This window comes from Gymnoscopelus braueri (assembly GCF_963280865.1).
Source record: "Gymnoscopelus braueri genome assembly, chromosome: 16".
Taxonomy (NCBI): domain Eukaryota; kingdom Metazoa; phylum Chordata; class Actinopteri; order Myctophiformes; family Myctophidae; genus Gymnoscopelus; species Gymnoscopelus braueri.
The window spans coordinates 23,463,334-23,528,566 of record NC_137616.1 but is presented as its reverse complement, the minus strand read 5'-3'; the positions used below and the strand labels follow the sequence as shown (position 1 = coordinate 23,528,566).

Below are 65,233 nucleotides of genomic sequence, written 5' to 3'. Positions count from 1 at the left end.
GGGAGGGCTGTAAAGTTTTAAACAGACACAAGTGTTGAAATGTTATAGCCTTTTGAACACCACTGCAAATATGTATCACCTTAGCATAAACATGACTATCTGTGGTAAAGATGTACATAATATTTATTGTATCCTGCACTGTTGACCTGTTCCATGGTTCATAGTGTTATGCTGCCATCTACTGGTTCATTTCAAGGAGCGCCTTGATTATGATTATCAATAGAATCTGGAGTTCATATCCTCTATTGGACCAAACAAATACTCTCTGGCTCAATTATTGGACATTATTGTCCAATCATGCACATACCTGCTGCTATCATGTGTTACCACTTTTGCACCTTATACTTAACCTTATGTAGGCTACCATACTGTATCTGCTGGTCTTATGCTATGTGTATATGTAGATATCTTGATTTGTTTTATGTTCTCTTTGACATGCTAATTTACTGTTTGATTCTTTCTCCCTACTCTCCTCCCACTGACCCCACAGTTGACTGTTACGGGTTCATTGTTTTGGTGTGTGTTCGTGCTCCATAGCCCTAACCTGCTCCCTCTCACCCTCATTACAGCAGTCACCAGTGGCGTGCAGGTGCAGTGAGTTACTGATTGAGCACAGGAGCATCAGTCAGCCACTCACTGCATGTCATATGAAAAAGCTTAAAGGGCAAGACCACTTTGGTAGAGGTTTGGGTAGTTACCTTGCCATGTGTAACTCCACAGGTGGACAAGAAATAAAAAATAATTGCGCCATTGATTAAAAAAATCCTCATTGACTTACATTGTACGGTAAAACAGCTCTCAAAGTCACTCTTTTGGCACATAAACGAACGAAAACAAAGTTGATTCACACAATATAGGACGTCATCACATATCCTACAGTTGCTCCAATCAGGGCTGCCAACATTGGACTGTCAGTCAGAATCCAGGAGATTGGTTGGGGGCGTGGCTAGCCGGGGGTCTGGGGTCCTCCCCCCGATATTTTTTTAACAGAGTAGATGTGTTTTGGTGAATTTTCTGAGTTTGATACTTTTATCAGACTTGCGTTACTAGCATTGGAAAATAATGGGTACAATCATCCAATAAAAAAGTTGTCAGGAGACGTGGTCAAAAACCAGGAGACTCATGCGGGATCCAGGAGTGTTGGCAGCCCTGGCTCCAATCGGGGGTTGACCGGCCACAGGCTGACTAAATAAGCGATTTAAACGCTTGTCCAACAGGCACCAAGCTGTGTGGGACCTCATCTCGGAGCGGTAGCGGAGGGAGAGGCTCCAAAAGGGGCTACACAAAAGTTAAAACCCAGTAGGCCTACTGTTTGTTTTTTTAATAAAAATGTTAAAGGTAGGGTAAGTGATTTTCTTTGGTTAAAATAAGTGTTAAATAGCTCTATTTTCTAGTACTAGTACTATTTTCTAGTAATAGCTCTATTTTCTATAGCAATGAGTACTAGTACTCATTGCTATAGAGAAAGTGTTTGTTCAGTAAAAGGAGTCTCCTTGTCTCTCCAGCTCTTTATAAAACAGAAAATGCATTTTCGTTTCAGTTTCAGTTTCATTTCCAATTTTATCCAATCAGGATAGAGAACTCAATCAGGATATAGATTAAACAAGTGAAATTGGAAGTGATGACACTAAGAAATGAGCAGGCAAAATTAGAACTGGAACACTATAAAAATGCTTAAAAATTGGTACTTTCTCCTGATTGGCTGAGATTTTGACACCTACCGGAAAATGTATATTCTGTTTATTAAAGAGCTGGAGAGTCATGGAGACTCCTGTTACTGAACAAACACTTTATAGCAATGATTACTATCAGAATATAGTGCTTTAACCTTTTAACTAAATACTTTTTGTTTTAACCCAAAAATATCACTTACCCTACCTTTAACTTGATTTTGCGATTTTTATTAAGAAGAAAACCCGGACTGGATCTGCGGATCCGGATCTTCAAATAGTAATATCAGCAGGAAGTTGACATTTTTATAAATAAAAAAAAACAGTATTGGGTTTGGTGATGTTCTATATTGTCTGAATCAGCTTTGTTTGTGTTCGTTAACGTGCTAAAAGAGTGACTTTGAGAGCTGTTTTACCGTACAATGTAAGTCAACGAGGAGCATATTTTGACTTAGCAATTTCTAATCAATGGAGCAATTATTTTTGATTTCTTGTCCACCTTTGGAGTTACATCATGGCAAGGTAACTACACAACCCACACCTCTACCAAAGTGGTCTTGCCCTTTAAGAAACAGCTTCACACACTCACTCATTCATTCACCAAGAACAATGGTTCCCACACTGGGGGTCCCCAAATTATTTTGGGGGGTCCCCAGATGATTAGCTTAATGTGCAACATTGTTTTCTCACTCAACAGTAAACAAACCAACATACAGTATAAGTGTATACAGGGTATCTGCACAATTCTAAAGTTGTGATTTAATTACCTTTAAGACCTTTTTAATACCAAATTGGCCAAATACTACGTAAGAAAGAGGCAAACACTGTGAAAATAGCCGATCTATAAGCTCACAACACCTCGCAGTGCGAGGTGTTGTGAGCTTGTAATTCGGCTATTTTAATTTTAATTTTCTGTGGAACCGAGTCAAACTAAATGTAACGCCTACAATTCCAAGTGCTTGTCAGGGTGGTGGGTCCCCAGTTCAAATATGATTATTTTGGGGTCGCGGGATGAAAAGTTTGGGAACCCTTGACCTAGAACATCCTAGGATCATAACAGTGACAATGAAGTTGACGTTTGATTATTATTACCTTCCCGCCAGTAGCTCAAAGACTAGTACACCAAGGGACCAGAAGTCAACTGCAAAGTCATGTCCGTGGTTCTGAATAATCTCTGGGGCGATGTACTCGGGAGTTCCCACAAACGAGTAGGTTTTCTCACCACGCACCAGCTCCTTGGCAAAACCAAAGTCCACCTGCATCAGGACACACATAACACACACACACACACACACACACACACACACACACACACACACACACACACACACACACACACACACACACACACACACACACACACACACACACAGCACACACACAGCGCACACACCGCACACACACACACACACACACACACACACACACACACACACACACACACACACACACACACACACACACACACACACACACACACACACACAGATGTGTTTATTGTGTCACCTTAACCAGAACCAATTCCTGTATGCACCACATATGCACTAAAGTGATTGAGTTCTGAGAAAAGGAGGTAATGTATCATGTGATGTTGACACTGTACACACATTCACTCATGTTTAGGCCTACTGACTCAAGCTCAGCAAAACCAATTTTGTACTTGGAAACAAGATGCATTATGTCATTTTCGGTAGAAAATGTGTTACATTTGTCAAGCAACAAAGGTTTATAGCGGCAATGGTGAGGAGTGCATTCTAAAAAGATTATTTTGGGTTTGGTGGACTTCAGTTGCTTATTTGAAAAAAATGAATAAAACAAATACATTATCTCTCCAGTTGTCTGTGAACTGAACGGTTAACATTGCCCTCAGCAGGTCATGAACAAAATAGCTCACTGGTATTCAGTGAGCACATTTCACAATGTGCTACTGGTTTACAATCTCAGGCAGCTTTGAAAATGAACTACCTTTAATGTCATTAGGGTTATGAAACAAACAAAAAAGACTCCTAGCCATCACTTTTGAACAACCAATAGTACCTGCAAATCTGTGAGATTTGAACATAAAATGAATTTGACAGTACAGTATGCTTTCAAAGTAGCCTACCAGTTTACAGATGCTTCACTGTCATAATAGTCAATATGATTTATGACTATGTGTATATGCTCTGTCCAATGAAAAGCCAAGGGAGTGGTTAAATTATTAAACATATAATACAATATGTATTATATAATACAAATATTTTGTGTTCAAATGTATGAAAACATACATGAGCACAATTTTATAATTATGTATTGAGGTGTGGTCCCCCACTTCCACAAATAGCACCATACAACACTGCATGGTTGTATGATGAAGCATAAATTAGCCTTTAGACTCACCAACGCGCACATGCACGCACGCACACACATACACGCACGCACGCACGCACGCGCGCGCACACACACACACACACACACACACACACACACACACACACACACACACACACACACACACACACACACACACACACACACACACACACACAGTTGGACTCACCAGTTTGACATAGCCCCTTGCATCCATCATCAGGTTCTCAGGTTTCAGGTCTCTGTACATGATGCGCTTCTTATGGAGGTAAGCGTAGGCCTCCACCACGCAGGCAGTGCAAAACACAGCAACGGGTTCATCAAAACGCCCTCTGGCAAGTAGAGAGATCAGGTTAGAAAACGGTTAAAAGATTGTCAGCCAGAAGAGACGCAATTCAAGGCACACTTTGACGAGTAATGTTTGCCCCTCGGCGGGCCTGTGACTTCTCACACTTCTTTGAGTTTGGTCCAGATCTCCCCTCCGCCACAGAACTCCATGATCATGTAGATGTAACGTGTGTCTTTGAAGGCAGCATGAAGCCTAGGCAGAGATAAGCAAGATATCAGAGAAAGACGTATTTTGGATAATGCCACATTTCTGTGTTTTTCTTTGATCCAGCATGACATAATAATGGATTTATGAATTTTTTTTTATTTTCTATTTTTTTCAAGAATATTGTCACACACCTACCCCCTCATGCACACACTTAAACTCACTCACATAGCCTTCTGTCTTTTGCTCTTGTTTCCCTTTTTCTTTAATTGCTATGACTGGCCCGTTCCCACCTGAAAGCCCCCCCGTAACTCCAAACGGCCCCCATTCTCCCCATCTTCCAAGCAGTTCCTACGTGAACCCCCTCCCCCCCGCCGCAATGGCAGAGTGTCTTGTGAGTTTCAAATGCATAGTCACCTGACAATGAAGTCACACTGAATGGCTTTGAGTATCATCTTCTCAAACAGCACATGCTCCTCTTGTCTCTTGGCAACAATGTGTTTCTTACTGACCCGTTTCATGGCATAGTATTTACCATGCTGCGCCGAGGTCACCTTGGTAAAAATCAATGACATGAGATGATCATAATTACATAATAGCTAAACATTGTTAGTCACAAACTATCTGAGCTGAAGCCAATCGTCTGTCAAACTGCCAAAAAGGGTTAAAAACTCTTGTATTAGCACTTTGATGACCTCTTCTGTGATTGTCATGTCTGGCCACTTTGGACAATTTATTTAACCGTTGTGTCACACTGCAAAAATAAATGAGTGATACCCACGCAAACAAACACATCCTCACCAGCTCAACACGGCCAAAACCGCCCACACCAAGGGTGACAGGTTCTCCTTGATAGCGTCCCTCTTGGTATAAAACTGGAAGAAGTTCCTTAAGCGTCATAGTGGAGCCGGGACTGGGAGGTCGAGAGAGAAAAAGTTTTATACTGCTATTTTCGCTATTAAAAACTAATCCCCACAAAATTGTGTATTTTTCATCATTCAACCTCACCTTGGCTTTTCTGGAGCGACCACCTCCTGTAGCACTTTGGAGCTGGTAATGAAAGACAGATGACAGTCAGATGACTCACATAAAGAGAGAATAATGTAATGGAGTGTGTAATAGATAGGAAGTGAGACAGTGGCTTGCATTACTTACTCATCAAACAGCTCCAGGTGTTCAACAGGAATGGTCTCTTCAAATACCCTGAAAGGTAGAACAGAGAAGGCATGATCAGCTAAAGCCAATACAATTATCTCTACACAGTAAGATCCGAGTGTTACGTAATTTAACTCAATTATATTATTTGTTGTGAAGAGCAAGGCTACATGAAAGCAGAGACTCATGGCAAGGATTTTTTGTTGAAGGTTATTTGTTACAGGGTCACAGAATGTCAACAGCACAGAATTGTGACATTCAAACTTGGGTTTTTAATGGGGGACCAGAACTCACTCCTTGTCAATGGAGAAGCAGGTAACAGGGCCATCAGCAGTGCAGGTGGCAGTTCTCAGGACCTCCCTGCAAATGGCAAACAGGCATGTCATAGCAGCTGGGAAACGGTAGTAGGCCATAGTATTCATTATACAGTAGATGACCTGGTGTCAGTATGGAAACTCAAGCCTTATAATTGGCAGTTGTTTCCATGATGTGCACCGAGTGAAATATCACCAACCAAAAGTCGTTTTCAGTGTCAGAAATGACAAAAGAATGTTGTAGTGCTAGGATGTGACATGTGTGAATCATTTGAAATAACATTTATTTAACACATTTTAACACAAATTTTGTATGGGGGTCCCTGGTACATAATACTTTCAGATGGGGATCTGCATATTCATTTGGGGGTCCTTGACATGGAAAAGTTTGAAAACCACTGTGCTACAGTACACTGCTAAATTCACTGCTCTTTGAAACCTTTACGCAATAATTACTCAATAATACATTTTCTCTGGCCATTTAGGTGTACTGTAAAGATGCCATTATATAAGAGCTGAGTGGGTAGAGAGGTCGCCTAGGAAACAGAAGGTTCCCGGTTCGTATCCCAGCCCCAGTCTATGTGTCGAAGTGTCCCAGAGCAAGACACTGAGCGATGTACTAATAGCGCTCCCTGCTCCTAATATATAGTTATAGGCTGGCTAAATGCGAAGGACAAATTTCACGTATGTGCAAATATACTGTGACAAGAAAAAAAAGAAGTGGGGACCGAATTCTTGGAATTCATATTATATTATTAAGATGGCAGCAGCCAAAGAAGATACAGTAAAAACAAACACTGTGTTGCACCATGACGCCACCGATTGCATCAGGCAACAAGCGTTGCCAGGGTTACCGTATGAGGGCTTGTTCCCCGAAATGCTCCCCTTTTCCCATCCGCCGAATCTGTTTCTGGTGGCCGTTGACATTCTTAGTCACCAGTACCTGAGGGCACACACATGAACGCACGCACGCACGCACGCACGCAGGCACGCAGGTAGATTGAGAGACAGAAACAAAGAAAGACACAAAGAAAGTATATGAGATAGAGAGCACATTGTGCGTCCTACATGTAGGTATTACAAATAGACTACTTGATCTTGTGTAAACTAAACTAGGGCTGCCACTACCAATTATTTTCTTTCTAGTGAAAATCTGAGATCTGCAAGCTCACAATGCATCACGGTGGATGTGAGTGTATATATCAGTGGTTCTCAAACATGTTTGGCTCAGGTCACCCCTGGCCTGTACACAACTTTTTCATCCACGGCACCCCTGAATTAAATTGTTACTTTATAACACCTTACATTTATGTAATATTATGGTATGTAAATATTATCAAAGTATTCTGTGGGACCCCTGGACTTGCGTCGCGGCACCCTGGGGTGCCACGGCACACACTTTGAGAAACCCTGGTATAGCCTATTTTCACTATTTTTGACGTGGCAATTACAGAGATTGATCATTAATCAATTAATTTGTTTCGTAAATCGTTTATTGATAATTTTTCTATAATCGATTGCATTGTTTAGTTTGATTAACTTAACCATATACAAAATAACTTATTATTGGGGGAGTTTAGAAGCATATCATCTGCTTTACTGTACCTCTCCTTTCAGGATGATGTAGAATGTGCTCCCTTCATCTCCCTCTCGAACTATCACATCCTTATTCTGGAACTTCACCTAGGAAAGAACAGACTCAATTGATCAGCACCTTGACAGAAAATAACACATGACACAAAGTTATCTATTTAGTCTTTAAAAAACAAATCTTACTTTTGGAGTTAACAGAGAAAGAGAGTAAAAACTTTACACATCATATCATATTTTTAAAGTGCACTGTTTCCTGGTCCCTGAACAAAGCCAAACAACAGTTTTGTACAAGACAGCATGTATCACCTCTTCCATGGAGTCAATGATCTTAGACAACTGGACATCATTAAGGTCTTTCAGGGTGCGAGAGCTGAAACGACACTTGGTGGTTACTTTATGTGGTTTGTCACTATAGAATATGTCCTCTACCGCTACAAAAGAACAACATAAATACTTGACACATCTCTAAAAGATGCTGCCTCAGAGCAGCCAGCATAGAGATGCTGTTGCTTTCAATCCTTGCACGGTTGATGGTGTTCTTTTGCCGGTTTAACCACTTGAACCCCAACATCCACATTCTAGGGAGAACATTAGCTATAAATAGCCCATCTACAAGCTCACCACGCAGTGCTTTGCAACACAGCGCGTTGTGAGTTTGTAGATCGTATATTTTTATGGCTACGAGATTTGGTGTAGACAAAAAAAAAGTGACCCAAGTGCAGTTGCCGAGTCCATTCTACTAAGTAGAGGGTTTAAGTGGTTATATGAATATACTGTATGTACATATTCAAGTCCACAACCTATATACAGTACTCACGTCTTCAAAAAGCCCATGAGCTGCTCGCGTTTTTTCTTGGACTTGTTGGTCATGATGGTCCTGTAGGTCTGTCTCTCCATGCACCACAGACGCACCAGTGTCTTTGCTGTAACATTAGAGACAGAGACAGAGAGAGGGAGAAAGGGAGAGACAGACAGACAGACAGACAGACAGACAGACAGACAGACAGACAGACAGACAGACAGACAGACAGACAGACAGACAGACAGACAGACAGACAGACAGACAGACAGACAGACAGACAGACAGACAGACAGACAGACAGACAGACAGACAGACAGACAGACAGACAGACAGACAGACAGAGAGTCACCTGACAATGAAGTCACACTGAATGGCTTTGACGCAGAGAGTTATAAAAGATGACATCAAGGTGGTGTATCTTGATTTAACCACTTACGCCCTGGTTTCACAATGCTATTTTATCAAAATAGCATTGTGACACAACGTGTGATGCAGAATGTGCAAGCCTATAATGACACACCCAAAATAAGGATGCTATAGGCTGAAAGTGGTCAAGTGAATTATTTACAAAGAATATTGCACATGGATTGTTCCTGTGGAGCAATAAATGCTGTCTGCTGAGTGCAGCTTGCAATTACTGCCTGCTTTATAGAGATAACGTGTGTCATTATGACTTCCATACATATCTAGAATATCATAACAGAGCTTTACCTTTAACTGTGGCTGTGCGTTTGCAATTGTACAAGATGGCCAGCTCCCCGAATACATCACCCCCATTGAGGGCTCTGAGTTCACGCCCTGCCTGGGTCACAACGAGTTCACCAGCTAGGAGAGAGACATGTTGCACAGGAATGTACACATGGCACATACATTATACATATATCGACTGTACATATATAACTACTACTGTACTGTATACGTCCTTTTACAGTGACAGATTGCACATTATTTATTTGTGTCCGGCTAGACCGAGTGTGGGCAGCTAGGTCAGTCCCTAGCTGCGCCCCCCCCCCCCCCACACACACACACACACACACACACACACACACACAGGTTTATCCTTACCTGCTACTATGTACATACTGTCCCCTTCGGAGCCCTCTTTAATGACCTCGTTCCCAGGTCTGAAGTCACTGGCCACCAAAAGATCCACCATCATGGCCGTCTGTTCCTCATCAAGGCGACTAAGGAAGTCATTCTTCTGGATAGCCTTGACGATCAGACTTGTCTCACTGGCGATTGAAGGAAACGGAAGTTCAAATGTGTAGATGTCATATCTTTGGAAAATCTCAGGTGGCTTCGGGATTCCTCAGGAGTCTATACTTGGCCCCCTACTTTTTCCTTCTGCACCAGATCTCTTTGCCAAAAATATAGATCTACAGATCTACAAGCTCACAATATGGTGCTTTGAGAGCTTGTAAATCTGCTATTTTTGCAAAAAAAATTACCACAGAATAGGTGCGCTAGGGTTCATGTGCTTACATTAACACTGAGGATTTGACGCCGTAGTCAGCTGGTGGAAAAAGTTGTCTGTCACTCGACAGTGTTAGTCATGAGAAGCGCTGCATAATCAAACGTGAGAACATCTGTGTACTGTCAGTCTGGTGTACTATATTTAAGTGGTTTGTTCTGTATAATTCTGTATTATAGGCTGATTCGTGTTGACTGATCATCTGTGTAAAACAATACTGTATGATTTCAAAACATGACATCACACTGCACTGCAGTGGATATTAGATCCGGTGCGCTGACCACTAACCTGGCAGATTTCTTGACTTTGTTTCTTATGATTTCCAGGTTTTCAGGGATTGGTTCTGAAGCCATGACAGCTGCACGACTCTTCCTGACCACTGGCTCAATTTCATTACCACTCTGGGAAGGGAACTCTGAAGTGAACAAAACCAGGGAGACAGAATGGATGCTTAACAAGTTTCTGATGTGTCAGATACAATATGTCTGAAGCACTGTGTGTGTGTGTGTGTGTGTGTGTGTGTGTGTGTGTGTGTGTGTGTGTGTGTGTGTGTGCGTGTGCGTGTGCGTGTGTGTGTGTGTGTGTGTGTGTGTTTGCGCGTGCGTGCGTGCGTGCGTGCGTGCGTGCGTGCGTGCGTGCGTGCGTGCGTGCGTGCGTGCGTGCGTGCGTGCGTGCGTGCGTGCGTGCGTGCGTGCGTGCGTGCGTGTGGGTGCCCTTACCTAGGTCATGATAATGACTATGTAGCTCCTGCAAGAGCTTTTCTTTTTCCTGGAGTCTTTTCTCTGCAAGGAAAAAACATAACACTTTACATTATTAGTGCTGAGATGCACTGCCTTTGCATGATTGACGCCTCATTGTCTCTGACACATCTGAATTGTTAAGGAATTAATAGATTTGAATCAATTATGGTTCACTTGGATCCACCTGATCAGTCAACATTATGGAAAAGTTAAATAAGTATGCCCAATGTTTTATTACATAGAAATACATATACACAGTTGTCGTATACATGTAGCCTAATATGTGTTAGTGGTGTAAAAAAGAAAAGAAAAGATGTATAGCCTACAGTAGGCTATATGATGAGACTAGTGTAGTGGATTACAGTAATGAGACTTAATCCACAACATGAAAGAATAAGAAAGGTTCTTGAGTGTCAACAACCTCTGATTACACTTTAATGAGCTGATAATAATTAAATAAATCGCTCCTATGGTATCAGAGTATATGCCGTTTATGATCAACATTATGCTTCCATTGTCACTGACATGGAGTAAAACGTTGAGAATAACAAAGGACACATATGTCCGTAGTTAAGTTTGTACTCACCCAGGTCTGTGTTGTGAGTCTGCAGCTCCTGGTTGATCTGTAATTGTTTGTCCAGCTGCTGCCTCAGCTCCTCCAGTTGTTTCTCCATGACTGCTGGGTACAATTTTCATTAAAACACAAGGGTTTAATTAGGAGGTGTTGTTGTAGGTGTCCAACATACAGGAGGGGGACACCCATGATGAAGTGGATAGAGAGTAGAGACAGGCAATCCAATCCAGGACGGGCAGGTAAAAGAATGAGCTAAGATTCAGCAAAATGTGCACTTGGATGCTCACACAAAGAGAACACGTCAACATACAGGTCTGCACACAGCAGACAGAAAGAAACACAGAGACAACACCATAGTCACAAATAGACGCAAAGTGTAAAATTATGAAATACAAATAACTACCCTGACTGTTTCTCCCAGGTGTCATCAGCATCTCACCTTCTTTCGGCAGACTGTGAACTCTATTCTCACTGCACCCAGCAGGAGCTCTGCTGAATAATGCACACTAATGATGAACTGTCAACAGGGGGCACTCTGACTGCTGGTAGTTTTTACCGGATATAGAACAGACATTGGCATCAGACACCTGTCAGGCTCTCAAAATAATACAAAACCAGCATTAAGACCAACAGTAATGTGTGTGGTTTTAGTCTGCTCTCTCTCTCTCTCTCTCTCTCTCTCTCTCTCTCTCTCTCTCTCTCTCTCTCTCTCTCTCTCTCTCTCTCTCTCTCTCTCTCTCTCTCACGCACACACACACTCTCTCTCTTGTGTGAGAGAGGCAGAGAGAGAGACACACACACACACACACACACACACACACACACACACACACACACACACACACACACACACACACACACACACACACACACACACACACACACACACACACACACACACACACACACACACACACACACACACACACACACACACAGAGAGAGACAGACAGACAGACAGACAGACAGACAGACAGAGAGAGGTAGTGATAGAGAGAGATAGTGATAGAGAGAGATAGTGATAGAGAGACAGACAGAGAGAGAGAGTGTCTGTGTATGCATTTTTAGTTATGCATGAAATCTTGGTCATATAAGTGTTTCCACTTTTGGCAGTTTTTGATGCAATTGATGCATCACAAACAATGCACACCATGTGGAACTCCATTGTTTTTGCATTGAAAAGGCTGGGAAACAAATTCAAAGTACAACACAAACTCCTAAACTTGTGTGTAAGGTGAAATGCACCTACGAGTGCACAGCTTTGATAAGCCAAACTCACACATAGCCTAATAAGCATGCATGTGCTCGCGCACAGCGAAAACACCCGTCCAAATGATGTTTCCATTGATCTGTTTGCAGTAGCCGGGATTGCGGGGAAACTTCGCCATTCTCATTTTGTAGTCAATGGAAAGAGGTTTATGCCTCTGTTGACACACCACACGTCAGTGCAAACACAGGTCAGACCACCAATTAACAGAGCACACATTCCGCTTTAACCACTTTAAACTCCAGCATCCGTATTCTATGGAAAACTTCGGCAGAGATTAGCAGATCTACGTGTTGTGAGCTTGCAGATCGGGTATTTTCAGCGAGGATGTTTAGTGTAGGGCGAAAACAGAAAAGGTACTAGTGTAGAGCCCTGGGGTAGGCCCGTTAACCAAGTATAGGGTTTAAGTGGTTGAGCAAACCCAGGCCAGGGTTTAGCCTTGATCACGTGACCACAATTACCATCGTCTCACCCTGAACATTGGACATGTGAGAGATTAGACTTGGTGTTAAAGCTGACCATAAAGCCACTGGAGCAAAAGGAACATCAAACTGAGAGAGGCTATCATGGAAGATTGGCGTATGTTCCATTGTTAACCTCTTTTAACCCGGCGTCCCTATTTTGGTGAAAATAGGGACCCCCAAGTGTCAAAAACTACCAAAAATAGCAAATCTACAACTCCGGACAATCCTGACACATTGTAGATCTGCTATTTTTGCCACACATGAACATCCTACTATGAAGTATAAAATATGGCGGTGGTTATGTTATGTTTTTTTTTTTTTTGTGGTGGTTATAGTTTTTTATGGCCCTTTAACCACCTAACCGCCTAAGTGGTTAAAGGGACAGGTGCCTCAATTATGGATCTGGATATACAGTACATATCATACAGATGGATGAAAACCCTGTACTTTAAAGGTTACGGGGAAAAAAATATCTATTTAAAAATGTAATCTTTAATAGAGCATCCTTATTTTGCGACTGAAGATTATAAATACTTGAAAAGCAACCATGGATATTTATGAGCAGGTGCATGATGATGACGTATAGGTTCATGAAATGAGTTCTGTTGTATGAAGGACCATGTGTCAATTCACATACAAACATAAACAGTTAAAACACAGTATAACTGTGATAAGGGAGGCCATAATGTTGCGATGCCACAAATAGAATGAAATGCTTTTGTATTGCCAAGATGACTTAACCACCTGAGCCCCCTAGGTTATACTTGGTTGTAAGAGGAATAGCTAAAACAGCTGATCTACAAGGTTGTAGAGCTGCTATTTTTGAATTTTTTTAAATAGATTTCACCTATAATTGCATGCCCAAGGATGCCAGGTTGAAAGTGGTTAATAATCTGAACTGTGTTGGGCAGTAACTATTTACTAATATTAGCCATCAACCAGAGTATATTATTGCAATTGCCTAAACTGTAATAATATTTAGTAGTTATTAATCCAAGTAACTTTGAGTTACTAAGTAACAATGAACGTATTTTGTTTTTGATTGAGATATATTATATCAAACATGATGTTAAGTCACTTATGAAAAAAAGAACACATCTACAAGCTATCAACATGTTGCAAAGTGATACATTTTTAGCTTGTAGATCTCTTAAATAGATCATCTTTTTAAAGGGATATTTCACTTTCAAACGTGTTTGGTCAGTGTCATTTTAACATTTTGTGTCAGAGGCTTTTGTGAGCACCTCTGACAGTTTTTAAGTTGCTTGATTCAGTATTTAGATATTTGTTTGATTTTTTTTCTTTTTCTTTTTTTTAAATAAATGGAAAAAGTAATGGAAAAAACACAGTTTCCTCATGCATTAGAAGGCCAATACCGGTCACCAGAACCAAGGACGGGCGTTTTCAATAAATCCAACATGGTTAAAATGGAGTTTGAAGTTACAATGGGTTTGTGTAGGAAGGGGGTGTGTCAGATAAAATGAATATCAAATATCTAAATACTGAATCAAGCAACTTAAAAACTGTCTGGGGTGCTAAAAAAAGGCCAGATTAGACATTAAAATGACCCCAAACATGGTTGAAAGTGAAATATCCCTTTAAGCATGTGCCCTCTCACAAAATTATTAGGTAGCTAAAGTAATACAGTAATACTACTTGTAATGTAACTAGTTACTCTTAAGTAATAAGTAATGTAATATTACTAATAAGTAAATAGTACTATTACTCTCCCTAAGTAACTTGCCCAACACTGGCCATGAAGCTAAGACGTTTGTCTGAATGTAGGTTGACATGTTGCAACAACAATACAAACGGGTCAGATTTCCCTCTGGCTGCTTTCGACCTTGGTTCACACACATGCAGACATGCAAATGCAGTAATGCACATACAGTACACACAAGGGCATGCATATCCCGACACATGCAATTAACCTCTCGAGGAACACGCAGCCATAGAAACAGATACTCAGATGCCAGAGAGGGTCAACCACTTTAATGATTTCCACTTAACCCCCTGGTTAAACAACAATATAAAATGGTGTTAATTTTACTGAGAAAGTGTATAAATGTGTTCAAATGGTGGACACATTTGGTTCCATTTGTACAAGTCTCAGAGTTAAATTAACTAATTAACTATTTAACAGAGTAAAGCTCCTGTTTCTGGCACTCACATTTCACACATTTTGTTTAGGGAGGAATATATCATTTGTTTCCCGTTGCACAGTATTAGTGTAAATTTTCATCTTTAATGAAGTATCTGTCACATTGACAAAATAAGCCTAAATCATTCTCAACCCAAAATATTTTGATGAAGTATTACATAATTAATGAAGTGGTTATTAATAGCCTGTGGTGAACACCCTTCATGTGCAGTGGCCTCTGTAATATCTGCCAGCTCAGGATAGTCTGCCAGCTCATTGCGAGCTTTAAGATCTGCTATTTTTGCATAATGTTTGTCTATTATGACATGCCCACAATAGGGATGCTGGGGATCATGTGGTCAACATTAAAATAGTTGGTGTTTCTGAACTACACAGGAGTTGTTGCAGATCAAGATGTGGAACTGAGTATGAGTACTTTCATTTTACTTAGTTTCTTTTTCGGGATGCTGAAAGGGGGAGGTCAAACTGTACATATCATGCCACCATACAAAATTAGCTAAAACCAAACCTTCAAACAATGCTGCTCCCCTGACACTTAAAGAATTCAGTGTCAGACAATGTTTCAGTACCTAATGTAAAGAAATAATCAGTGTCACTCTCACCTGTGGGTGGTGTGCTGATCCCAAATTACTGAGTCCACATGGACCTTCAAGGGAGAAGGATCCCCCCCAAGCCACTCAAGAGATCCACGTTCAGTAGTATGAATTAAATGTATGGCGCCTTCTTGGCCCTTTGTGCTGCGGGATCTGTGATCTGCTTGGCCACATACAGAATGGACACACCCATCTAGACACAAAAATACTGCCACAGCCTGCTCTGTGTCACGACTCACGAGCATTACTTAATAATACCACTGCACACTGGTACAAGTATTCATCTGTCCCTTTATTCTCTCTCTCTCTCTCTCTCTCTCTTTATCTGTCAATCTTTTCAGCAGTACCAGTGTTGGATCATTAACCAGTCACCCCCCCCCCCTCCAGGCTCCTCCAATCACGCCAGGTAAAGAAAGACGAGGGGAATGACAGAGAGAAGTTAAGGGTGTAATGATACAGTATGTTCACCTCATCAGTGTCTAATTATGTGTGTATGTCTGACTGAAAGTTATGGTTTTGTATAGTTTCCAGATATTTTATTTGCAGACAAAAAAAAATGTTTTGCTTTGGAATTCATTCAAATGTGCATTCTAAATTATATTCAAGTTTTTTTTAGTTACCCAACATCTTTGTTCTGCACATCATACATGGACGTTCTAAAAATGGCTTCTAAATCAAAGGGAATTTTTATGCCGGCTGACTGCCAGAAGGCAAGGATGACAGCTAACAAGATCATGTGTAGGTGGAAGACAACAGCTGGAAAATGCTTCCACTTCCACGTGCAGGCTCTAGTTTTCCACATCAAATAAATGACATTGGAGGTTTTCCAGATCCGTCATTACAAGAATCTAAATGAGGCTGAAGGGCTACCATTGTGGCAAGAGGGTGAGGAACTTTATTGTTCTCAGTTAATTATTGATACACGGTCTGGTTAATCAATCCCTAAAGACATCAACGACCCACCGTTTGGAGATAAAAGCGTTAGAGCTGTGGAGTTAAGAGTGGAGCTTGCGACAGGTAGTGTCTGGGTTATTACATTGTTTCCACTCAGCCCAACAACAGGACATGCTATATAACTGTCAAAACAAAGATGCCAAGATGATTTTGTGTATCCATTGACACAATTAAGACTGATCACAACAAGAGACCCAGGTTGAATAAATGAGCAAGTTTATCCTTAGCACAGCCCTCCACTCACCGTTACTGAGGCAAACAATAAAAACTAAAAACTGCCAGTTTACGTTTTTTGTTTCATTTATAAGATTTATTATGGAATACAAATGTAATTAATGCATTAAATTATAGGTACATGTGCAGACAAATACAAGAGTGCATAATACATGATGGTCTTTACATGATGGTCTTTACTCAAAGTAGAAAAGGTGCCAAAGTCGATTTTTTTTTATAACATTTTCATTGTTGTTATAGCTGGTGCAGAGGACGTAAAAACATTTGTATTTCAAATAGTACATATCAGTAAATGTACATTTCTTCAGTTACAGAGTTGAATGTCAGTTCATTCTATTATTAATGGTTATTTAAATATAGCAATAGCAGTTAACGTGAAGAAGGCGATTTAATATTTTTCTATACAAAGCCCTGGTTCACAAATAACGAGACATTTTTTTGAGAGAAGCAGAAGAATCCTGAAGCAAACTCAGGGTCACATCAAACCATCTTCCCATAATTAGCCATATCAATAGGCTCACCATCATTGATACAACTTCCACTCACAAAGTCTGGGGCAATCTGCTGCAGCTACAGTAAAATAACTATCCGCCAGTAATAGCACATGAGGTCATTGACAATAATATGCCTGGGGATGGCGTAGGAAGGTACCACCAGCGATACAGAGCCATAAAAACAAACGGTCTTTGCAGAAAGTCACCAAGCTCTGAGAAAGGCAGTAGGTAATGTACATGGATTGTGTGACTGTAGCTAGTGAGACTGTCATCCATTTAGGCAATTGTTCACTCTGGAAAATTTTAGAACTGCTTCAATTTGGCTATTGGACCATCCTTGGGTCAGCGGTGAAGAGAATTATGCTGAAAATGCCTTCATTAATTTTGAGAACTGTGGGGCCCAGTAAATACTTTGATCATTTACTTATCAGAGCTTGTAATAATAATATCAGAGCTTGTAATTGATTACTTATACTGCAAAGGCTGCCATTAACAATGCCATAAAATTGTCTTTGAATGTTAATGTCTTATAGATAAGTAAGTACTAGGTAGCCTTAGGGACCAATGGTTCCCAAGTAGGGGTGTGCCGATATATCGTCCCGCGATATATCGCGATACGTTTTCGTGACGATATGTATCGTTTTGGAGGGAAAAAAATATCGTTTTGATTATTATTATTTTTTTACAATAATAATAATCAGGCATGCAAACAGCCCCGAGGTGAAAAGGGTGACATGTTATTTTTTTTCGGGTCAGGTGTCACACTATTGCCCTATTTGGATTCAAAACGGCTATTGTAGCTGAAAAGCTACAAGTTTGCATGTCTGAATAATGCAAAAACAGAATTATTTGTTTGCATTTGCTTTTTTTCTCCCCCATATATTTTTATAATAAAAAAGTGCGTATCGAAATCGTATCGAAGTTGTGAGCCCAATATCGTATCGTATCGTTTCGTGAAATTAGTGTAACGGCACACCCCTATTCCCAAGCCATGTGGCCCATGGACCAGGAGCCTATTTCAGTGGCTTGATTTACCAGTACATCCCCTGGCCATGATGTACAAGTAAAACCCCGGGACATGACGCAAGTATGCTGCAGGGATTTAACCCCCAATTCAACCGCATTGTAATAGATAATGTACGATAATTAAAACCCTCCTTGCTAAACAAATTTAAAAAACAACTTTGATATCAAGTGCTAATAGTCATGTGCATGATTAATTTACAGTACTGTACCTTGGAAGTTGTATCAAAGGTGTGGCATGACGAATCAATTTACTATTGTTGAGGCCTGAGCAGTTTTATGGTTGATGGTGATAAGAGTAACTACATTCATTACATACCAGATACTGTATATCATTGCTGTCAGGCAGAAACCTCTTATCTCCATATTTTTTTAAATTTTCCCCCGTAAATTTATGCCCTGCTTGTTCATACTACAGCGCCACACAAAAGCATCAAAAGTAGCAGATCTACAAGCTCAAAAAGCGACATGTTTTGAGCTTGTAGATCTGCTACTTTTGCTACTTTTGAATTTTAATCCTAAAAAAGGTACGTTTTGGAGATGTGAGGTTTCCACCCGAGAGAGACGATTATGTTCTAGAATAGACCTTTACAGCAATAGATATTAGAATATTCAATATACTGTATAATGCAACTCCTAATAAATAATTCTTCAAAATAATGATGTGCAAATAAAATAATTACAAAACTGAAAGGATCTTAATTCAGTAAAAACACTTATTGAGAACCGAACACATTTCAAGTTCTCCGGAGAGGCATGAATAGTATTCTTAGATTAAATTCTTAGATAGAAATTGTGCGTTATTTTCCACATTAACACTGATAACACTGCAATGTCCAGTGGATAGAAAAACTAATATAGGTAGTGTAATCAAATTAAGAAAAAAATCTCAATTATTTTTTAAAAATGGAATTCTACATTTAGTCAAGTTGATATTTAGATATCAAAGACTGCCAAAGACTGCCAAAATGTGTGGGGAAAAAGGCTTTTGATTGAAATGGCTCAAGTTGACAAAATATAGATATTTAATGGTAGCATAGCACGTAGTATAAAATATTACTCTAAAAAGGGCACTCAGTGGAGTGCAAATCTCTACCAGAAGTCATGGTCCTACCTCCCTCCATCATTGTTTGTGTGTTGCATGCAATGACATCCTTTTGACGTTGTGCGCATGGATGAGAAGGCACAGAGCAATGGAGGAAAAGGCTATGATAAAGGATATTGATCATTAATTGTGTCAATTATGTTTGTACAGGGGTGCGCTAGGAACAAAAATCATGGCAGGAATGACAGCGGCTTCCATTTCTGTACAAATTGACATAAAAATGTATCCGAGGATACAAAACAAGCAGTAAATCATTTTTGGGGCACTAAGTCAGTGCTTCTGTTTGGGGAATCACCACTACATGTTGTAATAATAACCCTCATGTTTTACCCGTATGACGTCTCTCCAGCTTCTCCACTTTTTCCATCGTTCACAGTTCATTCAAGTGTGGAATGGTTCAGCCCTGACTGTATAATCAGGGTGACTGAGGTAAGTATTTGTCAGCCCACCGGCTCGTCCTTGATGCTGCACGCACGCTTCAGGTCCCCAGGGTGTTCAAAGACAGCCTGGATGAACTGTCCGAAAAGGCGCTCCATGTAGCCCTCACCGCGTGGGAAAAGGCCCTCCAGAAAGCCTATGTGTCCACCATGAGCGGTCACCAATAGGGCAACGTTGGGCAGGCGCTTGGCTGAAGCCACAGGAAAAGCTAAACCGAGAAAATGAGAGGGAGAGAAGTTGTTAAACAAGGTGAAGTAAAGGAGAAAAAAAAAAAAGAAAAGGAGAGCAGAAAAGGAGGGAGAACAAAAGAATATGACAGAAAGCAAAGATTCTGATGTAGCGTGTTCCACCATTACAGGACTACAATATTAAGCACTCTAGTGGTTCAACAGCTAATTGAACTAATTGATGTAATTGATTTAAATCAAGTAATCGATAATCGAAATCTTATTTTTTTCCCCAAAAATGTTCCAACATTTTCAAAAATAGCCGATCTACAAGCTGTTGTTGTGAGCTTGTAGATAAAATTGGCTATTTTTGTGCAACACCATTGTACAATGAAGTACAAAACAGGGCTTAAGTGGTCAATGAGACGAATTGATTTGGTAGATTTTTATTTTTATCAATCACAGATTTTTCACAGCGATTTGTTGATATATTAAAATATTATAATAAAAACACACTTCTCAATGAATCAACGCTTCGATTAATCAAAAGTCACCGAATTCATAGTTGCAGCCTTAAAGCACTAAAACAGACAATTCATGTAATAATGAAAACTTAATGTGTAGATGTCAGAGCAACTTCTCTTGAATTGCAACAGAATCCACTCACCTGACTGCAAAAGCAGTAGCTTTAACTTGAAATATCCAAAAGATGAAGACCGGGAAAGCATCTGTGTCATTTTAGATTTTAGCTATATTTTAATCAACCATTATATTATATAGCCAAAGTATATACATTTATACTTTGGCTATTCGAAAGATATACTTCGTGCCGCGCTATGAGCTTGTAGATCTGCAATTCTTTTTAAATCGTGAAAATTTGCACAAATCTTTGAATATAGATATTTTTTAAAGCGAACATTTTAAACTCAAAGTCTTTGCTTCTGGGGGTCCCTGGAACTAAATAGTTTGAGATGGGGGGTCCGCGGCCAAATACCTTTTGGGGGTCCTTGAAGTTTGTTGAGCACCATTGATAGCAACATACGTTTTTCAGAAAACTGCTTTAGAAGAAATGTTTATAATTGGCTCAGGTCTTAATGGTTAAAGACCTGTTCTCCCGTTGACTACTCACCATGTTTGGGGGAGAACGGATCATCAGCAGCATTGAGGCACAGGATAGGCACTGCCGTCCGGGGGAGCTTATAGTCCGGGCTGGCGTCATGGTAGTAGTCCAAACAAGATTTGTAACCAAACATCCCAGAGGTGTAGCGTTCGTCAAACTCACGGATAGTACGTGCCTTGGAAGGAGCGACAGGTTAGGCAAGGATTAAGAAAAACAATTCTAAAAAACAATACCAAAGCAGGAATGTGAAATGAGGAACAGACCATACCTTCATCACATAATCAATGTCCACCACCTTCTCCAGGATCTTCCTGTGCCTGAGAGAAATTATGCATAATTCCATAATTTGTCTGTGTTGTTTTTTTCACATTTACGTTTTAAGTTTTTTTTATCATTGTTTTTTTATTCAGCATATAGGGTAGGGTGTTCTTACACAGGGAAAAATATACAGTACATATGCTTCTTTTTCTTTTACATAAATACAGACAAATATACAAACATGTACAGGACTTCATAGTAAACATAACAACAAGGATACAAGATAATCAAATGGTTTAAGTAAATGAGGACGTTAAAAACACAACAAAACATTACCCTAGCCTTTCCCCTGCCACTTGGAGCTTTGGATCCCTCTCACCTCACCATATAGGCATATAGAATATTTCTTGAAAAGAGTCTAGGGTGATAATATTCTATTTTTGTGTCAGTGTTGTTAACCCACATCCAAATATCACACACAGCAAACCACCTGACCTGTTAATGGCACGACACAGGTTGCCAGTGAGGTGTCGGTTAAATAGCAGCCTGTTGATGGGTTCTTCCAGGGAAGCTGCTGACTGCAGTGCGTTCCAGCTGACAGACATGGTGAGGCCTGCCACCAGGCCAGAGTCGCTGCCCTTACGGGCCAGATAGTTCAGCAGCAGCATGCTGAGGAGAACATGACAAGGAAACGGCGGTGAGTGAATGTGAGAAACACGGATCGCAAAGGTGAAGCACTAGAAAGAACTTAACCACCGATGTCATTTCATTTTTGTCATTTTAGAAACATTTGGAAGAACAAAATTCCCAAAAAGGGATGCCAGGGTTAGTGTGGCTAATGGACAAAATGAGAGATGAAAATGTAACACAAAAATGGCACATGGCACCAATACTTTGCGTAACACAACTCACCCTCCCAACGATACACCCGCACCAAACAGAGGTGCTTCTGGGAACAGTTCCTTGACATGAAGAACCACACTCTCTAGATCTGAAGTGTCAGCTGCACAGAAGGTGAGGGGGGTCTAAAGGAGGTGGACAGAACACAGAAGGTGAAGGGGGTCTAATGGAGGTGGACAGAAGGATTACGGCTGTCTTGAGTTTCTATACTGTAGTGTGAAATCATTTTCTTGAAGGAAAGTAGAATCTATAATAATTATTGACTCCTACGCGACTTTCCAGAACATTTTCGGTCTCAGCCTTCACTTACATATCAATTCACAGTGCATTATAGGCAAAGCCCAGCTGCACCTGGTATCGCAGTCGTTCAGTGCTGACACCCCCCAATGACTCAGTCAGTAACTGCAAAAACTGTTGACTAACTCAAACCAGTTTAATTTTCAAACCCGTTTCATTTTCAAAAATCAAACCGTTTGACAGTCAACTCATTCTAACAAATGTGGTCAGTCTTTTGGGGGTGTGTCTTTTTATCAGTACAAGGACAGTAGGGGAAAGTAGCTGCTTGTTCTCCATATTCTTTGTTTGTTTACTTTTGCGCTGATTATCTCATTATATTCTGGTGTGCTAGACATTGGGTACCAAAACAACAGACCTCACAGTAGATGTTGGAATCATGGTGAAAAGTAATAAGGTAATCCTGAAATAACCCACCCCGAGATTCCTAGTTGACTAGTTAGATAACGGTTTAGTACAGAAAATGCAGCTGGTTCTACATTGCGTACCAGGCATTACCCTACTTACCAGCAGTTCCTCCCCTCCAAAGCCTCTGTTGTTGAATACCACACATCTGTAGAAAACAACACAGAAAGAATCACATCAGGCATAGCAGATCGATACCATATTTCCTCGTCATTTAAAGCTACAAACTATCAGATTTGATGTCTTACCCAGGATTCTAACCTGGGTCTCCCACAGGAGCACCAACATTTCTACTGCTGAGATAAAGATTACAATGTTTTTTTAATGAATTATAGCTTATGGTCTGTCTGACCTCACCTGTAGCCTCGTTTCGTAGCTTGCTGGACAGCGTGGAGCACATAAGTCTGACGACTGTTGCCCGTTAGGCCTGGGAGGATGAGCACGATGGGGCGAGTCGACGATTCTGGATAGGATACGCTGGTACCGTTGTCCACCCAGTCTAGAGAGATCTGACCACCGTCAGATGTGCGTATCAGCTCACTGGACAGTGGGAGAGGAGAGAACGAGAGAAAGCATAAGACAGACAAAGGCAAATGTCATTTTTTGACATATATAAAGAAAATATATTAGTACTGAAGGAGCAGAAGGATGGTGGACAAAGGAGATGATTATGCGAGATGGAGAAAGGAATGTTTAGGATGGGAAGATCTTGTACTATAGGATAAGTCTTACTTTCGATAGGTAACAGAGGGACTGGACTTGATGACAACGCGGACCAGGGTTTGTAACCGGCCTCCCCAGCACCAGGGAGTGGGGCGGAAGTGTTCAGCCACAACAGGGCAGTACTTTTGCAGGAACGCACGGAAACCATCACCACACACCAGGACAGGGGACTAGAAGAGACACGAGAAGGAGAAGTTGGAATGTGGTGTGGTGACTGGTGACTATACAATTACCTGTCAGAGAAACATGGATCCTCAACAATATGGGGTGTGTGTGTGTGTGTGTGTGTGTGTGTGTGTGTGTGTGTGTGTGTGTGTGTGTGTGTGTGTGTGTGTGTGTGTGTGTGTGTGTGTGTGTGTGTGTGTGTGTGTGTGTGTGTGTGTGTGTGTGTGTGTGTGTGTGTGTGTGTGTGTGTGTGTGTGTGTGTGTGTGAGTGCATGTGCGTGTGCGACTGTGCGTGCGTGTGAATAAAGCCTACAACAGGAGCGAGGCAGATTATAATGGCAGTAAGCTCAGCTCAGTAATGTGACAAGCAAAAACACTGTTACAACAGGGACAAACATGAAAGGGTACAAAGGGGACGAGTAAAGTGTGTGCGCCAACATACAAACACAGACTGAGGCTGTAGATTCATAGTAGCTCTGGTCCATAGCTCCTAACGCTATGGACCAGAGCTAGCTTCAAAGGTTAATGTAGCCTTCTAAACTAGTAGTTGCTGTATCCATCAGTGGACATTATTTTTTTAAATGTTGAGGCAAGATTTGAAATTAGATTTTTTCTTTTAAGACAAAATAAAATGTGCTCATTTATATTGGAATCACCAAAGCTAGTTTCCAACCTAGCCCTGAAACATGACTGTCATACCATGACAGTCATGGTGCCGAGTCCCCCTGGTCTAAAGTTGTGTTCGATTTTTTTCACATTGCCATCTCTCACATAAACATAAACGTTCCGATTTCAAATATAAAGTGCTTACCACCGAGCCACGGATGTTACTAGGCGATGCGGACCGCGATGAGTACCCGTATCTCCCGTATTGTTCAATAAAAAGCATTTTAATCCCATCGCCGGCCATTTTCTTTTTTTTAAAATTTTGGTTTTGTAGTGTATCAGAGTGCAATACACCTCCCAACCATTAGTGTCGCATGGTTGAAAGTATCGGAGACAATTTGGAGAAAATGGCCGGCGATGGGTTTTAAATGCTTTTTATTTAACAATACGGGAGATACGAGTACTCATCGCGGTCCGCATCGCCTTGTAACATCCGTGGCTCGGTGGTAAGCACTTTACATTTGAAATCTGAACGTTTATGTGAGAGATGGCAATGTGAAAAAACACAACTTTAGACCAGGGGGACTCGGCACCATGACGCTTGTATACAAGCGTCATGTGAACCATGGCTAGTTTCCAACCATACATAGTAAAACCTTCATTGTTAAATGCATCTCTTTGGAGAGTGCACAGTCGCTCATCTGAGCCATCTGTGCAGCCATCTGCTAGATGAATGTTGAAAAGTTAGCCTTGGATCAAGACTAGATATAGATGTATTTTATTTAGTCTCACTTTTACTTTCGTATATCATAGATATGCAAATGTAAGTCGATAAAATACATCTATGATAGTCTTGATTCCAAGGCTACAGAAAAGTTATTTGCCCTCCACTGGGAACCAGTAAATACTCAATAAATAAATAACAATGAGGATTTTACTGAGGAAAAAGCAAACATGAGTTATAGGAGTAAAGTGCTAGCCATCACAGAGACACGGGGATAGTTGAGAAGGAGAACTATGAAGCCATGGTAGTGGTGTCCATCCACCCGGGGACTGACCTGACCCTTGCGGCCCCACAGGCAGTACAGTGCGGCGGTGACGGAGCCGATGACCACAGTGTAAGGTCTGGAAATACATTCCAAGCATATTCTCCACAGATCCGAGTGAGATAAAAACATGACGAGTGAAGTTCAGTTCAGTTCAGCACTATACCTGGCAGTGGCTCACTGACCAGATAGAGTTACTCAGTAATTATTGAGTAGGACGGTGTCACAGGAGACTCCACAAAGACATGAATAATGTAATGTTTACTATAATGTTACAACACAGTGCCGGTTCCGGTGTATGAGCTAACGGTAGCCCATTGACACCACATGTCGGACGGTAAGGAGAACAAATAACACAATGTCCGCAAACCTGCCTTGATATTAGGCAACGTTAAAGATGTGATTCTCTTCGACTCTTCTAAGCCTCTGATCTGCCCAACAAAACAAAACAAACAAAACAAGTGACAAAGATTAAGACGAGACCAGATCAAGTTGAGACCGCGTCTACTGTTGTCCTAGTAACAGCAGATGTTGTCCACGGTGAAAGAACACGTAGCTGTCCTCGTCAATGCCTGTTGTTTTTTGTTTTCATATCACAATGTCAAAACATACCGATCTGATTCTTGTTTGGATGAAGAAACGTCAGACAGACGAACACTCACGTTGCGTTGGGCGCTGGCTCTCCGTTGGTTTTGTTGTTGTTGAGAAACAGGAAGACTCTTTCCTGTGTCAGTCTCTCTAACAATAGATTTAAACGTTTTATAAATGCTACTATTCGCCATTGGAGTCATTGTGTGTAAGGTACAATATCTATTCAGCCCATTTAAAGCGTGGAAATAAACGCATCAATGAATACATAAATAAATAAATAATTGTTTATCCCCTCGGGGATTCGAACCACTCCCAATGTCAGCATAAATTCACCAGACAGGTGCTTACACCAGTGAGCCATTCTTCTCACAACAATTGCGTACCGTTAACAACTCATACAGTATACAACCAGCCATTAAAAAAACAAAACAGACATGGTCGCCAGATCAACTTGAGACCTCAAGTCACCACACTGATTTTATTTTACTGGTCTCTAACACACGGCTGTTTAGTACAGATTTGTTTCTCAAATATCTCACCATGATCATCTATTATTCATTATGTTATAGGCTACTTAGAAATAGTAAATATGACGCATGATAGGTTAGATAAACTGTTCGTTTATGATCAATGGTAGGCCTAATGATCAATGGTTATTTATATTGACCAGATCTGTAGAGGGCGCAGGTGAGTAATTTAATACTCACCTGCAATACATATTTTATTTTCTGCACAAAAAGTGTATTATACAGAGAAGGTGGTGTGCTGAGATGTAACCCACCGTGGAGAATAGTTTTTCAGCAACACAAAACAGCCTTTGTTTCGATGAGTAGCAAAATCGTTTTCTTTAGTTTTACTACAGTTGGAGACCTCGCACGGTAGTGGAATTTGCAGTCAATGGGAGGAGCACCGCTCCTAACGGAGACCAGAGCTCTAAATGGACATGCCTTGAAATGCCATTTTCTGTGCAGCGACTGCAACTGTATCTTAAACATACTATTTCCAGGTGATTAGATTACATAAACATTAGCTTCAATAATTTGTAGGACATTTAAAATTGACTGGTCAATAATCACGTCACTGTAATGTGGGGTTTCAGACACTTTTGGCCATATTTTCTCTATAATTGGTCATGTTATAAACAGTTTATCTAACCTATATCATGCGTCATATTTACTATTTCTAAGTAGCCTATAACATAATGAATAATAGATGATCATGGTGAGATATTTTAGAAACAAATCTGTAGTAAACAGCCGTGTTGGAGACCAGTAAAATAAAATCAGTGTGGTGACTGAGGTCTCAAGTTAATCTGTGACCATGTCTGTTTTGTTTTTTAATGGCTGGTTGTATACTCTATGATTTGTTTATGGTACCTATTTGTTGTGAAAAGAATGGCGCACCGGAGTAAGCGCCTCTCTGGTGTATTTATGCTGACATTGGGAAGAGTTCGAATCCCAGGAGGGAATGAACATTTATTTATATATTTATTAATTCATTGATGCGTTTATTTGCACGCTTTGAATGGGCTGAATAGTGATTGTACCTTACACATGTTGACTCCGACGGCAAATAGTTGCATTTATAAAACGTGTAAATCTATTGTTAGAGAGACTGACACAGGAAGTGGTTGTCTTCCTTTTCCTCAACAACAACAACAAAACCAACGGAGAGCCGTCCACAACGCAACGTGAGTGTTCGTCTGTCTGGCGTTTCTTCACCCAAACAAGAATCAGATAGGTATGTTTTGACATTGTGATATGAAAAAAAACCGGCATTGACGAGGACAGCTACGTGTTTTTTTCACCGGGGACAACATCTGCTGTTACTAGGACGACAGTAGACGCGGTCTCAACTTGATCTGGTCTCCTTACAATTTGAAACAGGGTCCTTGAAACAACCTTAAACGTTAAGGGTCGTATGTTCATCATGGCTTGTTTATCTTTCAGCTTCCGGATTGTGTCGTCACGTGACGTACGTGTGCCTATGTTTTGTTGCAACCGATCATAACAATTGAGATGTGCAGCACCATCTAGTGTTCTGGAATGTGTTAGTGCTCTTCATGTTGAAGGTCAACTTTCCAGATAGCCAGTGGTGGAGGAAGTTTTTGATTGATTGAATACTTTATTAGACATAAATGCAAACAGCACGGGTACAGTCATACATTTGGGCTGAAAGGATAACACAAAAAAGTCCTGAGGACTTGTTTCCATCGTGGTTGCCTAAGTAGGCCTACTCTGATATTTGTTTTTACTTTAAGTAAAAGTAGCAAAGCCTGTATTAAAAAAATGTCTTGAGTAAAAGTACAAAAGCATTGGCATCAAAATATACTTACAGTACCAAAGTAAAAGTAGTCTACGTTTTTATATCTATAACTCATCACGTCGCGTGATGAGTTGAAATAGTTGACTTTTATAGTAGCCTTTTAGTTTGGCCATTTTTTAATAGAAAAATATGTCTTTAAGTGCATGTTTTGTAATAATCTAAATCTGCAAAAATGACTAGCAACTAAAGCTGTCAATTATTTTAAGTATATTAACTACAATATTTGCCTCTGAGATGTAATGAAGTAGTATCAACCCATTTTAATATTCAAGTATATGTACCTCAAAATTGTACTCAAGTATGTATTTGAGTAAATGTACCTATACTCCCATCAATGCATCTAACTTGCACAATTTTGTGTCACTCAACATCCATAGCACTATTTACCTGTGAAATAAAAGCTATCTGCTAAACATGTTGAAAGCAAGGTAATCTTTGAGGTTTTGCCAACCTTTCTCCTTCACTGGGTTGCAGTTGCGTGTTTAAATCACATTTTTGTACTCCTTGGCTTTCGATGATTCAGACTGAGTTGCTGTTTCCACTACTAGGCAATGGGTCTATATGTTGCACCCTCTATGCGTTTTCTTCCCCCGTTGTGTATAGTCTTGCCCTTTACTGTAAATGTGCTTTATAAATAAAGTAGATTGGATCGGAGTAACTGCTTCAAATCTCCTCACAGCTTTATATGACCTCTTAAAATGAGTTGCCTTTCAGGTAATAGTCCCTAAAGTACAGGGTAAACTGTAGCGCCCTTAGTCTTTAGTTCATGTTTGACTGCAGGCGCGGTGGTCTCAAAAACGCAAAGGAAAACTGGCAGAAAAAGACTCGCTCTCTGCATAAACTATTAAGGAAGACTCCTTAGACTGGCTAAGAAAATGTTATTCCTAGGACCTTCGTCAGTGCTAGTATGCTGTATGATAGAACACTGACGAAAGTCCTAGGACCAAAACGTTTACTACTTTGCGCAGCTATAGCAAAAATATTTTCCTTATTCGACCTTGACAGACTCCTAAATCTTTAGGTGTTCGGTCATTTATCACCAAACTTCTTTAAAGTTTTAATAACATATGGTTTCATGTTTACCGCTGCAGAGAACACCAACTCTAATTTACATTTTTACAAAAGCCAGTGGATGAGCATAAAGTTTTATTTAAAAAACAACAACATTGCTGTGTAATTTATCAATATAGAGATTGATCATATCAAATGTAGATATTCTCAAAGATACGTCTTCCTTTTGAATCCCTTGTTTGTATTTGATATGGAGGTCAGCCAAGGCCCTTTAGGTCTAGCTGTGTGGGATTCCAGCCACCACTCCTGACTCAATGCCACATTCATCATTTCCCCGTTTGATCTTGAAGAACCCTTAAAAAAAAAAACATACCAATTTAAAACATTTAAAGTAATAGAAAATCCTACCTGGCGCTGTCACTAAATTAGATCGTTCATACATAGCTTGACCCAGGTCCATTTTGGAATTAATCTCAGCATCCATATTCTGGGGGGAACACGTATTGTGACACCTTGTGAGCTTGTAGATCGGCTATTTTTGGCAAAGAGATTTGGTGTAGACGGACAAAAGCAGTACAGAGCCAACTCAGGTCTAGTTTACTACATTTAGAGGGTTTAGAGTGGTTAACATGCTTGTGACCAATCAAAGATGGATGTCCAGTTGGATGTTGTGTACTACCTTTGTCTCCCCAGTCAGCGTTCCAGGAGTTGGCAGCCAGCCAATAGGGTGTTCCATTCTCCTTCCCCCAGCCCAGGATCTTAATGGCGTGGCCCCCCAGCATATCCCCGGTTACATGCTGGTACACACCTTATAAGCATACAGGGAAGATTAGACAAGGATCAAAGCTGATCAATTAGCATTTCTGTACAATAGGTATACATGTAAACGTGTATATAACATGTTTGTGCAAACTTCATATTACAAGGCACACACATACACACACACAGAACCAGCCTCACCTGTCTTGTATTGAAGGAAATCCGCATAGACGGAGAAAGCTGCCTCCACTGGTCCATTCTTGTACAGCTCAGTCATGATCTGCTCTTCCTTAGCGGGAACACTGTATGTGTGCTTACCTGTAGAGGGAGACTGAGCATTACCAAAAGTGGATTCATTGAATTGTCTGAGAGAAATGAGAGTAGCTGAGTTTTTATTGCATTCAGTATTGCCAGTGTTTTGTTGCGGCGACAGCATACCAAAATGTTTGTCCTTTTGGTAGGATGGGGAGTATCCATCGATGCATTGCGTCTCACATTTAGGAGTTTTCCCTTCACCCTGACAGGGAGGACGTGTTCCATTCACATGATGCTCACAGGGAGAAATGGTATAGGGCCGACAGCCTGTTACAGTACATCATACATGCATGTATGAGAACACACACACACGTCAGTTTGAGAGCATGGTGCAGAGGTTATATGAAATCAAGCCAGCCATATACAGGTATGATAACCTTACCTACTCCAGAATCATACAGACCCCCCGTCACCAGCCCTGTGTTTTTCCAGTATAACCAGGCAGCAGAGGGATAGCCCCCAAAACATCTGAAAACACAGGCATATCCATAACTACCATGTTATTCACTTGGCGTGTACAGTATGAGGAATGGACTTACAGTAGCTGAGATCATGTTTGAGGTGTCAGTAAAGCAATTAAACACCCATGCATGCGCCACAGTTGTGCACACTCACGCTCATAATACTCACCCCATGCCACAGTCCTTACAGCAGGACAGTAGGTCCTCAGCAGAGATTTCCACAGAGACCTTGCCGCTTGTCTGGATGCATATTCTGTCAGATATGGCCTCGGCTGCTCCAAAGGCCTGTGGGTAACCAATGAGAGCACAACAAGACAATTTACACTGAATATTTGCCTATTAAGATTAAGGACACTAGGGTTCATGTGGTTAATTCTATTGCTTCAGGTCTGTCTTACCCAGCAGGAACCACAAGAGCCCTGGTCTCTGATCTGTTGGATTGTGGGACAGTCAGGCCACTGCTGGCGTGGGTCAAAGCTATCTGGAAGCTTCACATTTTCAACAGAATGCGTCCTGGGACAGAAAGGATGGATATTGAGTGTTTAGTCAGTGAATATCCCCTGTTTGGTCTTAGTTCTTGGTTCTTAGTCTTTGGTTCTGCAGACCCATATCCTCACAGTGCACACAGTTTATTGTATGGGTTGAACTCACAGCTCTGGTAGCCTGGGCCCGTTCAGGAAGGTCCCACACAAACCCTTCACATAGCTGTCGTCAGCATTAGGAAAGTTCTGCCCTGCCTGGAGCAGGGTAAGAAAGTAGAAGAGACACCATTATAGTCATTCCAACTGTTCCAACTATTTTAATTGTAAAGTCAGATCCAGTAAATGATACTGTGGTCGATAAGGTAAAAACTGGTCTTACCATCCAGGTGGTGTTGGCCTTGTTAATGTGGTTAACCATCTCTGCGGAGGTCAGAGTTTGATGGGGTCGAGCCTCACTGACAGACAAAGCCGTGAGAACACATAGGAGGACCTGCCAATGCATTCTGTAAAGAGGAGGCCATTATCAGTGTGTTATAATAATTCACAAATATTATGCACTTAATGGTAGGGTAATAGTGCTTAATGATAGGGATCTTTTTTGGTTAAATAAAAACATTTTGGTTAAAAGGTTAAAGCACTATTTTCTGATAGTAATCATTGCTATAGAGTGTTTGTTCAGTAACGGGTCTCTGCGTCTCTTCATCTCTTTAATAAACAGAAAATACATTTTCAGGTGGTGGGTGGCCAATCTTCTGCCAATCACGAGAAAGTACACATTTATCAGCTTAAAATTTATAGTGTTCCAGTTCCAATTTTGTCAGCTCATTACTGTCTCATCACTTCCAATTTCACTTGTTTAATCTGTATCCTAAGTGAGTTCTCTCTCTCCTGATTGGATAAAATGTGGTATCCTGACCCAACAATGCATTTTCTGTTTAATAAAGAGATGGAGAGACACTCCTGTTACTGAACAAACACTCTGTACGTCTATAGCAGGGGTTTTCAAATGATTGTGAACCAGGGACCACCACTCTGACTAAGAATCAACCTGGAGACCACTTGCATTGGGTGGGGACATGAGCTAAGATTAGGGCTTTGGCAACACTTGCTATGCAGCCCATGTCTATGCATCCCACTGCATGTGACTATATGGACACATTTCCTAATAATGATGACTCAATCAGGCAATCTGGTACACTTCCCCTTCTTGAGATTGTAACACCCTTTTCTGTGAAAGTTCTTGACCTCTGGCTTCCCAGTAACTGACAACATTGACACGTCATCATAGGTCACCAGTTCATTAATGCACTGTTCCGTGGAATAAATATTTAAAGACAAATCCTTCGTTACTAAATGTTGCGGCTGATAGCAATCCCCAATACATTGATCAGCCGGCAGGCTAAGCCTGGGAGATGGAAACTGTATGACGCACACATCTAAAGGACTCGCGTCCAAACGAATGCTCAAGCTTAAAAATGCTTTTACCTCAGTGTCACCAAATATTACAATACGTTTCCAATAAATGTAATAAATATGTGCAAAGAAATTAGTTAACAGTGAGCAAAAATATGAAATGCGCAGTCAACAAAATATACCTCTCCCAGCTCACCCTGCCCCCACAGTCAAACCAGCCATAAGGTGAGCAGGTGAGTGCCATTACTTATATAGCCGCTGGAGGCCACAGAGACACTCCCACCAACACAATGCCAATGCGGTGCCTACATCTATCACATATCAATCAGTGCACAAATACAAATATACTGTTAGGCTCCTACACTAAATGCATGGTCAGCACCTGTTGAAAACCCCTGGTCTATCTATACAGCAATGAGTACTATCAGGATATAGAGCTATTTAACACATGACAGAATTCTGGATTTAATCAGAAATCAGAAATATATTTTTTTCCCTTTTCATTACAACATGGTTTTGAACAGGCAGCTCAGTTTATTCCCTGTTGTTAAAAAACATATATATTCAACTGCATCAGACAGTAATGTAGTGATTAAAGTGTAACTTTCATTCTTGTGATGCATTTCAGTTTGTATTCTAATATTAGAATTTGTGGTCATACAGAGCTACACCTGTTTGACTTGGAGAGAGTGGTACATCTAGATAAGCGGAAGTGAGAGATGCACCTTTTATTTAGTAGATCATTTGTTTCTTATGTTCAATACCAAAAATATAGTGTCATTAGCAGAGCATAGCCCTAACAATGTTGAGGTTGTGCGTTTGATCTAATGGGACTACATAAATTAAATATGAAAATATGTCACTTTGGATATAGTCTTATTCTTATAGCTAAGAGGTATATTGACATTAGGATTATGTAGTCAGCACTGCAAGGCTATGGCTAGAAAACCTGGACCCCCGGCCTAACACCTAGTGCCTAGGTCCTATATGCTCCCGTGCCCCCTATACTGTATGTTAAAACTGACACAAAATGAGGGGTGCACTGATATCCCTTTTTCATGATGACTGAGTGCACAATGCATATACTTTATGTCAGAGAACTCACTGACACAGAGTACAATTATTTTACACAATATTGCTATTTGTTACAGTTTTTAATGCAAAAAGTAACAAAATTGTTTAGATATCCCAATGTTATGCTACTCAGTTACTTCATGCTCATCAGTGTCTGTCTACAGAGATCCTGTCCAGCACCTGATAGTAAGTGAAAATCAATTGTTGACAATGAGCTATGCCGAGGTTGAGTTGTTTGCATTATAAAATACAGGCCCTTATTCAAGCATAGCATAACATATTCTACAAATGACAGAGAAGAAAAAACAATTGCTCAAAGATAAGCCTCAACTCTTACCTGGGCAGTTTCTTTGAGTATAGTTCTTATGCAGCAGGATTCTTATCATGAAGTGAGCAAACACCCGTCCCATTTCATTCTTTCTACACTTTCTTTCACAAGCCACAGGTTATAGTCACATGATTGTACTCTCACCCGCACCATAAATAGCACATGACAAAGCGATCGTCTAAAAATTACAATCTGGCAAACTTTTAGCAAAGATTTGCACTGGTAGAACATGCAAAAAAGAAGGGGATTTTTTATTTATATATTTTTTTATTTCTGAAGTTTGTGCTCAGTTGAGTTTTTGCAAACAGACAAGTCACCCAAACACCCCACCCCCACTGAATAACAGTTTTGGCACAGTGCAGAACATTGGACCTTGGAATAGGTGGCATGACCTTGGGTCAGCTAATAACATCATTTTATAGTCTGAAATCTATAAAATCATCCACCAATACCCCATCAGCAGTTTGCCATTTATCACTACCACCAATCTGTACTGTGCCAACATGACATGGCACAAATTAACTTTCAAGACACTTTACAGTTGATTTCATCTTTTTTATTTTATTTGTTCAATTATGTACAAATCAAAACATCACATTACATAGCAATGATCATAGAAGTTCTCCTTTGGTTCTGTACAAGGTAATTCTGTGCTAGCCTTTCTACTCACCAAAGCTGTGTTAAGGACACTTAGCTAGCTGTTCCAGGAGGCATTTATTTCTGTCCTGGTCTTCTACTGTTATTGCATATTTGCTTTAAAGCTACAATCCTGGATTCATTTTAATTCATATAACGCTGTTTTAATCTGTATGGTAAAGTATGTTAATACAATATAACTACTAGCTGTTCTGGCTGTGGTTGGAGGTAGACACCTGCAAGTTAGACTCTAAATTCTTTGCTCAACTAGAGACTGAGGACAATCTCCCAGATTTTATTGTTAAAACTGGGTGAAATCAGAGTTCAAAAAACATCACCTGCATTACCGAACCAATCCAAAGTCTTTAGGACGGTTCTTCATATTGGGGCAGTGATATGATTGGTTTCCGAAGCAGTGTGTGTAGGTTTGTTAGCAGCTGTACTAACTACTGGTTGACAATAAAAAAATATTTTAAGCAGATGGCACACCAGATTGGCCACTAGAAGGCCCACCATCTTTATTGTAGTTCTGACTTTGTTGCAATTACCGCTCTCCCATCAGGAGAGCAACACAACAGACATAAAGCGTGTGGATTGTAGCCTTAATCTGTCTCTCAAGGATATACATGAAATAGGGGGGGGAAAGGGAAAGCTCATAGGAAACTGTTGTAACAGTCACAACTCTTTTCCCAATCGAAAATCAGTTATTTCCGGTGAATTACCTTTTGTGAGACAGTGAAAATAATAAAGATGTACAGACTTCAAAACATCAAAATATTCCAATTCAATTCAATCAATTCAATTCAATTCAATCTATGGGTCAAGACATTCAACACAGTAACCAAATTGAAATAAAGGATATAACCCACCAGATCATCATCATCATCAAACAAGAGAAAGTCAATATGAAGCACATCCAGATGGATATAGCAACACGACATTGTGTGTAAAAACTGTCTTCCAAACACCAGTCCGAAACCACTAAACCATCCACAGTCTAGGCCTGCACAGGCCTTTAAAACGTGGGTAGAAAGAAACATTAGTGGATTTAGATTTTCCCTGGACAAAAAAACAACGAGACCTCCAGTGCGGTGAGGTGCAAAGGGGGCTCTCTCAGTCCGTGTGCCCCAGGAAAGGTGAGAGTTAGAGGGGAAGGTGCAGGGCTCAGTGCCCCTGCACGTCGCCAGTGCCTTGTGCTTGTGCTGCAGTGGTGCTCAGGTACTGCCAGCTGAGTGCTGCAAGGAGCATAGCAGCTGAGAGGTACATGGGGGACAGGTGCTGTGTCCTGGAGGGTAGCGTCGACTGTGAAAGGGAGGACTTCTCTCTGATCAGTGACAAGATGTGGAGGGTTTTGTCTCGTGATGGATCTGTGAGGGAGACCTTTTGTAATATCTGTGGAGAGACAGAGATGTCAGTTGATTCAGTGGAAATAACAGACAGACCAGCACACGCATAACAGTCAGACCAGCACACACCAAGTCATCCTTACCTCTTGACTGTACTGGGAGATGATGCTCTGAACAGCTCCCATGTTGGTGGCTTCCATCATCATCGTGACTGCCTGGCCCTTTCTGATCTTAACTACCCGCTGGAACACCATGGGGTTGTTGTAACACACTGCCAGGGTGGCTATCGCCATCACCTGGATGACAGAGGAATAGCACTCAGATCATAATACAGACTAAATGGATGAGATGAGATGAAATGAACCAAAGTGTGTTTTATCTATTAATATATTTTTTAACAAAACTGAAAGATATCCATGGAAATGTAAGGACAGTTATATTGCATCTGTTCTGTTGTTATACTGACACACCCACACCTGAGACATGGATAAACTGGGAAATATAATGGATAGCACTATGCAAAATCTGTCTTCATATAACTATTTTGCTGATTTGATTTCAAATATCTTACACCTTCCAAAAGGGTACAGTATCAGAGACAATTATTTAAAGTGCAACAACAGATTGGTGTGCATGATATTCACACAAACTAGAATTGATAAGAACAAGACTAGAGGAAATATAACGTGTGTGTAAAAGCCAGGCATGCAAACAGCCCCGAGGTGAAAAAGGTGACAACATGTTGTTTTCTTTCAGGTCAGGTGTCACACAATTGCCCTATTTGGGTTCAAAAAGGTGACTGTAGCTGAAAAGTGACACTTTTGCATGTCTGAAAAGCACATTCTTAACATTCCAGTCGTTTTTGTTCTTTTATCGTATGCATGTTTAATCTTAATCATTTAGTCACAACCGCCCAGTCCTATTTTCACACAAATTCCTGTCATTCTGACCACTGTATTTATCATAATGGAATGAATAAGTGTAAACAGACAGCTAGCCACATACGATAAAGAGGCCTTTAATGTCCTGGGGGAAGAGTGAACATACTTAGGTCTGTAAGGCCTCTCAGTTATTTCTGGATAGTTTGATTGATTGATTGATTGATTGTAGGGGTGTGCCGATATATCGTCCCGCGATATATCGCGATACGTTTTCGTGACGATATGTATCGTTTTGGAGAAAAAAAATATCTCTTTTTTTTACAATAATAATAATCAGGCATGCAAACAGCCCCGAGGTGAAAAGGGTGACAACATGTTGTTGTTTTTTCGGGTCAGGTGTCACACTATTGCCCTATTTGGATTCAAAACGGCTATTGTAGCTGAAAAGCTACAAGTTAGCATGTCTGAATAATGCAAAAACAGAATTATTTGTTTGCATTAGCTTTTTTTCTCCCCCATATATTTTCATAATAAAAAAGTGCGTATCGTATCGAAGTTGTGAGCCCAATATCGTATCGTATCGTTTCGTGAAATGAGTGTATCGGCACACCCCTAATGATTGAATGGAATACTTTATTAGTCAGAAATGTAAACAACATGAGGTACAGTCAGACATTTAGGCTAAAAGGATAACACAAAAAAGTCCTGGGGACTTGTTTCCATTGTGGGCCTATCACTAGTATAGTAAACTGAGCCACAGATAAATGAATAGTGGGTACTATAATTCATACTAGTTAACCACATTTAACCTGGCGTTCCTATTTTTGACCATTTTCACTATTCGTCGTAAGCCAAGTATATATGGCTTAAGAGGTTAAATGGTGGTGTAACAATCTCCAAAATCAATCAATCATTCATTCAAAATGGGAAAAACTGAGTCAGAGTTCAGACACTGAAAAGGGTTAGTTGGCACTGCTGGCTGCTAAGCAAGCTGACTGTATTAATAGTGAGAATTTAACTGTGAGCGTGTCAAAATGGACCTGTAAGGCCGGGTGTCTCAGTGTTAAACTGACACGCAGGACTTTTACAGTGTGCATACTGTTCTGTGCTCCTGTTCTGAGTGACCTAAAAGTTGTCTATACCTGTGGGATGGCACAAAAATTGAAGACGCTTTGGTTGCGCAGGCGGGACAGGTAGGCGATGACGTCTGGGACATGGTGAAGTGCATCAGTCACCAGCAGGTTGAGGCACGACAGGGCCGATTCCAGCTTCTCTGGCTGGGCAAAGTCTTCCAGCTTCTCTGCAAACTGGCTCCACGCCTATACAGGGATCAGTAAGGTTTGTAAGCAAAGCTTGTTTATATATACACAGTATATACCCTGTATACAGTATACGTATACACAGGAGAGCAGTCGTGCACATCCATAATAGAAGGTGCTGGGAGGCAAGAAAGCGAACAAAAATCTAAAAGAGAATAACCTTCCACTACTTCTTAGGAAGTAGTTTCAGTGTCTCAACATAACAGAGACCTGAAGCCTGATTGTCGATCGCTTGTTAATAATTCATGATATCTCTGCTGTTCGGCCGGAACCAGCTAAATCCAAAATGGTAATTGTTCAGGAAATGAAAAACAAATTATCAATTTTTCAGAAAATGAAGAAAACCTTATATTTTTAAAACAAAGCAATACTGCCTCATCAAACTTGATATTGTGACTTTATATATTATCAGATACTTGCATGTGTCATTATATTATCACCACTTTACCCAAATCCAGTGCAAGTGGAGTTAGGAGGTTTTGTCCATCATTGATAAGAACAGCTGGCAATGGATCTCAAAGCTCACAACACATCACAACGCATTGTGAGCTTGGAGATCAGCTATTTATGGTGAGCGCCATCCTCATATACTATAGATCAAGCTGAATTCTGTACTTAAACAACTTTTATTTTAACATGCATTGTAAACAACCATGGATCTAACTGTTACCACTGTTGTTCTTCTACAGTTGAGTGCAACAAACAATTCTGCCTCAATACTCAATCATGTATTTAACAAAACCGATCATGGCACACCAACAATAAATAAATGGCATATAAATACAAAATACATTCATGAAAAATAGAATCTGTCAAATCTGTAGCCTACTGCACTAACAATAACAACCACAGTTGAATTTACCTATCATATACCTATCAACATTCTATTATCACACTGTTGTGTGTTGCGTGTGTGTGGTGGGTGTTTCTTAGTGCTTTAGATTGTCATAAAAGCTGTGAAAGTCTTTTGGCATGATCTCCTTGAGCTCTTGGAGATGTTTGAAACAAACTCCTGCACACACTCATTCTCTGTCCATTAACATTTAAAAAGAAAACACGAGCAGATGACCTTTGTGAAGACACCCTTCTCCTCTTTACTGGGGTGACATCTATCAAACCTTGCACATACATTCTCTTCTCTTCCCAGTTTATGTTCTCCCAAAAGCATTGCAAAATCTTCTCCCTGTCTGCCTCACACAGAGCAGAGCTTCTCGAGAGCCTGAGAGGAGGGGGGAGTTGTTTGTTTTTGACGGACAGTTTGAGGGTCCAATGGAGTTAGGAGTTTTCGTCAGAGGCGCTTTTTAATACTTTTCATATGTTATTATTAAAAAAAAAATTACACAGATGTAGAGGGGGTTCAATAGCGTTGATTTATGAAAAAAAAAAAAAAAACTGAAAATGGAGTTAGCTGGTCCCGGCTGGACACTGACGATATAATAGTTATAGTGATATACTGTAGATATACCATTCCACCAAAGAATAAGTTGAAGGCTATTGCTGCCAACAGACAACTGCAGCTACTGTACTGTACTCAGCCTGTGCTCAGTGTACTATGTATGAATACATCTACATTGCCTGAATCTACTTCTGCTTCTACTTCTGTTATATCTTATGCTTGTACACATATACAACATAGTATACAGTAGATAGTGTTTATTGTATGTTCAATATACTATTACTGGTGTACTTTGTTTTCTATGTATTTTTGTTTGAATTTGAATTTTAGATGATCATGTGACTAATTATTACCCACTAATAAAATATTATAATAATTTGTAATATGGACCCATTAAAATGTCCTTGGACCCACTGGAATGACCACCCATGGGTCAAGGGACTCACTATATTTAAAACGGTTCAACATGCCCCTCCCCACCCAGCTTCCCTCCCCCAAACACTGTGTTCATATAAATGCTCGGCCAAGCTGGAAGCACCGCGGTGGATTCAAACCCCTGAACTCAGCAGTGACAGGCACTTTACCCTTGCGTCGCCCAAGTGCCCTGAACCCCATTTTAGGACAAATAAAACAACTTCCTGAAACCTACCTCTTCTGGCCAGAAGGCACGTCCCTGTTGTATGTCCTCCAGGTAGTCTCGGATGATGTTTGTCTTCTGAAGGAACAGGCCCATGGAGTTGGCCAGCTCTGTGTCCCTCCCCACCTCGGGGTCTTCCAGCTGGGATGCTGAGAAAAGCTGAGACAGACCTATGCCCACCAGCCCTGCCACATAGTGGCAGTACTGCACAGAAGAACACACAACAATGCATTCATTAATTGTGCAATATGACAGAGGAGAATAAAGATAAGACATGCTGATTATGTGTAATGTTCCGAACATTTATGGATGCTGTTTTCATTGTGACGTCACTTTCGCGCTGATTTGTGCTTGGTTAGACATCGTGTCGCACACCACAAATAGCAGCTGTACAAGTTCACAACGCCCACAACACCGTTGTGAGCTTGTACATATTCTATTTTCAATGCACAACACTGGCATGTAACCAACTATACAATGTACTAACCTTGTCCCACTCCTTCATTGAGCCCACTTTCTTTTCCAGGAATTCGGCCATTCCCACCCCCATACGGTGGCAGATATCTGAGATGACATCCCTGTACTCCTGACCAAGGTTTCTGAATTCCACGGAGATCTGGAAATAAAATGATATATATGGATGAAAATACAGGATATATGGATGTCTTTTATTAGACTACTGTATACTGAGGAAAAAGAGCATCCACAAACTCAGATCTGTGCAGAAGTCATTCAGTGCAAGCTTCCGATCAGAGACCTTCTTGTAACCTTGCGTTAAACAGAATTTATACAGATCTGTGCGAAGTGCGTATCTCAGTTGTCTTGCTATGGTTCACATACTGTATACTATGTTCTATACTGGACGGTTGGGAAATTGCTTTAACATAGCAATTGCAGAAATAGCCATAGAATATAGTGAATAATTAAAATTAGGCTTGGCAAGGCTTTTTTTTCTGTTGCTGTTGTGTGAAAAACCTACACTGTTACTGTGATGATGTGCATTATAGGCGGCTGGTCTGTCTGTCTGTCTGTCTGTCTAGATGCAGACATTAGAGATGTAGCCCAACAGATATATCAGCCATAATTCAACTTTTTTGAGGACACTGGTATCTGCAATTATGCTGCCAATTCTTAAGAAAAGATTTAAAGAAAATTCATTTTCATAAATAGCTGACCTACAAACTCAAAGTTGTGAGCTTTTTGATTGTTTCTTCGGTGGTAGCAATATTTATAAACTGTCAAATGCATGTACACTATCATTGTGTATTTGTCTGCCTCCTAGTGATGAGCGGGCCGACCCGTAACCCGCGGGTCAACCCGCGACGTGGGTGGTCGAGTCAGGATTTCAGAGGCAATTATGCGGGCTGCGGGTGTGCATGTCAGCCGCTCTCACACGCAAAAAAAAACATATTTTGAACAACAAGCTTGTTTATTTAGCCCATGACAATGTTGTGCTACTGTAGACATTTAAAGCGACTTTGGGTACTTAAAAGAGCGCTATATAATATATATATTCCCACCGTGGGTCGCGGGCGGGTTGAGCCATAGATTTATATATGGGTTCGCGGGACGGGTTGAGGCGGGTTGGGTTCCGTGGCGGGTTGGGGCGGGTCATGAAAAAACCCGACCCGCACATCACTACTGCCTCCCATTCAATCTCATTCAATGCTAGACAGACTGTAACTAATTCTAACTCGACTACAGCTGTCCATCAGGTGACATCCCCCACAGACTGCTACTCCTTCCCTCTGTCAGCATTATCTGTCCATAGTACATATGCCATCTATGGAAGACTTCTGTAACTATTTGTGTGTCCTTTATCTTTAGCATATATCCTTGAAAGACCATTTAGAATAATAGCATCTCTGGTAGAGTGGACACTATAACGGTCTGAGATTGGTGCTCGAGAGGCTTGTGCCCAGAGGGGCTACTGGAACAGGCCAGGAGGCTTGTTCCTTATGATCTGTAATGCTGTTGCTCTGCTGAATCTTCCTAATAAATGGTCAACACTTCACAGGATATTCATATTTTCCATTATAGTTCTGTTTACAAAATAGTGGTCAAAACATCTGATATCGGTGGTCTACACTAGGCCTCTCCTAAATCGGGATTGGCATCAGTCCAAACTTTCTGGCATCGATCAGGTTCTAGTAGACATACTGTGCTGTTAGTAAAGCTGGCAGATTTTCACTGCACTGTTGCAATTTTCTTTGTGTCTGTCGTGTGGTGGTGCTGTTGTAACTTCAGGACAAAACTGTTGAGTGTGAGTTCAGGTAGAGGTCAGATATTAAGTTTCATTACATTGCAGTCGGGCAGTTTATGTTCCGTAAATGAATGCCCTACTTCATCATACAAGAGTCCTGCACTAAAGTAGTGAAAAAATAGCAGATCTATAAGCTCACAACAAAACACCAAACTTCTCTTCTCTGGGTCCCTAACACAAACTATTTTCAGATCGGGGTCCGTGGCCAATGTCCTTGACTTAAAGAACATCAATTAATTAATCAATCAATCAACTGACCGTGGGGAAATCCTCCAGAACCTGGCGGTCTTTCTCCTGGCTCTCTGTGAAGCACCAGTCCGCCTGGTACAGATAGGTGTGGAAGTCATTCAGCATGGGCACCTTCTTCTCCAGCGGTATAGTCATGTCATCCTCCACTGTGTCCAGAGCCCGCAGCACCAGATAGAAGATACACACAGCATGTCTGAATGGAGACAGGAGAGGCACTTTCAGAATGACTGCCATCGTAGGGCTGGGCAATTAACCAAAGATATATTGAAAGTGAAGTTTTGAACCTCTAGACTAGTCTAACCGACTTAACCTTCCTCATGTAGGCTAATCGAGAAGCAGGGTTTTTTGTGATAATTGTTCTACATTTCTTATTTATCAACAAATCGGCACGGAAAAATGTAATAGATTTTCTTAAAATCAATTAAATCGATTAGTCTGATTAAACACTTAACACTGTATTATACTTCGCTGTACAAAAATAGTGAAAATAGCCGATCTACAAGCTCATAACATGTCGCATGTGAGCTTCTAGATCGGCCATTTTCAATTTGTTATAATCATTCATTAATCAAAATCAAGGCAAAAGTTTTAAATAATCGTGATATTGATTTTAAGTCATATCACCCAGCTCTAAGCCATGTCTTGTTTTCAGCCCACTATGCTGCATTTGTTTAGTTTTGTTATGAGCACTCACATTTACTGAAAGTACACACGTTTAATAAGAAGTTTAACAACTACAAATCGATTTAATCCTCTAAATGTTCTTATGTCATGTACCATTACAAATGCATTTAGAATAGTCTCTGCACCCTATTTAGAAGGTCAGGTATCCAAAGTGTTAGACATGATGACTTAACAAGTGATTGTAAAGTTGCTTTGTCATGATCTAAGAGACTAGAAAAACAAGTATATCAAGCACTTAGCCAGCCCTATAGCCAGCCAAGTTTAGCCAGCCCTATAGCCAGCCAAGTTTAGCCAGCCCTATATAATGTACCCTACCGGTATGTATATGCCCTATGTATATGCCCTTTAGCAACAACTGTATGCACTTGAGATTCGGCTTTACAAACAGCTGTCAACCAGACTGTGGGCTTAAAATAGATATTGGGCAGCAATAGATTATTACCGCAAGAATTTCACCTCTGGGTCAGGTACTATAGGGTCATAAAAATGTCAGTGGCTAGACAATAGTCTAGCAATAGGATTGCACAGCATTTTGGAAAGAAAAATTTGCTTGTAGATCTTCTATTTTCAAACATTTTAGTACTTTTACTTTTAGTACTTTAAGTATATTTTCATGGCAATACTTTTGTACTTTTACTCAAGTAACATTTTGAAGCCAGGCCTTTTACTTGTAACAGAGTATTTTTATATTGTGGTAGGCCTATTGCTACTTTTACTTAAGTAAAATATATGAGTACTTCCACCACTGCCCCTGACTGAGGAACCCTTTTGTTTACAACTTCACAAACATGATGCCTGCCTTCACATTAATGGCTCAATGGATGCCTGTGTGACACCAGGCAGGTGACACGCCCCTCACCTGGGAGCATGGAAAACAAGCCTCTTTCTCTTTTTTAACTTACCGTAACTCTCCGTCTAGCGCTTGAATAACAGCTGCGAAACTCCTACTGGTTTGGTTCAGATACACGTAACAGGTCCGCAGGCTCTCGCTCATGGCCTCCTGGCAGGAGAAACAGAGAGAGACGGGCTGTGGTCGGTACTGGTAGTAGGACCCTATGGCCCGGAGCGGCGCGCTGGGCCGTGCAGCCCAACAACAGCTCTCCTGCCCGGCCCGCTCCCCGAGCCTCCCCCCGCTGAGGCCCAGGGACCGTGAGGTAGTAGTGGAGCCAGTGTTAGTGGTCCGCTGGGCCACGCAGAGAGAGCGTTTGAACACCGACAGAGAGACGGAACATTTGCAACAAGCTGCTCCGGCCATATGAAGGGCCTCTAAGCGCTGCCTTTTCCTCCTGCTATAATAACTCACTGCGGTCCATTTCTTTACGCTTTGATAAGACCCGACCACCACCGCAGCAGGTCAGTAGAGGACAACATAGTGGTGGGAGGTGAAAACTTTGCAGAGTAACGTTGAAGTGGTTGTAGTCGCGGGCCCTGATAAACGTCACTGATCTCAAAACGGTTTCTCGCGGCTGGAAGTGCGCTGAACCTATCCGCATGCTATGTAGATCAGCACTATATGGCGCAGCATCGCGCAGACGCGCAAAGTCTAGGGGAAGTTTTTGACAGCTGAATCACTCCTCCCACCAAAACAAAACACAGTAGCCTCTAGACTGTCACACAACAATACTGCAAAGTAACAGGAGTACCGCTTTCTTTAACCCAACTACTATTAAACGACATGTTACTAGCTTTGGATCAAGACGATTAGATGTATTTGATGAGATCGATTTTGACATCTACGATAGTCTTGGCTAGCACCCCCAGTGCGTCCTGCACTTTCACCAGTAAAGCCCGTACTTATCCGTACATGTACAAAAAATATATATATAAGGTAATCACCCGGTTGCCCCAAATGTTAACTCAGGCTTCGGAGTCTTTGTGCAATGTATTAGTCCATATTTTTCAATAAAGAAGTGTTTTATCCCATCTGTGTCGGATTCTGTCGGAAGTTCCCTCACTTCCCTGTGGGCGGTAGTGACGGGGCGCATCCGGTGAAAGACGGAATTACACTCAATATAAACAGGAAGTAAACGAGGGGGGGGAAATGGCGTTCGGCCACACACGGGATTAAAACACTTCTTCATTGAACAATGTGGACTAATACATTGCACAAAGACTCCGAAGCGTGAGTTAACATTTGGGGCAACCGGGTAAGCATCTTACATGTTACAAATGTTTATATTTGAAACCCGTAATCGACGTGCACACACAGGCTGTGATCATTGGAAATAAATAGCATAGCATTTATTCTAAACATTGTAATATCGGCCAATCGGATGTTCGAATGAAGTTAAACAATATAGATCAGACCACACATTATTATCTTTATTCTTTTGCGCACTTAACAAACTTAAAAAGTCGAGGAAGTTCACTGCAGACTGTTCTATTCTACTGACATCTAGTGGCAGGGAATCGGAAGGACATCGTATTTCTATTTGTTTTCAAGTGTTGGCCGTTGACTGGCACCATTTGCATCTTCTGTGACATCTTTTAGCAGACGATGCTCTTGCATCAACAGGGATGGGAGCCATAGCAATGGAGCCTGTCCACTTGGGGATACTATCGTGTTTCTTTATACGATGTATATAGGCTTCAACAATATGTATTTCTTTGATGAACAATCTTGACTAATGTTATTCTCTGATCAGGTCAAATCGGTGTTTTAACCATAATAGATTGTTGTGGATTAGGCGTCAAACATGCTCAGACATCTCTTCTCCCCAGTGGACCCTTAAAGCTCGGGCCACCCACCGGGGCAAGCAAGTCAATATACTGTATCTCTGCTGGCTGTTAGGTAACAAACACCATGCTGCTTTCCAACACACAGCATCGATGCAGCCACATCACTACTTTGATACAATATCCGTTAAGAAACAGATGCGCATGCATGTCGTTATGGATGCTGTTGTCGCCATTCGCCGAGGTGCAGGTGCAATGATCTGATGATCTGTACTGAATGATGCTGTGAATGTATCTACAGAGAAGAAGGGAACATCATGTGCTCTCCGATACCTTCTGCAAAAGTGCTCATTCAAAGTCTGCCATTCGGCTTGACATCTACACAATCATTCTGTGACATTTTGGTTTGGTGTCATATTGCTGGTGCATATTGATGAATGTATATTCGAGACGAGTACTCACATAGTCCAACTTGGCCATTACAGTTCGACATCCTCCTATCTTAAACCTGAGCAGGTTGAGTATTTCCTCCGGATGCCCTAACGACTTCAAGATGTCCATGATTCTGTCTAGTTTGTAGTGTGTGCTCAGGTGCGAAGGAGAAGAACCCGGGTAGTATTTTCTACATTAAAGTACTGTGAGTGTGAGAAATGCAGTTAGCAGAACGGAGCTGCTAAACAATCCCTTCAATCACAAACGTCGTCAGATCGAATGAGGCTTGCTATTGGCTGGCGCGTGTATGGGCTCAGCGTTCACTGGCCACTCACTGATCAGAGCGCCTGGTGTGATGCCCCGCCCTGACACACTTTCAGTCAAACAAGGCATTTGATTGGTTCCTTACTTCACAGCGCTACCCTAGTGAAATGAGAGTGAAACTGTAACCAACCACTGGAAATAGTTATGCCACCAATCACCAGGCAGCATATTGTTCCTACCTAATAATTTAATAGTGGTTTGAAAAAACGATGCCAAAAGGATAACACAATGAAGCCGGCTTGTTTCCATTGTGGTCCATTGTACTCCGTTCACCGTCATGATAACAATAGGCTACATTACATATCAACAACACTAAAAACAATAATATATAGAGATATATTTACAAAATTCTGGTTATTGTCTCAGTGAACACTGGATGTGAAATTTGTTACACTGGCATATTGTTTAAAATGTTATAGATTACAGATTTTATATTTCAATAAGAAATGTCCTGAACAATATAAATTTTTTTATTCATATTGTATTATGGTTACTAAATCCATGATAAGTGAGAGTCTCTCTCATTGACTCCTTATGGAGTAAACAGTAAAGCCTATTGACACAGAATCTGGGACAGAGCAGTGAGCTAAGCTGAGCTCCCTGAGCTAAGTATCTCATTAGCAGATATACAGAAGATGTCCTCAAGGCCCACCCTCTTATAGAATGGACATGAGAGGCTTTGGTTGCACTTTTTCCGGCCCCCCTTCCACACACGCACGCACACACACACACTGGTAGTTGGCGTTTACTTTTATTTACTTTTAAATGTTTGTTTTTAATTGTTGTAATGTTGTTTTCGTTTGGTTTTATCCAGTACTTGTCAGCGGTCTTTGCTCCTCCTGGAAATTAGTAGTGGAGATATGATTGAAGCTAGTGGTAAGGGTGTAAGGATGTAGTTCATTCACTTTGGTCTCTACAGGATGACCCTACTGATTTTGGTGACCCCTTGGCCTTTCCTCTAGCAGCCACACCCTTTAGCTAAGACAACTTTGCACACAAGATATCTCAAAATTAATATGTGGATTGATGTGAAATTGGCTGGTGTATCCATGTTCCATGGAGGAGGAGGAACGATAACAGTTTGAGTGACCCCATGATCTTTCCTCTAGTGTCACCCATTGGCCAAAAATGTCTCTCTCTCTTTTTGCACCCTTCTCATTTTTAACACCACTAGTGAGAGCTTCAAGCTCTAAGGATGGCAACGTCAGTTGGTTCAAACCACTTTGTTTGGACCAATTGGGTGTGAGGAGCAGCACAGCGTCTAAGGCCTTGTGAGGTAATGTTTTGCCCCTTTCAGTTGCATGTACAATTGCCTGTCAACGTACAGTATGTAGCCATAATCATCAATTACATTACAATTCAGTTATTTAGCAGATGCTTTTATCCAAAGCGACTTACAATAAGTGCATTCAACATACTGTAGGTAGGGAACAAAACTACTAATCACCAGAAGTCCTAATGCATTCTCTTCTAAAACAAGCAACTAAGAGTATACCTATAGCGCTACGGTAAAAGTGCAATATATCAGCTACCTACCTATCAATCAATCAATGACATTGCAGAGCTTACTTCCTCTCATGTAGGACTCGCAATGTGACTGAGGGTCACAAAAACCTGACACATATTTCAAATTTCAACCTTTGATTTACTGGTGGTGATACAAACATAATACGACACAAGGAATTAATATGGAACTTAATTTAATGAATAAAACGTTTTAACCAATCTGTATATGTTAATTGGTACAACTGCAGTGGTTGGAGGTTGTCTCCCTAGTCTTATATTGAGAAATTCCGACCCTGGTGTCGTGTACACCTACTAGTTAACAAGTAGTACTGCTTGAAGCTCATAAGTGCAATATCTCCCATGGCCAAACAGGGAGTCAGGATTGCCTCTAGAAGGAGCGGTAGGAATTTGGTCTCTATTGCGGAACACTATGGTTCGTATCCTAGGTAGGACATAAAGATACGGATTGCAGCTTTATCTATCACACCTTGCAGATTACACAGAACATTGAATGACAGAAATCTGTTTAGAATTGCATGCAGGATCTCACTGAAATTGGAGCTGGGAGGAGGGTTGTGCACACATATTGCAATGTATTAGAGTAGACTATATAGTCAATTTGAAACTTTTCATGACAACATGCCACACTACTTTTTTTTTAGGTGTTCACTGTCCAAAGCCTAGTCCCCAGTCTACTCTGGTTGCACCATAATGATACGACAGTCCTAATATATCCCTTCCCCCATTGCCCCATGCAGTCATGCACTGCCAAATGCAGTCCTTTTCTTACATGAAGAAGGGTAGGGCATGCCTCCTGGTGGGGATTAGTGCTCTAATGATGCAATGTTTCAGCATTGGTAAAAAAAAAAAAAAAAAAAGATACATTGTCGATTGTCAAACCCGTTCTCCTGCTTTTCGGAAGCGGCAGTGGTTTACCTCAGATGCCTTTTGCGGGAACTGGATACTTTATATATACGTTTTCCCTGCTACTGTACACAGACAACTGTCTGATCAGAAATGAATCACAGTCTATTTCCTTTGTCTAGACTGAAACGTAAACGTCACCTATTTGATGAATATTATGAAGAAGAGCCTCAATTGTACACAAAGAAAACTTTAGCAAGTTTAAATAGTCTGCTGGACTATGGGTTTAAAAAAGCCACAGATCAAGAGAAGAGGATCATTGGCACAACAAAGTAAGTACATTTTATCGATAATAATAGATAAATCATTTTTAGTTATGGTTTTGAACAGTTTGTTGTAGAATAGAATAATTTTATTGGCATCAATAAAAGCAAATGTGGATCAAATGTAAAATAGTTTTCTGTGTTAAAGTGATTTACTTTAGGTCAGACGTTGTTTTATTCTGTATATCAATACTTAAAAAGTTTGCCATACATTTGTTCTAGGTTCTCAGAGTGAAAAGGTAGAGACACAACTCATGATGTGGTACTATATGGCACTTTAAATAAAAACAAAATGCATCTAATAACATTTTTTCAGTATGTGTTTTCCACATTTTTGTTTGTTTGTTTATTTGGGCTCTTTTGCATAAAATGAAATAAATCATAATCTTGTTAAAGTGAGATATATTTTGTTTTACAGGCTAAACTACAGCCACCACAGTCCATTTGCAAATAAAACTTGTATGAATGGAGGAGAAGAGGATCTATCAGGAACAAAAAACGTCCTTGATCAAATATCGTCCTGGACTGACACACAGTACTCTGTAAACAAAGTTTTGAGACATGTCAAGTTTGGACATGCCATCGACAACGTCTACCTCAAAGACTCCATTAACAAGAAGTTTCGGGAATTCCATCATGATATCACAGAGGAATGTGGGGTTGAGGACAAGCAACACTCATGGGCGGTGATAGAGAAACGGGAAGAGATTCTTATGTACGGACCCTACTATCCTGATTATAACAACGGGGTGCACAGTGAAGACATCATCATAAAACAAACTCAGGAACTTCTGTCATCAAAGGGTGTCTCAGATGATTGGAATGTATATGTCTTTACCCTGAACAGCCCTTGTTTGGCCAGAAACACTGATCCATGCATGCTAAACCTGGTCCAGAAGGCTTACGAATGGTACTCTCTCTATGGAGTGAAAACACATATTGGCTATGTAAAATGCTGGGGTTTCAAAGGAACTAAAGAAAATCTATTCCGAGACATCAGCTTTAGGCATTTAAACTGTGTAGATCTGAGTAATGATCATGAAAGTTATGTAAAGTTGACCAAAAAAAGCACAGATACAAAACAGGATTATGTGTTAAGCGAAAGTCTCTATTCTGCTGTCAAGCAATTCTTTAGGTCACGTCAAGTGAACTTGAAATTTAATTTCTTCGCTGCCACGCAAGAGCAGGATAGGAAAAGTTACTTCAATAATATGTACACCGTTTTAGAGTGTGAATCACAAGACAAAGGAGAAATCTTCACACAAGAGATTAACACCATGATTGAAGTTGTGCAAGCACAGCTTTTAGAGGAAAATGCATGTTTGGAGGAATACCTAGAAAAAGGTCAGATATTCGCACTTGATTATGTTTTCAGCTCACAAATATGTGACACCGTCCACAATCAACTCAGACTAACATTTCACCAGTGTTGGAGAGACATGGTACAAAGCAAATATGCAGAATTCATCAGAGAGCAATTGACTGAAAACTTCAATCGGTGCACCCTCCAGCTTTTTAACAAAGATATTGCAAGGTCCACACAAGAATATGTACAAATAGGGAAGATCAGGGGTGCAGATTGCAGTGGGGATGGGGAGGATATCCCCACTTAAAACACCTTCTGATAAGCATCATCACAATGGATATCTAAATATTTGACATCATAAATTAGCCTACTCTGCAGTCTGCATACATGTCCCTTCTGTTTTTTGCTGTTTTGGTGGTCTGGGAACTGAGTTGCCTCAGTCGTGCCTGTCAGATGCATTCACAAATGATACCATGATGATCACATGTTCAGGTATTGTACAAAGCGATATTGGTAGCTCAGTGACACAAACGGCAAAATAAAGTAATAATAATAATAACAATCACAGTGTTTTTTCACAATGCAAACAAAATATAAGTAGACTTAAATTCTACATCCTACCCAGCCTATATGTTTAATGCAGCTTTCAGCACATTTCCCCCATATTTCAGATAGACAGTTTTATGTCTTTTATTTTTTTAATGGGGATATCTCTAATAGCCTAAATAAGTAAAGATTATAGTTTTGCACTTGCCTAGTCTAGTGATGCATTCAAAATCCACAGGATGTTCTTCATTAGCTGTTATTTATTGTTGTTGCTGGCTGAATGTTTACAATGCTCTGGCTAAAGACTTTTCCTCATGACCTAATATTTTCATGCAATTTCTTGACAATAAGACAGGCCCAAGTCAGGTTGAAAGAATAATGTACTGTAAGAATAAAGCAATACATCTATCAGTGTCTCTTCACATAATTTGTAATGTTACAGTATGATGGATTCAGTAAATGTTGACTCAAAACATTATTGTGGAGAAAGCTTACTGTAGGCCTACAATAATCAGTGTTGTAGGCCTACAGTATGTTGACCAGTGTTGACTCTTATTCATCCATGGCTTCATAAAATGTCAGTATCTCATCATGCCTTTTAGAGTGTTAACCATTAGCCCAAATCAAAATGAAGCATAGTTGTATAAGCTTAAAAGTTTGAGACTTTTTGTTCACACACAAAAATAAAACGTTTTCAGGAGAAGATTCAGAATGTCAGTGTCTCCATAACCCAATATTTTGACAAACATACATTGAATGTCAAACTTACTGGGGTAAAGTGATCTATATTATAAGAAGAAGATGAGGAAGGAGACAATATATCATAAGTAAAAAGTAAATGAAAATGTATCTTTGCATTTCAGGTAGGATAAGTAAGTGGCACTATGTAACATTTAATTGAACAATTTAATGAATACAAATTTATTTTGTCCAATCTGTGTGGTAGAGTAGGCTATGTTAATACAATATAACTTATACAATTGGGGTGGTTGTATTTTGTCTCCCTGCTCTTCTATCGAGACATTTAGATCGTGTCAAAGGTCATGTCTCACCTAGACACAGGATCTGACGCAAATTTTAACCTGATGTTCAAGATTCAATGTATCCCCTGAAGAAGCAGGCAGGCTATATTAGCTCAATGGTAAAAATGTCAGCACTTGCGCAGAAAACCGGGTTCAAATCCGGGGTAGAAGAGGAAAGTTACATAGTGCAGCTTTAATGTTCTGAGTATAATAACACAGTCCAATGTAAATTTACATAATGTCAAAATGCTTTTCTTTATTAATTTCCTCAGTTGAGCTACAGGGGCACACAGAGGAAGGGCATCAAGTAGTACAGTGTTAGTGCACGTCGAGATTGTCCATATACGTGTTTGTCTCTCACTGTGTCGTTTGTGTTTACTTACAATATATCACAATGGTACTATTAAACAATTATACTGGAGTGAAGTTTTTACATATGTATTTGTCATTATGGTAATTAAATGTGGCATTAATACTCACAATATTTCAATATTTCTCCCTTGTGCTTGTCACAAGAAAAAAGTATTTGGTATTACTAAAGTAGAGAACAGTATTGAAAGTATTGCATATTGCAATATATGCAACACATAAGGCATTCAATGGACATAAAAAAGATAACATGAGAATCCAAGCTTTTGGGTTGCCTGCTGAATAAATACTAGCAATTCCAGCCTAACTTCTTTATACAGGCCCAAAACATTAAAGGCATTACCAAGTATATTGATAAAAATAAAAAGTCAAGACCCACTCCATCTTGTGGATGCATGACCTATAATGTGTCAGCAGAGGGCGCCATGTGCCAGTCATTCCATCCATATCACATCACATTCATCAGGTGCAGCTTATTAGCCACATAGGTAGTTTCTCAAATTGTTTTAGGTCAAAGAAATACAGAAATACTGAAATGTATTTATATACATAAAATCAACAACAAAAAATGTTCGTTTTAACTTACAGTAAAGGTAATCCAGAAATAATTAGTCACCAGGCACTTTTTCTACTGTGTAAGGCTATGCCACAGGTTGACTTAAGGAGTGATGACAAGAGAATAATGCTCCCATTTCAGCTTACCTAAAAGTGCTCCTAGCTTGTAGGATTACCTGCAGTTACGGTATGAAACTGAGCTGGTGTTTGGCTAATATGTTACAGTAGGTGACTGACCGCCTATATGAGTCCTTGGGGTGTGCATGTGGGTGGGGTGGTGGGAAGGGGCAGGCAGGGGATAGCCTGTACTCAACTTCTATATAGGTAGATGTATGCCAGGATTTGACCTCAAGGTGGGCATCAACACTCCAAAGGCAGAGTGTCCTGTGAATAGTTGGGGGCATTAAATATATATGACTGATGATTTGGAAAAACAAGATGTACTTTATGCCAGAGGACACTGGCTAACCAGATGTCTGTGGCTATTCAATGATTGATGAATGACCAAATCAGTGAATGATTATCACATTTTGGCTCAGAAAGTCTCAGATTGGAACATTTACCTCTAAAGGAGGGTATTAACTTTCTGGGCATACTTTGGTTAGTTGATGTCCTGCAAAGGCACTATACAATGTATGACTGCCCCCTAAAGGCTAAATTCTCAGCAGTTTGTCTTAACATGACTTAACTGCATGTTTGTGGATTGTCTGAGCACCTAACCCTGTGGTGATGTTTCAACAGTATACTGTAGTCCAAGAGCGTTGAAATGAATACACTGTGCTCTGTCAGTGGCTCTCTCATAGCCACAGCAAATAATGTTTTCAGGTGAACCCTTTCCCTGCATATGCTATATATAGCTGAGGAAGAGATGCAGAAGTTACATGTCCTCTAGGCCAGAATTAAGTTGTTCCAGGGCTCAGCTTTGGAGCTTGAAGATCCACTGTGAGCTCCAGGGGAGATCTTGAGAGGAATGGCCCCTGCCTGGGCTGTCATGTAAGCTGGCAGGGCAGAAATCTGGAGGGAGATGTAGGGTGACCGAGTAGGGGTTATGTCAGCAATTTAGTTTTACACGATGATTTGAAATATAGGTGTTCACGTGTGTGCGTGTGCCTTTCAGCCTACCTGTGTGTGTGTGCTGTGGTGTGTGTAGAGGCTGGTGGTGTCGGGCTCTGTCTTGATCTGACGTGTCTCCTCTGTGCTAGTGAGGATGCGGGTAGTGCTGCTGGGCGTCACTGGTGACCCATCACTGCCTGGAGTACCTGCAGAACCCAGTACCAACAGTTAACTTAACACTTAACACTATTAAGAGTATAATGCGTATGGAGTAAAATCTTCAGTGCTTATTTAACTCCATTTGGTTCCATTTGTGCACTCTTCGAGTTACAAATGGATAGATTTATACTAAAAATTTGACTGTGTACAGTACCTGCAGTACAGAGTACCAACAATTACATAATGAAGAGTATATGCCTATAAACAGTCACATTTTACTCTTACTGTATAAGTCCCATGACATACACAAACATATACAAAAATGTTGTGAAGCTGACCAGTCAGGGGCTTGTTGAGGTTCTTGGGTTTACGTTTGCGGGTTTGGATGCCGTCTTTCTTCATAGCCAGAGGCCGTGGGACCTGTTGAGACACCAAAAACAGACAGAAAAACAGAGTTTCAGCACAACAAATTTGAGTATAGAAATTATAATTCCTTTGATATCCTTTTTGTCCTTTTCTTGCTTAGTTTATAATACTGTAAGACAAAAGTATAAACTATAAAGCCTTAAAGGAGAATTTTGGACTAAGTTTTTCTTACCTTTTCTATGATGTTATGATATCTTAGGATTAATGGTACAGTAGAACATTTTCATAACTCCACCCTGGGTCCGCCACAGCTTAAAACGTGCGAGGATAGGCCTTGCGTTAGATCACAGGCCTATCCGCGCACGTTTTAAGCTGTGGCGGACCCGGGATCCTATTCATCATCCTAAGATATCATAACATCATAGAAAAGGTAAGAAATCTTAGTCCAAAATTCTCCTTTAAGGGGCTCTATAAAGGGGTGTTTTTGTAAATAAAATAAATAGGTGTAATAAATAGGCCCACTAATTCCACTAATTCCAATTACAGGCAAACAGAATGTTATATCAAAACCCTATTTGACATTTATTACCACATGAAGATAATTTTGTACCTAATTTGGTGAAACAAAATCCTGTTTCTGCAACAAACAGTGACATTTGTAGGAATTGCGATGCCCCCTATATGTCTAAGTGATAACACTTTTGCCTCTGCATTGTTTAGACTAGAGAGGTCCTTCAATGTGTGATAAAATTATAGCCAATTGTAATGGAATATGATCAAAATGATATGTTTATCACATGAATCCAGAGTTAATGTGTAGGGACTTCTGTGAGTTTTGAACCTAGGGCCCCATTTTGCGCCCAACTATACCCACTATTTGGGGATTTAGCATGGCGCAAGGGGCATTCCCGTGGCTTCCGACACCAGCCGGATACCAGCCTTATCCCTAAAACACCTGCGCTACCCGTTACATTATGCATAGGTGTGGTTTGGGCGTTACATTAATACAACCAATCAGCGTTTAAGAGCAGGGTGCGCAAGCCGTTATTTCTAGTGCTATCTATGCTCTCTCCCTCTCTGCCCATGGACGAGTGAAGAGGCAGTCCGACGTTGCCTTGGAATAAATGTATTGTAAAATTGTAATGCCAATCACATTCACAATCACTTAATTTAGAAGTGATTTGCTGTTAAACTGTTAAATGTCGGACACAACCTAACGTTGGCATCATAAGCTCTAGGCTTCAATTGCCTTTGAATAAAACCATATTTTATACACATAAGTATCACCTACATGTTACTGATTATAGAGAAAGTTATATTATTGTAATCCGTTCTTTATTTCCTGCACGATGGATTAATCAAACACGTGTGTGTGGTTTGGAGCGAATGGTACTGCGCAGCACTTTGAATAGACTAAGATCTTATATAAACCCATTTGACACAAGGAATTCTGAATCTGAATGTTGTGCGCCTGGCCCAACATTTCCATTGCAGGCCGCTCTACCAAACAGATTTGGCATAGCGGGGGTCTGTGACTCCGCAATGCGCTTTCCCATACGTGTGTGTGCAAGATAGCAATTTTAGGGATAGCGCAACAACACGCCCATGGCCACACCTCCAGGCGCAAATAACGATGTCTGCATAATGTATAGCAGGCGTGGCCGTAAGATACCGTTTGGGGACAGCGCCAGCTGCCTTGTGCGTAATTAACGGGTAGTGGGTAGTGCCAAGGGATAGCGCAGGGCGTAAGATATGGCCCTAAATCTGCTGGAGTAGTAGCAAAAAGTGTGTTTTGAAGAAAATGCAAAATGGCGGAAAATCGAATTTTGTACGACCTACATCAACATTCAAGCGTTAAAGGACAAAATGCAAAGCGGCCTGGTATAGTGCCACTATACTGATTTGAAAAGCTTGTCTTCCTTGGCCTACTGGCAGTGTGCACGAAAACCTTGACGCCGATTGGTGCATCGGTTTCCGAGATTAGCGGTGCACAGACAGACACACAGACAAACAGGGGCAAAAACATAATCTCCGCCTCACAGCCTTTAGGCCTGGCAGAGACAGGCTTCTCTCTCTCACCCCATGGAGTTTCATGTAGAGACCACAGGCGTTGCAGACCGGCTCTCCCTCTGCATTCCGTCGCCACAGTGTGGTGGTGGTGGTGTGACAGTTGGTACAGGACAGACCCACCCTTCTCGATGCAGACTACAATCACAAGGAACAGTGATGTAGGTCAGTGGGAGTATGACAGTAACAGTGTGTCTGTGATGTACACAGTAAAAAAAATACTGTAACCAAATGTAACCAAATGTACCCATAGAGTTACATTTGTACGCTCTCTGAGTTTAAAATGGATGAATTGTAGGCTGCAAGGATGTGTGTGTGTGTGTGTGTGTGTGTGTGTGTGTGTGTGTGTGTGTGTGTGTGTGTGTGTGTGTGTGTGTGTGTGTGTGTGTGTGTGTGTGTGTGTGTGTGTGTGTGTGTGTGTGTGTGTGTGTGTGTGTGTGTGTGTGTGTGTGTGTGTGTGTGTGGGTGGGTGGGGGTGCGCACGTGCATTCATTGACACAAGTTGTTGAAACACAAATACAAAACACAAATACAAAAACAGAACCTCAACAACACATCATACTGTAAAAAACTAAAACATTAACAATAATAAATAATTAATTATTTTGAGAGCTTTTGGTAAGTGGGCATGTATCCGTCTGTCACCCACCAGTCTCCTTTGGGGTTTGATGAGAGGTCTGTTGATGCCATTCATCTTGTGGTACAGTCCGCAGGCGTTACAGAGGTAGTGGCCCGTACCATCTCGCCTCCACAGCGGAGTCGACATGGCACCACAGTTCACACATTCACGACCCTCAGCAAAGTCATCAAACATATCTAAATAGATGGAAGAGAAAAACTCATTAAAACCGGGAAAGCATCTGTGTCATTTTAGATTTTAGCGTTGGCTATTCAAAAATAGCAGATCTACAAGCTCACAGCATGTCACTTCGTGCCGCGCTGTGAGCTTACATCTGCTATTTTTTAACATTTAGGAAAAAAAAAAATATTACGAAAACTACTGATTTAGAAGCCATTTGTAGAATCGGCCTCAGGTCTTAATGGGTTAAAAGGGAAAACTCAAGTCATGTCATTGTGCATTTGAAAGCGCTATGCAGACAATAATGTATTCAGGAATGATATATAATTATAACATACAGGAGTCATATTCAAATAGTTATTTGTGTGTTTATTTTAACTTAGCAGGGTTTGTCTCTTCAGGACCACTAAGCCAGGACCAGCTGATTTCAGGAGAGTTGTCAGTCACAGAAATGTGTGACTTTCAAATCCCATACTGTACATGCAAACCCACCCAATAGACCCCTGAGAATGTCAAAACAACCCATAAAAAGCTTTTACAAATAGTATTTGGCCCAGATTATAGTTTCCATGCTGACTACGTCATTGAATTTCTCCCAAGGCAACATTTCTGTGATTCTTACTGATATGCCCTTCCAGTGAGGCCGTAGCTTGAAAATAAAAGGATGAAGCTTTCAGTCACGTACACATTTTGAATCATCCCTATAGCACTGATAAGCGCTGTTGTGCTCGATTGTCATCTTGCGTAATGACACTTTTAAACCAGTGGAAGGTGTAGCTGTCCTGTCTGCTCGACGGAGGCCCACACAGCAGCAGCTTGGAATCCCTTCTTATCTAACAGCTCCCTCCCCGAGATAAAGAGTCAGGCTGGAAATAGAGACTGAATAGAACTCCATCATATTGAAATGGAGACTCTATGTCTCTAACATCTGTCTCTGTCTCTGTCTGTCTCATTCTCTTAGTCATTCTCTCCCTCTTAGATAGCATGACTTTTGATTAATGTGATCTTCACTCTCGCTCTTCTCAAACATGAGTTTCTCCCAAGAACCACTTAGCTGTTCAGGGGAACGAGGAGAGGATCATTCTGCTCTGTGTGTGTGTGTGTGTGTGTGTGTATGACAGCTCCACTTTCTCTTGATTATCTGGCCGTGTTTCTAAATCAACATATCTGAAGTGCAGGTGCACCAATGTATCATGCTTTGTAAAATTCCCTGTTTCATTGTTCAACAACAAGTAAATAGTCAGCAGTAAATTCACTAGCAAGGACCAAACAAGATGCGATTAGCCGTTTAATCGTGAAAATGTGGACTGATTGTAGTTCTTATGCATGGCTGTGCCTTGTTCATAACTACAGTAAATAAAGAATAGGGGAAAATGTATACTGACTCCAGCTCAAAAAGCTATGGGAAATGTAACTTGTGTTGATTTGAAGCTGATAAGTGCATAAAGACATGCACATATGTTGTTGTGTTTTTGTGTGTGTCTTTGATTTCAGCACAGCATAATTACTCTGCTTCAGATGATACAACGTGTCCATATATCTTTCCTTTCTTCACTCGCTGTGGGATGTAACTTTGGAATGTGTAGGCTCTAGGATCTGGATACATACTGTAGGCAGACTTCCTCCAAGGTTGAGGGCAAAATAATGACAGTACTGTGCGTGTAACAGGGCAATCTAACCTTGGGCCAGGCAGTAGCCGACACAACCCAGAAGCACAAGACAATACAGAAAAGAAGTGCTTAGGCATTCTATGCCTATCAGAGGAGGTGAATTTATTCCTCTATATAAATGTCACAGTGTATCTTTATCTCAGTGGAGTACAATAAAAAGAAACACCACTATCATGGCTTATGTTACACAAGGCCAAGAGAGAAAACTATCTAAATATTATTTGGACAGCACATATCTAAAAACTATCTAATGGATACAAAAGTCTCTCTGTAATAGACAATATCAACTCTACTATCATAACCTGCATAATAGTGTTTTTGATGTATTGCAATGGTACCACCATTGCTTGGAAATACGATCCAATGGCTTGTGATAGTAGACTTAAATAAGTCAGAACTGTAAGATTATACTTTTACTGATATTTCCAATCTAACAGACGTCATCCATATTGCTACAGTAAAGGTGTATTACACAAAGTTCTTAAACGAGCCTTCAATCTACACAGTATGTAACTTTTTCTCCTTTTATGAGAGGAAGATGAATTTCATTTAATTATGATGTTTATTTCTATACACAGGGTTTAGTATTTTTTTCTTGGAAGTGATACAGTTTATACAAAAAATTACAATGGAAAGTGTTCATATGTGGCATTATATGTACCTAACTCTTTGTTTACTTCAGGGTAAGATTCCTCTAAGATTCATTGTCGGAGAGACCAGTGTCAATTATATTACTGGATGTAGCACAGCTACTCTAAGCACCAATTTCTTTTACATCTCAGTGTCTGCTTGTGACTGAATCCGCCAAATCGTTCAATTGATTTGCTGAGTCCATCGTTAATCACAGTAACTGTTGCCTTCTAACACAAATCAGGATTATATGTTATTTACAAAAGCAGCTGGGTCAACAAGAGATTATTTCTGGGCTTTTAGAACTTTAGAGCTTTTAACTGCAGCAGCTAATTATAATTTTAGGAATAACATCAATCACACAAAATATCTAAAATGTTTGGACTTTCAGTTAGAAGTATAAATTGTTGAGTGTTCTACTTTCACTTCATCAAAGGAAAAGGTAGTGTTTAGCCTCAGGGGAGTTTCCCTTCAATATGAGAACAATAGAGACTTTCCCTCTATGGCTGAATGCTACTAAACACTGAGATGAGATAAAACCATGAGATGCAAGTATATGGAAAACAATTATGTTGTCAGTGGATGCTTCTCTTCTGTGAATTTAAAGTGATTATGGTCAGACTGAGGTAGATGTTAGATCGAATCAATCTTATCTTTTGCACTGTTCTTGGACTGATCGTCTTTATTTTTCACAAGGTATTGTTAAAGCGATGTGATTATTGACGCTGTTTGCATAATAATCACCAACTAGATCATGAGCAATGGCTGATAAGAAATAATCAAGGGCAGTCATTTTAAATTAATCATTAATATACAATTGGTAGGTTTAGGTTAGTGCCACAAATACCTATACAGTAGTCAACTAAAGTGAACCTGAATGTAAAATCTCCCACCATAACATCCATGCTGTGCACATGTATTGACGAAGGGAAATCAGGATCAAATAACAACCATTGTAAAGTTGCCTACAAACAACAAATGTGGCCATACATGTAAAATTGACACGGCAAGCAAAATCAATGTGTTACGAAACCTGTGTGATCCTGTATGGTGATGAGTGTAGTGCAGAGTGCACTGCAACCAGTGACTAAACCAGATCCTTATCCATCAGTGGGATAAGATTCACAGTTAAGATAAGCTACTCTATCAGAGTTCATTATAAAACAATGGTTTTAATGAGGATACAGCTTATTGGAAAAATATAGAATTGTTTTTATTGTTCTTTTAACTATTATTATATAAAAAAATATTGTTTTACACTTTCATAGTTAAGTTAGCACTCTGGATTTTACTGTGTGTGTGTCCAGATTGTTTTCCCATGAAACAAATATTTGATGTGGTACAGAATACAGATCAATAACACTGTAGTTAATTACATTTTGTCAACTATTTAATGACTCGATATCAGCAATTCAAATGTAGCCACAATGTCCAGACTAAGGTAACAAGGTGTTCTCTTAATCATGATTGATTGATTTGATTAAAGTGGTCTCTTCATTTTTAACAGGGCTTGTAAGGAAATGTAAGGTTCTTGAAAGTTATTCCTAAAATTATTACAACCTACCCTTTTGATGTATGCCAGGATTTTACATCCTAATATACATAATGTTATTTTTGAAAATAATTAGTTAAGCTAAATAAATCATACAATCACCCAATAACTAGCCAATTGTGGTGCAAATTAATGTATTCAGAAAATGTGCCTTATTCCTGTATGAATAATATTCATACAGAAATAGGTGAATTATTCTGTATTTGAAAAACATGAACATATTATGGTGAATTATGTTTATGTTTTGCAAATACAGAATCATTCTTTTTTTTGTGCCCCTCTGTGACCAATATGAAAAGAGTTATTCTAGTGATGGTGTGAACTACTGATCCTAAACCACCTGTGGCTCTGCCACTGCAAAAAGCAAATCATATTGACCCTGTCTCATTGATAATCTGACCAGATAAAGACTAGCTATAACGCTTACATTGCTTTTCTTTTCTTTATTTTTTATTTTATTTTTAAATCTATCAATCTATCTGTCTATCAATTGAGTTTTTTTTGCGAACAATAACAATTATTTGATGGCTGCTTCGTCCATTTATTGTTTATTGTTTATTACGGATCCACATTAGTCCTCACCACAGTCAAGACTACTCTTCCTTGGGTCCAAACATTCACACTTCACAATCCAGTTAAAACACAATACAATGGAATTCTACCATTACATAGTTAAAACAAAACAAAACAAAACCATTGACTAATATTTAATTAATTCATGAATTAGCATCCCCCCCCCCAGTTTAATTATGTGAAATATATTGGTTTTGAGTGTGAATGTTATTTTTGTAAAAAATGGAAGATAACTCTCATTCCAAAGTTTGAGAATATTTTAGGTCGCCCTAAATTGCAATTCAAGGTTAGGCAATTTGTTTCATTTAGGCATGTTTTCCCCTCACATTACAAGGATTCACAATGTGATAAACAAATCAAGGATTGATCATAAATCTGCCCGGCAAACTGCTGGCATCAAGCAAATGTTCCACCACCAGGCATACAATTTGTGTGATCATTTACCTTGAAAGACTCTTAACAATAAAGCCCACATTGCCTAAAGTTTTGAGTTATAAGGCCTAGAGTTCTTCAGCGAAACAGACTTGCAAAGAAAACAGGAGCAATGTGAACATTTTTGACATTGAGACTATATTTTGCCTTAGGCCTACTACCTTGCTGTTGTTGTTGTTTTTGTAAATTAGGTTGTATTTGATATCAGTGATATCAAATATAGATATCATATCACAAGGCCTACCAAATGACTGGCCTATAACTTCATCAGATCAGTTCATCAGGCAGCCATCTGTTTTACAGTGGTGCACTTTTATGCACGAAATGAATAAACGAATAACGAGTTAATATCATCCATGTCGTTCATTATGCGCATCTCTTGCAACTGTCATAGTAGGCTATGGTTTCTGTAATTTGATGATTTCAACGGACATAGGCTACTGAATTTATGGAAGTTTCTCTTCAGCACTTTAAAATAAAAATCTACGCATTCAGAGAGCAAAATGTAATTCCCCATGTTTATTCTCACCTAGGTTTGGGTGCCGCGTCGCGGGCGGCGGTCCGGTCTGAAGGCCATGCAGGACGGGGCTGTCAAAGGGAGACGTCGGCCACGTCCCACCCATGTTGGGGCTCACGTAGGCCGGGTAGGGGCTGTGATAGGAGCCGCTGAGGCCTCGGTGATGATGGCTGCTGTAGTGATGCTCCCTCCCGTTGGTGGAGATGTTCAGCGGGCTGCTGTACGACGAGGCGGTCTCCCGGGCCGCCGTGGACAGAGGCGGGCTGGTGGAGAAGGTGAAGCGGGGAGACACGGGAGAGTGGGAGTGGTGCGCGCTGCCCGTGTACGACGACACCGACTGATCGGCCCCTGGCTGCGCCCACGCGGAGTGGCCGGACCCCGGGCTGCCCTGCTGCGACGCACCGTGCGTCTGGAGGTAAGGAGGCAGGGCGGGGATCATGGGGGTTATTACCCGGGTGGTCGGCACGTAGACCGGCGACGACGTCCCCGCTGCCGCGGCGGCGGCATTGTGGAGGAATCCGGCCTCATAGGAAGGGGGTCCGTGGTTGGTCGTCATTATGCCCTGGTACATGTCCGCTCCTTGAGGGTGAATTCATTCGTGTTGCCGATGATCCGGAATATGATAAAGGCAATTAACGCATGAATTAACGATTTACGCGTTTAATCCAATCGAATATCTTCCTTTGTCCTCACAAATTGGAGATATCTTTTAACGGAAAAAATATTTGTTAAAAAAATGTTACCGAAGTCGCAGCAAGTTGAGGATAAAGTGAGATAGAGTGACTATCAGAGAGAGGAGTGGTGAACTGAGGCAGAAGCTACCTTGTGATCAAGATTTCTGTTCATGTTATCACCCCCCCCCCCCCCCTTCTCTCTCTCTCTCATACACACACACACACACACACACACACACACACACACACACACACACACACACACACACACACACACACACACACACACACACACACACACACACACACACACACACACACACACACACACACACACACACACACACACACACACACACACACACATAAAACACCTTGCTGTGAAGCCTTTGATTTTCAAAGAAAAACTTGTTAAGCTATTTTCTTTAAAAAAAAATATATATTGAGCAGGAAAATTCCACTTGTGGTTGTTTTAAAAGGAACTCTCTGAAACGTGTTTTTCTTTTCTTCTTTTTTAATCTAATTTTCTTATCTTTGTTTATTGTTTATTACAGAAATCTATCAGTTAGTTTAGTCTGGATGGCGTTGACTAAATGTCATCGGCAAAACCATGTTTTTATTTTATTTTGCACCACACAGTTTTATGTTAAAGTTCAAGCCCAATGCGTCAACCTTGATTTTAACAATGCTAATAGGCAAATAATCTAATCCTGCATTATGCATCAGGAAGAACGAATTATCGCAAATATAGCAAACACGTTTTATAATGTCAATAATGGCTACATTAATAATAATGTAGCCACAATGTAGCCAATAATAAATAATGGACTAGTTAAAAGCAGCTTACATTTTTAGTATACATCATTACACAGCCTACACACACACAATCCATATGTGTGTGTATATATATATATATATATATATATATATATATATATATATATATATATATATATATATATATATATATATATATATATATATATATATATATATATATATATCATATTTACGAAACGGCCCTGATTTTGATGTTTTATTTATCAGAAAATAAATGTCTGGGGCTCCGC

At 40.4% G+C, this 65,233-nt stretch overlaps 5 protein-coding genes across 6 annotated transcripts in view; all 5 read right to left on the bottom strand.

Annotated features, from left to right (window-relative positions):
- prkg3 (protein kinase cGMP-dependent 3) overlaps nt 1-11,264 on the bottom strand; it is a 16,529-nt gene extending 5,265 nt beyond the window's left edge. Inside the window, exons 1-18 of the mRNA XM_080453345.1 lie at nt 11,174-11,264; nt 10,567-10,629; nt 10,136-10,262; nt 9,442-9,608; nt 9,088-9,201; nt 8,392-8,497; nt 7,881-7,944; nt 7,587-7,664; nt 6,836-6,924; nt 5,962-6,027; nt 5,668-5,715; nt 5,521-5,562; nt 5,314-5,425; nt 4,930-5,066; nt 4,471-4,560; nt 4,210-4,351; nt 2,763-2,926; nt 1-7 (exon numbers count right to left, since the gene is read on the bottom strand). The exon at nt 1-7 is cut by the window's left edge and continues 110 nt beyond it. Coding sequence (XP_080309471.1) covers nt 1-7; nt 2,763-2,926; nt 4,210-4,351; nt 4,471-4,560; nt 4,930-5,066; nt 5,314-5,425; nt 5,521-5,562; nt 5,668-5,715; nt 5,962-6,027; nt 6,836-6,924; nt 7,587-7,664; nt 7,881-7,944; nt 8,392-8,497; nt 9,088-9,201; nt 9,442-9,608; nt 10,136-10,262; nt 10,567-10,629; nt 11,174-11,261 — 1,704 coding nt within the window. The 5' untranslated portion in view covers nt 11,262-11,264. The remainder of the gene's footprint in view (nt 8-2,762; nt 2,927-4,209; nt 4,352-4,470; nt 4,561-4,929; nt 5,067-5,313; nt 5,426-5,520; nt 5,563-5,667; nt 5,716-5,961; nt 6,028-6,835; nt 6,925-7,586; nt 7,665-7,880; nt 7,945-8,391; nt 8,498-9,087; nt 9,202-9,441; nt 9,609-10,135; nt 10,263-10,566; nt 10,630-11,173) is intronic.
- Nucleotides 11,265-16,927: 5,663 nt separating this feature from the next.
- On the bottom strand, nt 16,928-25,986 carry LOC308103919 (phospholipase ABHD3-like). The gene is made up of 9 exons (XM_080454128.1): nt 25,591-25,986; nt 23,771-23,931; nt 23,396-23,578; nt 23,141-23,186; nt 22,352-22,464; nt 21,935-22,108; nt 21,450-21,498; nt 21,191-21,356; nt 16,928-20,102 (listed from the first exon to the last, which is right to left on the bottom strand). The coding sequence occupies exons 1-9, from the start codon at nt 25,708-25,710 to the stop codon at nt 19,897-19,899; spliced, it is 1,218 nt and encodes a 405-aa protein (XP_080310254.1). The 5' UTR covers nt 25,711-25,986; the 3' UTR covers nt 16,928-19,896.
- A 3,657-nt stretch (nt 25,987-29,643) lies between these two features.
- Nucleotides 29,644-34,430, bottom strand: ctsbb (cathepsin Bb). The gene is made up of 10 exons (XM_080453384.1): nt 34,347-34,430; nt 31,902-32,025; nt 31,692-31,777; nt 31,439-31,553; nt 31,210-31,325; nt 30,962-31,047; nt 30,703-30,846; nt 30,466-30,582; nt 30,185-30,313; nt 29,644-29,859 (listed from the first exon to the last, which is right to left on the bottom strand). Exons 2-10 carry the CDS (start codon nt 32,022-32,024, stop codon nt 29,783-29,785), a joined length of 993 nt encoding a protein of 330 aa, XP_080309510.1. The 5' UTR covers nt 32,025; nt 34,347-34,430; the 3' UTR covers nt 29,644-29,782.
- Nucleotides 34,431-34,896: 466 nt separating this feature from the next.
- Nucleotides 34,897-47,085, bottom strand: fdft1 (farnesyl-diphosphate farnesyltransferase 1). 2 transcript variants are annotated; one of them, XM_080453367.1, is made up of 8 exons: nt 46,887-47,085; nt 44,651-44,748; nt 43,074-43,257; nt 41,040-41,168; nt 40,565-40,756; nt 38,343-38,519; nt 36,463-36,615; nt 34,897-36,365 (listed from the first exon to the last, which is right to left on the bottom strand). In XM_080453367.1, exons 1-8 carry the CDS (start codon nt 46,983-46,985, stop codon nt 36,138-36,140), a joined length of 1,260 nt encoding a protein of 419 aa, XP_080309493.1. In that variant the 5' UTR covers nt 46,986-47,085; the 3' UTR covers nt 34,897-36,137. The 2 variants fall into 2 exon arrangements, with proteins under 2 accessions (XP_080309493.1, XP_080309492.1); XM_080453366.1 differs by lacking the exon at nt 46,887-47,085 and having other exon boundaries at nt 44,651-45,330.
- A 7,474-nt stretch (nt 47,086-54,559) lies between these two features.
- On the bottom strand, nt 54,560-64,060 carry gata4 (GATA binding protein 4; the record flags this gene model as incomplete). Its single annotated transcript, XM_080453392.1, has 6 exons — nt 54,560-54,685; nt 54,794-54,930; nt 55,222-55,303; nt 57,329-57,454; nt 57,966-58,132; nt 63,502-64,060. The coding sequence occupies 6 exons, from the start codon at nt 64,058-64,060 to the stop codon at nt 54,560-54,562; spliced, it is 1,197 nt and encodes a 398-aa protein (XP_080309518.1).
- Between the last annotated feature and the right edge of the window lie 1,173 nt (nt 64,061-65,233).

What these genes read in the sequence shown, in the direction of transcription:
- LOC308103919 (XM_080454128.1), bottom strand. Translation starts at nt 25,710, where the DNA reads ATGTTTTTATCTCACTCGGATCTGTGGAGAATATGCTTGGAATGTATT. An exon ending in TTGGAGGGGAGGAACTGCTG is followed by an intron (nt 22,465 to 23,140) that starts GTAAGTAGGGTA and finishes CACCTCCTTTAG; the next exon opens with ACCCCCCTCACCTTCTGTGC. An exon ending in TCCGTTCTCCCCCAAACATG is followed by an intron (nt 20,103 to 21,190) that starts GTGAGTAGTCAA and finishes TTCTCGGTTTAG; the next exon opens with CTTTTCCTGTGGCTTCAGCC.
- ctsbb (XM_080453384.1), bottom strand. Translation starts at nt 32,024, where the DNA reads ATGCATTGGCAGGTCCTCCTATGTGTTCTCACGGCTTTGTCTGTCAGT. An exon ending in GCTCTTGTGGTTCCTGCTGG is followed by an intron (nt 31,326 to 31,438) that starts GTAAGACAGACC and finishes GGTTACCCACAG; the next exon opens with GCCTTTGGAGCAGCCGAGGC. An exon ending in CGCTGACTGGGGAGACAAAG is followed by an intron (nt 29,860 to 30,184) that starts GTAGTACACAAC and finishes TTTTTTTTTAAG; the next exon opens with GGTTCTTCAAGATCAAACGG.
- fdft1 (XM_080453366.1), bottom strand. Translation starts at nt 45,003, where the DNA reads ATGGCCGGAGCAGCTTGTTGCAAATGTTCCGTCTCTCTGTCGGTGTTC. An exon ending in GTGCCTTCTGGCCAGAAGAG is followed by an intron (nt 38,520 to 40,564) that starts GTAGGTTTCAGG and finishes ATCCCTGTATAG; the next exon opens with GCGTGGAGCCAGTTTGCAGA. An exon ending in TCTCCCAGTACAGTCAAGAG is followed by an intron (nt 36,366 to 36,462) that starts GTAAGGATGACT and finishes GTCTCTCCACAG; the next exon opens with ATATTACAAAAGGTCTCCCT.